Source organism: Rhinatrema bivittatum, chromosome 11 (genome assembly GCF_901001135.1).
Source record: "Rhinatrema bivittatum chromosome 11, aRhiBiv1.1, whole genome shotgun sequence".
Lineage (NCBI taxonomy): Eukaryota > Metazoa > Chordata > Amphibia > Gymnophiona > Rhinatrematidae > Rhinatrema > Rhinatrema bivittatum.
In genome coordinates, this window is record NC_042625.1 from 52,208,369 (window position 1) to 52,277,680 (window position 69,312).

Here is a 69,312-nt window from a genome sequence, read left to right on the forward strand (position 1 = left end):
CCGTGCAAGAGTGTAGAGCTGGTACAGATCTGCCTCCTCTCCCCTCCCAGCCAAGACTGGAGAGTTCTGGATTAAGTCCTCAATAGAACTGGTACTGTACCACCAACGATAGCCCAACGTGCTGGCTTTCTGCCCAACATTATATTACACCGCCTTGTGGAGAATGGGGAGGGGGGGGGGGGGGGGAGTATGCATTCCAAGCCTCAGAGTGGGGTATACAATGAAGTTTAACTTGTTTAGGTCCATCTGGCCAAGAACTGCAGAGCACAGCAGCCCTTAGTGCAAAAAGAAAAACACAACAGGCACAAAGAACCTCATTTTGCCACAAATACTTTTCATGACATTTATGTTTTGTAAATTCCATGGAGCAGGGATTGTCTCATGCACATCTATGATAAACAGTAGTAGCAGCAGCATCGTTAGCTTATTACTAAACCAGCAGATACAGACAGTTGGTCTCTCGTAAGGCACAGTATTGCACAGAATTCAGCTTACTTGAATGGATGTTTCAATTTTTCTCTAATGCCAGATCTTATTCCAGAACAGGCAAGAATCTTCCACAGAATACACTGCCAGCAGTCTGATACGAGGCTACTGCATGCCTGACTGCTTCTTTTGCCTTCATTAAAGCAGGACTTACCAGCACCAGTCTTACAATGAGACTGTTCCATCTGACCATACTATACATTCGCAGAGATTTAAGCAATGCTGGCCAGCACAGATTGAATAACGAGTGGAAAACCTAACCACCAAAATCATAGGTCTTTCGTAAACAGTACCCAGCAAAAGAACAACAACCCCAATCCCCTCAGTGACTCCCCCTCGCTGCCCCCATCTCATTTACTCTTTCTTCACTGCTCCAATCACCCTCTGCATGCCTTGTCCACATAAACCACCACAAAGCCATTTTTTTTTTGCTTTTTAAGGAACTTTAAGAACCAAATCATTTAAAACACAAAGTGAAACATTTATATTCATAATAGTCGCCATCTTTTTATATAAGGAAAGAGGTTTATTAAAGCAAATAATATCAAGTTATCGTTCCTACACAGCAGCTTCGCTAACAAAAGATAATGAATTAAAAAAATACAAATAAACTGTTGGCCTATTTTTTGTTAAATTATCTTCGTTTCTGGAAAATGTTGCCACGTCCCATTCCACGGCCTCTTCCTCTTGCTGCCACTGAAGACAAAAAAATAAAACAGAAGTTGAATGTCTGGTACCTCCAACCTTCCAGAGCTTCAGCGCCACTAACCAATGCAGTCAGACTGAAAACTACAGTGATTTGAGAATTTACAGCAGGAAGTTAAAGAAAGACCACAAGAGAATCTCTTGCGTCGCAGAAAGTGTCCAGGTGACTATGACTGTGCAGTCCCATGGGGAGGAATCTGCATCTAAGCTCATCTTATTTTCCAACTGTACTGCAGAGTCCACAGAAATGAGCCAAACAGCAGCTGATAATTACTTACATATAGACTGATAAAGATAGCTCAGTAACTCACCCAGCAAAAACATTTTTTGCTAAAGCCATACCTACCTCTGGTGCACAGCACAACCATCAGCACCTGTAGCTATGGACTACATAATCCATGTATCAAGGATAGTGAGAGAATCTCAAGAATAACCATTGATCCCATCATCTGGGGATATACATTTCCATGCTTTCAAAATAGCAAGAGGAAGGCACACCAGAGCAGAGGATATAAACACAAAAAAACCTATACAAAATCACTCTGAACATGGGAGCTTTAGTTTGGGTTAAGCCAAAAAGCAAATAACTAGGCACACCAAAATTCAAAAATAGTACCTAATGTATTCATATACCTCTCTGCAGTGAAAGTGATATTTCAACCTATAAATTTGGCCCTTCATCAAGATCCCTAATCTAAATGTTTCTTTTACTGTGATGAAATGAGTTAATAAAAGAGGATTCAGTTGTTAAACACTGAGAGGCCTAGTTTTTCTTTCCTTGGCTCGGAAAGGACACTCTCCACAGCATGTTTCTCCTGTCTGCAATTCCAAGAAGCAAAATAGGGGACAAGTCCTGACCTCAGGAAGTTTCAATTCCTACAGTTTTAGATTTCTGAAACAGGGTACTTTGTGCAGAATCAAATTGTGCAGCAGTGCAAAGACCACAAGGCAGAGGTGGCCAACTGCAGTCCTCAAGAGCCACAAACAGGCCAGGTTTTCAGGATATCCACAATGAATATGCATGAAATAGATTTGCATACAATGGAGGCAATGCATGCAAATCTCTCTCATACGTACTCATTGTAAATATCCTGAAAACCAGATCTCTTTGTGGCTCTCCAGGACTGCAGTTAGTCACCTCTGCCATAAGGCTTTGTCATCAGCTTGCTCCATAAGTGATGTTCTGAGTGAGATTTTTGGTCAGCGACAGTGGAGGGGATGACAGCAGAACAACATACGGGCAGATACAGTAAAAGTCACGAGAGAGTAGGCGAGCGCCTGCTCTCCCTGCACACACACAGGCCACTCTCCTGTGCGCGCAATTCAGTGGGGAAGAATATGCTAATGAGGGCCCACGGTAAAAAAAAAAAAAAAAAAAAAAAAAAAAAAGAGGCGCTAGGAACACTAGCGCGTCCTTAGCATCTCTTTTTTGACAGGAGCGGCGGCTGTCAATGAGTTTGACAGCCAACACCCAATTTTGCTGGCGTCTGTTCTCAAACCTACTGACAGCCACGGGTTTGGAAAACGAACGCCGGCATAATTGAGCGCCTGTCTTCCGACCCACGTGCCGCGAGCCCATTTAAAATTTTATTTATTTTTTTTATTTTTGGGGCCTCTGACTTAATATCGCTGTGATATTAAGTCGGAGGGTGTACAGAAAAGCAGTTTTTTCTGCTTTTCTGTACACTTCCCCGGCGCCGGCAGGTGTTAATTTTTTAAAGTAAAATGTGCGGCTTCGCTGTACATTTTGCTTTCTGGATCACTCAGGAATAATTAACAGGGCCATCAACATGCATTTGCATGTTGCAGGCACTATTAGTTTCGGGAGGGGGGGGGGGGGTTGGACACACGTTTTTGACCCTTACTGAATACGGGGTAAAACTAGCGCGTCAAAAACGCGCATCCAAACGCGGGCTAACAGCGCGCTCCACCGGAGCGCACTGTACTGTATCGGCCCGATAGATAGCTAAACCCACCACCCCACCTCACCGAAGCCAGCAGCACTTATGCTAAAAGTGGGCTTGTGTGTTTGGAGGGAAAAAAATAATCCAGAAAATACACCAAACTCTTCATTAAGAAAGATAAGAGAACACTTGGAAGTTGCCCTCCCCCCAGTACCCACCTTGAGCCTTGAGAATAGCAGCTTTGCCTCGCCCAGCACCAGAACCTTGGTTCTTGTTTTTCATACTTTTCAACATTGGTGCATTTTTCAGCATATCTGGTAGAATAAGAAAGCGTATTTTGCTGCCTCTGATGTAGACCTGCTCCAGCTGTGCCACTCTCCCATCTCTATATGTCACTGTAATGTTAGACATCTGGCAGAGAGAAAACCCACATTAGAAATTCATGTTTACATGAAGAATTAAACCATTCAAGCATCCCACTTAACACTTCCCTCTCGAAAATAATCTGTCACCTCACATCGTACAAATATTCCCTGAAATCACATCACACTACAAAATAAGAATAATGGCTAGAATGCATGTTTAGTCATGCAAGACAGAAGAGACATTACCACAGATATTCTACACCCTTAAGCACAAAATCTGGAGAATCTAAGTCTAGCATGACTGCCACAAAGCACATCCAGCACATATTTTCTTCCAAGATAGGGCCATACCTGGCAGTTCATGTTATCTTCAGCTTCAATGAGTTTGCCTCGGTATACCTCCCCTGTATTGGTTTCACATGTTACGATATGACCCTCTGCTTCATGCAGAACTTTGATAGGCACTCCAATAGACATATCTGTGAGTGTGCAGCAATGACTTTCTACACCTGTAACAAAATACAGTTCCATAAGATCATGACAGAGGAGCAGCTATGAAATTCTTAACTGTGCAGGTCTGTTTTGAAATCTCCTTAACCTTGGTTTTCCAGCCAACATCCCAATTTCAAGGAGATCTGGAAATACTTGGGTATGGGGCACAAAACAGTTGGCACTACTTAGAAAAAAGGGAGGGAGCATGAGAGAGAAGGAAAGCTGACACTACAGACAAGGGGTTGTAAGGAAAGGCCAGCTGGTACTAAACGGAGGGGGCAAGGACAGGAGGCACTATAGGAGGAAGTTGAGCTGACAATAAGGAGGGGGAGGAGAGAAGAAGCAAAGAGTTAGCAGTAAGGGTTGGGGGAGGAGAAGGACGAAAAGGAGAGCTGGCACTATGGAAAGAGGGGCAGAGTCCTGCCAGGCAAGTCTCCAAAAACCTTTTCCCGGGTGCCCCGTAAATTAAAGTTTAGCTAATCCATTCCCCTCTCGTTTCCGCGCGTGGCTCCCGCTCACCGTTCCGATGGCGCTCCCTATCCCACAATGCACCGGAGACCGGATCCGGAAGCCCGCTTCTCCTATTCTTACCTTAGCGATGGTGCAGCGTTAAGAGGCGCCGACGCCGACGAGAAACAGGGCGCAGGGAGCAGCGTTCCGCCCTTAACATGGGGGAATAGAAAACGAAGATCTCGATCCCCTGCCTGCCAGGTCGTGTGGAAGGAGCTTTTCTGCAAAACGAGAACTCTTCCTCCCGCAAGTCAGGAGCTGTCAGAAAATCTCCAAATGTGTGCTTTCTGCAGAAGTCTCACATGGATTGAATGGAGTTAGAGCGAAAATCCAGGCACAACAGTGGTTTATGATTGATTCTTATTGCTTTGGTGCTGCTGCTACATTGCCTTAGTCAGATTTGCTGTAAAGGCAGTTTATAAATTGTGAAATAATTTCTTAGATATCAGAGGGCGGCGTCAATGACATAAACAATGCATAAAAAAGTTATTTTGTTTAAAGCATTCTTATTTTTTACCCTGCGTTTTCACGCTTTCGTTTTTATTTCATTTATTAAAATTCCGGGCTGTTTCCAGCTCAGGCAGCCTCAGGATCACTGAGGTGCCACTCATAAACCTTCATTCACAACTAGTAGAGTTTTCCACGTTTCTATAATCTGCTACATATTTACGAAACTCATAAATCCATACATATGGGAGCATGTACACTCATCCACCCAAAGAGGGAAAACATGGAAACTGGCTTGGATAAGGGCTAATGTCCAGCAGGTGGTCAAGTTTGTAGGGCTAACAGCTGGAAAATATTCTTAGCTAGAACAATGTAGAAAGGAATAGTGGGGCAGACAGGATGAGCCAAATGGTACTCTGCTGTCATCTACTATGTGCAACCACCCAGTAAAACTACTATTAAAATTATTCGAGAGCATCATTCAACCAATCCTCTTATATGAGAGTGAGATCTGGATTCTATCATTAACTCCAGACTCTAGAATGGTACAGATCTCCTACAAATCCTACACCTCCAGTTCTGCAAACAGACACTCCGTGCCCACGGAATTTGCTTCAGTTCCTCTGAATCATCGCCCTCAAAGAAGGTTTCCAGTGTAGATATAGCCTTGATACCCTCAGTAAAGACCGAAGCAAAGAATTAATTTAGTTTTTCTGCTTGGCCTTGCCTTCCCTGAGCACCCCTTTTTACCCCTTGGTCATCTAGCAGTCCAACCAATTCCCTCACAGGCTTCTTGATTCAAATATACTTGAAAATATTTTAAATTTTGCCTCTCTGGCAAGCTTCTTTTCAAGTTCTCTTTTAGCCTGCCTTATTAATGCTTTTCATCTAACTTGCCAGTGCTTATGTTTTTTCCTATTTTTGTCATTTGGATCCACTTTCCAGTTTTTGAAAGATGTCCTTTTGGCTTTAATAACTCATTTACCTCACTAGCTGGCAGTCATTTGGTCTAATATCTTTTCTAATGCATGGGTACAGAGCAGAATTAGAACCCTTCCCCTTAGTATTCACCATGCAAAAAATATTTTAATTCTGGTGTCATCTCAATAACTTCCACACAAATTCCCTCCACTACCAGGCATCTGTGGAGTGATGGCGGGGGTAGGGGGTGGAAGAGGAATTAGAGAAATATGAGGGTAACCTGCATGGTGCAGCAGATGCTACAATAAGACGCTTGCTGGGCAGACTGGATGGACCATTTGGTCCTTTTTTGCCTTTATTACTATGTTACTATGGAAAAAATAATTCTCAGTATCTATGTAGCAAACTTGCCATCCCAATCCAGCACTAACATCTAGAACTCAAACAACGATAAACCAACCTACGAAAGGGCAGCAATGCAAATGTTACAATGTGCCCTAGAAGACTAATACACCTCCTATTGGGAGATCCAGATTGGAAAACAAAACAAGCTGGACTGCTACAGATCCCTACATAGAAAATAAATGTTAGCAGAATACCTCATCTCAGCCACAAATGCAAAAAAAACAAAAAAAAAAAACCAGGCAGTCTCTCACCAAATACAGGATAAATGACCACAGACTAGAAATAAAAAGATGCAGACAAAAACTAAACTGAACACCCCATGAAAACTGTATGCAGTGCAACAGTGGAGAAACAGAAATGCATTTCCTCTTGTGCTAAACAAAATAAAAAGAGATCAGAAATGCACATTTCCCAAAGTTGACAGAGAAAATCAAAGTCTTCCCACAAAAAAATGAGCAAGAAAAACAGCAGCTATAGCAGCAAAATATACCACCAGGCAGAAATGAAACCTGACCAGGGTCAATTCAGGCCAGCACTAAAACCTATTTTAATTCTGTTGTACTTTATATAACCTGTAATTTCACTCCACTGTTATTTTGTAATGTTTTCCTTTTATCATTTATTTAACATTAGGTATACTAGTTTGGCAACATATATAAACATGCAATGCTAATAATGTTTTCTGAAGCTACTATTACTACGTCCAGCATGAGACGGGTGCCTCAGGGAAAGCGGTTGGCACCCCAGTCCAATGACATGGGACTGGGGTGCCTCCCCATGGGAGTCCTCACACCCAGGATGTGCAACAGGTGCCCTAGGAAGAGAGACTCCATGTGGCTCTTAATCCGGAACATGGAAGGATCCTTAGGGCATTAGGCGCCACGGTATCTTTAAACCGGGGTATGGGCGGAGTCTCTGAGGGGGAGGAACTCCGTGGTACCCTTAACACCGGGGTATGGGAGGGGCTCCATAGTATCCTTACACCGGGGAATGAGCGAGGTCTCTGGGGGTGAATAATTTATATATTTACATATAGACAGTATTTACAGCAATTCCGGGGACACAAAACCTATGTTCGGCCCCACCCCTCGGCGGAATGACGTCAGGCATCCGCATCGCGCTTTCCAATGACGTCGCAGCTGCGCTTCCCTTAAAGGGCCGACGAGCGGCATTGAGAGGGAGTAGGGGAGGCTTTGTTTATAGTCATACGGGCCCCGGGGGAGGGGAGGCGCAGGACCGGGAGGAATGAGGGAGAGGGGGCGGTCTCGACATTGGTTCTCCCGCATCCCCTGAGCCGGACCGAAACAGCAGGAAATGAAGAGCCCGAGAGAAGGCGAGGGAGCGGAAGAGCCGCCCGACCAGCAGCCAACAGGTCAGCGGCAGACCCTTGAACCTCTTGGGAACTGGGGATAGCGCCTGTTCCCACCTCCAAGAGCAGCGCTACATTATTGCCCCCGCCCCCATGAAAGAGGTTACATTACTGCCACCACCTCCACCTGCAGGACTACATTATTACCCCCCCCCCCCCCGCCTTAAAAATAGGCCCTCCCCTCCCAAGGGCTGGGTTACATTACTGTCCCCACCCCCACGAATGAGGTTACATCACTGCAACCACCTCCACCTGCAGGACTACATTACTGCCCCCTGCTCCTCCCTCTTCCAAGAGCTGGGCTACATTACTGCCCCCATCTCCAAGGGCAGCGATACATTACTGCCCCCACACCCGTTTCCACTTCCATGAGATGGGCTGCATTCCTATCCCCTGCCCCTTCTGCCTCCCCCAACGAAGAGCTACGTTACTGTCCCTGACTCTCAGTTACTACAGGACTGAGCCCATGACTGGAGGGAGTAGATGGGTTTTTTCCTGCTGCATTGCTGTTTGTCTTCACAGATGAGCACATCCGGTTGAAGGTGCCCGTGATTCAGCAGATGTATCATTGGGACTGTGGTCTGGCCTGTTCCAGGATGGTTCTGCAGTAAGTGCCATTCTTTTGCACTGTTGAATTAACTGACCTGAAACTGCTATAAATAAAGGGACTTTGGTAACATAGCACATTCTAAAAATAGAATTATCAGATTTTATTTGTATGGCGTTCCCCTACCCGGACCAGTCCAGACAGCTGGGTTTTGCCTCCCTTCCAGCAGATGGAGACAGAGAAAGTTTTGAAGGCACCGCCTCTTAACCTGGTGTGCCACCTGCACCACTTCAGTATTTCTCTGTCTCCACCAGATGGATGTGGTGCAAAACCTGCTTTGTACCTAGATTAAAAAAAAAACAATCTTCTGGGAGATTGTGAGGCCCTGGGGGGCTCATTCCTCCCAGTCAAAGGTGTTAATAAGCAAGGGCCGGGGACCCCAAATTTACTCTGGTTGGTGCGCCGGGGATGATAGCTAGGGGACTGGCTCCCCCCCCCCAGCATGGTGCCCGAGAGAGCCTCTGCCATTCACTGTACAGGGAAGTATTTTAGTGTCATTTTCTCTTGTTTGGGATTAAAGTTATTTAAAAAAAAAAAAAGGTCTTAGAGCGGGCTGAGCAGCAGGCAGTTTTTGGGAGTGGTTTTCTCTCTCCTGCCCCATGTTCTCCGGGCTCCCGGTCGATGGGGTAAGTCTCTGCCAAGGCTCCCTCCTACTCAGGCGCATCCCTCGTGATGGTCTCCTGCGACCTCATGCCGCACTTGTGCCACTGCTCCTCCTGCGGGGAGAGGTTCCCACGGCGCGTGCAGTCGGGCACTTGTTCCCAGTGCCTCCCCGGTGGAGAGGCTGTACCTGTTGAACCGCATCAGACTCCGTGCCGCTGCACAAAGCGCAGCCAGCCCATCCTGTTCCCTCTGGCGAGGCCAACCCATTCCCAATGGCTAAACGTACAGGGCCTACGGCACGGGACTTGGATGGGGGGCCTCCCAGTAAATGGGCCAAGTCCTCTGAGACTCTGGGGGCTCCTAGGGTCTGCACAGTCCGGACCCCTGAGGGGCATGGCCCCAAGGGGCCCTTTTCATCAGGGGATCCGGATTCGGGGTCCCCTCCTTAGGATCCAGCAGATGATTTCTTGGCCCCCGATAGACCAGGTCCCAGAGGGACAGGACCCAGATGCCCCTCCTGCTTTGGAGGGTGACTCTCCCAGGTTGTCTGCTTGTTCCAAAGGTAGGAACTTAGCCCCCTCATTCCACATGTTCGGGAATTGAGGTCCCGCAGGAAGATCGTCCTGGACTCTGTGGATCCTGTCATGGCTAGGCTGCAAAAGCTGGCTACCACGCTCCCCTTTCACCGGATGGGGCAGCAGTTGGTATCCTGGGAGTGGGACACTCCAGACAAGGGTTTGAAGGTCAGCAGGGCTATGGATAAGATATATCTGCTGTCTGAAAAAACATTGGAGCTGCTCAGGGTGTCGAAGGTTGATGACTCTGTATCCGCGGTCACCAAGAGAACTACGATTCCAGTTGCTGGGTCCACAGCCCTGAAGGACCTCTAAACCACAAACTTGAGGTTTACCTCAAGGGGATTTTTGACGTCTCCTCCCTGGGCATTTGGGCTGCAGTATGCAGCAGCTTCATGCTCCACGCCAGCTTAAGGTGGGTCCTACAGTTGCAGAGCGCTAAGGACCTGTCACCGGGGGAGTCGGAACAAGCAGAGCGCTTGGAAGCAGCGGTAGCCTATGGGGCGGACGCCTTGTATGATCCTATCCGCACCTCTTCCGGGACCATGGTATCTGTGGCTTCGGCCCGACTACTCTTGTGATTATGCAATTGGTCTGCGGATGCATCTTCTAAGGAGCAACTGGGGGCTCTATCTTTCAAGGGCAAATTCCTCTTTGGAGAAGACCTGGAACAGATGATCAAGCAGCTCGGAGATAACAAGGTGCGTAAGTTACCGGAGGATAGACCCAAGACCTCTAGGGGTTTTCAACCTGTCTGCTCACGCTTTCAGAGCCAAAGACGTTTCTGCCAGAGAAGAGTTCCAAGTGCTAGCCAGCGACAGACTTTGGGGAGGTCTCAGCCCTGGTCCCAGTCCTTTTGTAACAGCAGGACCAGCCAAGATGGACCAGGACAGGGTTCGTGCTGGCAAAAATCATCGCCATGAGGAATGGCTGGTTCACTCCTCGACTCTTCCCGTCTGGGGTCGGCTGACCCTCTACGAGGATTAGGCCAAAATCACCTCTGAACATTGGGTCCTCAGTGTTATAAAGCACGGCTTCACTTTAGAATTTGCTCGCCCTTTAAGAATCCTGTTCATGGTCTCCCCCTGCATGTCTGCGGCAAAGAAGTGCATAGTCCACCAGACCATCCAAAGACTGTGGATGTTGGGGGCCATTGTTCCCGTCCCTATGGAAGAGCAGGGGCAGATGTTACTCCATTTATTTCATTGTCCTAAAGAAGGAGGGGACCTTTTGGCCCATCCTGGAGCTGCAGAAGGTGAACAGAGTGCCCCGCTATAGCAGTTGTCCATAGCTGAGAATTCCTGGTCTCTCTAAACCTCACGGAGGCGTATCTACACATTGGGATATGCCAAGATCACCAGAGGTATCTCAGGTTCAAGATCCTTGAAGAACATTTTCAGTTTTGCACTCTTCCTTTCGGCCTCGCTACAGCTCCAAGCACTTTCACCAAAGTCATGATGGTGGCGGTAGTGCTATGGAAGCAGGGGATTCTTGTCCACCTGTACTTGGACGACTGGCTCATCTGAGCAAAGTCCCGAGATCTTTGTCGTCTTGCGGTGGAGGCCGTAGGACCCTCTTCCAGTCCTTGGGCTGGGTAGTCAACCTCGTCAAGAGCCACCTTGCACCCTCACAGGTCTTGGAGCTCTTGGAGGCAAAGTTCAATACCCGGGCTGGAAGGAGGACCACATGTTCAAGCTGTTTTCGCAGATCCAGAGATTTCTGGATATGTAGAACCCCCCCCCCCCCCCCCCCACAGCATGGCATTACCTACAGGTCTTTGGTTCCACAGCCTCCACCCTGGATTTGGTTCCATGGGTGTTTTGCTCATATGTGACCTCTTCAGGTGGGACCCCAGGTCAGAACAGTTTACTTCCTCTTCCGCTGACGGAGCCTGCCAGATCCAGACTCTCATGGTGGCTGTATCGGGAGCATTTGGCCTGTGGTGTGAACCTCGAGCTACTGCATTGGGTCATGGTGACAACCGACATCGGCCTCTCTAGTTGGGGCAGTGTGCCAATCTTTATTAGTGTAGGAGCAGTGGACAGAGGAGGAGGCCTCCTGGTCCATCAATCGCCAGGAGACCAGGGCGGTGAGATTGGCGCTCATGGAGTTTCTCCCTCTGTTGCAGAATCGAGTGGTTCGAATTCTGTCAGACAATGCGACCATGGTGGCCTACAACAATTGCCCTGGAAGCGGACCTACTCATGACTTGGATGGAGCAGAACTTAGCAATTTTGGTGGCGTCTCACATTGCGAGATCCGACAACATCCAAGCAGACTTCCTCACTCGTCAGCAACCGGACCCGGGAGAGTGGGAGCTCTCCAAGGAGGCAATGACGCTCATTTTGCGCAGGTGGGGAACTCCTCACATCGATCTGATGGCGACGAGGGAGAATGCCAAGGCCCCATGCTTCTTCAGTCGCAGAAGGTAACATAGGGCAGAAGGCATAAATGCCCTAATTCTACCTTGGCCAACCGAGGTGCTAGGGTACGTGTTTTCCTCCTTGGCCTCTTGTGAGCAAGGTTCTAATAAGAATAGAATGTCACCCGGGATGGGTGATTCTTGTTGCTCGGAGTGGCCCAGAAGGCCTTGGTTTGTGGATCTAATCAACCTTGCCTGATGCTGGGTCATCTACAGAATCTGCTCCGACAAGGTCCCATATTTTTCGATCAAGTGGATCGCTTTTGTCTAGCAGCCTTGCTTTTGAAAGGCGGACTCTGAGGAAGAAGGGATATTCGGAAGACGTGATTTCCACACTGTTGCAAGCTCAAAAAACCTCTGCTTACTTAGCCTGTCAGAGTATGGCGGGTCTTTGAGTCTTGGTGTACGGAACACACGTTGCATCGGTGATGCAGATCCTGGCGTTCCTGCAGCGGGGTCTGACGAAGGGCCTATCTTATAGTTCCCTGTGAGTCCAAGTCTCTCAGCTCTGAGCTGTTTACAAGGCAAGCTTCATGGGACCAGTTTGGCAGCTCATCCAGATGTTAGCTGTTTCCTGCGAGGGGTGAAACACTTGAAGCCTCCGGCTTGCCAGGTTTGTCGTCCCCCCCCCCCCCCCGGAGATTAAATCTTGTTCTCAGAAGCCTGTACACCGCTCCTTTTGAACCTCTGAGGAAGGCTTCAATCAAAGATCTTACTCTGAAGGTAGTCTTCTTGGTGGCTATCTGTTCTGCCTGGCGGGTCTCAAGAGCTACAAGCCCTGCCCTGTAGAGACCCTTTTCTGTGGATTACGGATTTGGGGGTGTCATTGCGAGCGGTCCCTTCCTTCTTGCCTAAGGTGGTCTCCACCTTTCATTTGAACCAAGCTGTGGAGCTCCCAGCTTTTATGGATCTGGAGCTTGGTTCGCCTCGCGCTTCGGAGTTGAGACTTCTGGATGTTCGCTGCACCCTGCTGCAATACCTGGAGGGAACTAACAGCTTCAGGATGTCTGACCACCTTTTCGTCCTCTGGAGTGGTCCCAGAAGAGGGCAGAAAGCCTCTAAAGCCAATGTTGCTAGGTGGTTAAAGGAAGCGATCATGTCCGCTCACATTTCCTGTGGTCGTCCCCTTCCATAAGGGTTAAAGGCTCATTCGACACGTTCCCAGGTGACCTCTTGGGCAGAATCTCAGATGGTGTTGCCTCAGGAGATTTGCAGAGCGGCTACTTGGAAGTCTTTGCATACCTTTTCCAGACACTACTGTTTGGATGTCCAGACATCCACAATTTTGGGGCAAGTGTTCTTCGAGTAGGACTCTCACAGTCCCAACCCGGTTAGGGAAGCTTTGGCACATCTCAGCTGTCTGGACTGATCCGGGTACGTACAGGGAAAGTAAAATTCATTCTTACCTGCTAATTTTCGTTCCTGTAGTCCCACAGATCAGTCCAAACGCCCGCCTGGGAGAGTGGAAAAGCATGGAGAGTCCGCTCGTCCTGTCTGTATTTCTTATTTATTTTATTTATTTATTTATTTATAGATTCTTTTATACCGCGGTACGTATAGACATACATCACCTCTGTTTACATTCTTACCTCTTTGTGCATCTCTGAAGAATGGCACAGGTTCTTTTTTCTGATGGTTATTGGTTTTTCTTACCTTATTCCTCTGCTCGTTTATGGGAAAGGTTGTGTTCAAAGTTTTAGGTGAATTTTATCTCGCTTGGGTACAGATTTATACTGAAGTGGTGCAGGTGGCACACCAGGTTAAGAGGCAGTGCCTTCAAAACTTTATCTACTGGAAGGGGAGGCAAAACCCAGCTGTCTGGACTGATCTGTGGTACTACAAGAACGAAAATTAGCAGGTAAGAACCAATTTTCCTTTTGTTTCTGTGGCTATGAAACGTGTTGTAAACCTAAGTTGTACTATTTGCCTGAGTCACAGGGATTTTTTTTTTTTTTTTTTTTGTGGTCCTGCTTGGCATTGGTTCTCCTACAGCAGTGTGAGTTGCTGCCTTGATGGCTTTGTCTGGTGCCTTCTCTTCGCAGGTACTTGAATCAGCTGAGTGAAGCTGAGTTTCAGATGGCCCTGCAGGAGCTGCACCTCAGTAAGAGTATCTGGACTATTGACCTGGCCTACCTGATGTGGCACTTTGGCGTGAAACACAGACTCTGCACGCGGACCCTCGGGGTGGACAAGGGCTACAAGAACCAGGTCAGGCGCACTCCAGCCCCCACCAAAGCCAGAGCTCTCTCGTTGCTGATGCGAGATAAACCTTTTATTATTCTCTCTGCTCAGTCTTTCTATAGGAAACATTTTGACACAGAAGAGAACAGAGTGAACCAGCTATTTGCACAAGCAAAAGCTAGTGGGGTGCTAGTGGAGAAACGGTGAGATTTCTTTTCTCCTTCATCCTTTTGCATTTCTTTTCAGTGATTCAGTTCCTTGTTCACACACAGTGAGGAAGTAGCTGTGGCGAGTTAACAATGTTTCCAGGCTTTGCACCAGTTCTTGGAGTAGAAACACGCCTTCTCAGTCTGCATGGTTAACTGTTGCCTGCTTTGTGCAGAGCACATGCAAAGGGTGGAAACGTCATCTTTGTATGTACTCCTTAACTGGCAGCACACCCCCTCCTCGAACAGAAATCCTCAGTGCAGCTAAGTCACGTGCCGAGGAACAATGCATTGAGCCCGCTGGTTTCATGGGGGTGAAGCGCTGCTTTTGGTGTCTAGTGATCCCTGATCCTGTGCTCATTCCTGGGCTCTTCTGTAGAAGTTGGTGTTACCAGTGACATCCAAGCACCAATGTAGGCTCTCAAACTGTTACTCCTGGGGGAATTCTGCGCACAAAAACTTAAAATTCTGCAAACTTTATATTGGTCAAAATAACACAATTTACATGACAGTCTTTAAGTAATTACATTTTAAATTACAGAAAAGTTATTACTTAAAGAAGCATAATTTTAAATATTTTGAGCAGAATTTCCCTAGAAATTCTCTGTAAGAGTGACCCTTCCACTTCCTCTCCCTACTCCCCTGGCCACTTTGCCCTTTCAGGGCCCAACTCCTCCACCTGCCAGTATCTTCTCCCTTTCACCTCTAGGCTCAATCCCTTCCACTCTATTGCCAGTCCCAGACTTTGACCCCATTCTCAGTACTGCCCCTCACACAGGCTCCCTCTGTCCCTCCCTCTCTCTCTGGTACACATACACACACCCTCATACAGGCTCCCTCACTCTCTCGCACACACGCCAGCCCCTCATACAGGGCCCTCTTTCTTGCATACACACCCACACAAGCTCCCTTTCTCTCACTCTCATTCTCACTCTCTCTCACACACACACACACACACCTTCATAATCTCCTCATATAGGCTCCCTCTCTCTGGCACCCGCAGTCAAGCATATCCCCCCCCCACCCCCTCAAGCTCTCTCGCCTCCCATGCTCTTACACCCTCCTGCTCTCACCCTCTCCTCTCACACCCCTCTCCCTGCTCTCTCACCCTCTCCTCTCTCTCACACACATTCACTCTCACTGGGGCTTTCATCTTGGCCACGAATGATGCGTCGGGGCCTTCATCTTCGCACGGTCTGTTCGCAGCATGCCAGGGTCTCCTCTGCCATTTTCCGCAGTAGTGCAGATTTCCCCCCAGGACTAAACTGTGCTGTTAGTAGTGTGATCACTGGGGGAAAAAGGGGGCTCGGGCATATCATTCAGTTACCAGATACAGCTGTGCAGCTTTGGGTTTTAGCTGGTAGCAGATAACTTTGGCTTCCTCTGGGCCCCCCCCAGGGGGGGAGAGGGAACAGTTACTTGATTCTGTTAGGATTGTAAAAAAAAAACCAAAAAAAACCTACTACTCAGCAAGAGGGAATAACTTAAGAGAGATGGGCCAGGGAAGCTGTCTGCTGGTGGCAGTATCCTCCTGGTACATGGGGAGGGTGTGGAGGGCTGGGCCAGGAAGGCCACCTGCTGGTAGTATCTTCCTTCTCCCAGCCTTATGTACCAGAAGTGTTGTGATCTGGAGTGATGGACCAGGGACACTGTCTGAAGGCACCCATGTCCTGCTAGCATGAGAGATTAGGGGGACTTGGGTGTCCACTCCCTGAGCAGAAAGGAAATCCAGTGAGCCTCTAACCTTAATGGCCCCCCTTCTGACTCTGAATAGATTACAGGGGGAGGTGCAGAGCAATGTGGAGGCCACAATGTGTGGATGGGTTTTTGCCAGCTGAGGTTAGGGGCACTCCTGCATAATGAGGCTTTCTTCAACTTGGCAAGAATAGCTTCAACAACCAGCATGAAAACAAATAAGATTAGAAGTATATCGCTACGGAGGGGCTTCCCCAGATTCCTTCCTGGGTGGTTAATCACTCAGCCACACTTGTGGAATAAGCTGCATACATGTAGGTGCTTGGTAATAAAACTTGCTGCCTCTCAACCTTCTCTGCAGGACCGTGACAGTACAGGACCTGCAGCAGCACCTGGCACAGGGCCACATCGCTATTGTCTTGGTGAATGCGGTACTGCTGCTGTGTGACCTCTGCTCCAGCCCAGTCAAATACTGCTGCTTCCTCCCCATTGGCCAGAAGTGCTTCTGCAGAAGCCCAGACTATCAGGGCCATTTTGTGGTATTGTGTGGCTACAACAAATCCACGGAGAGTATCTTCTACAACAATCCAGCCTATGCAGATCGTGAGTATTTGACTGAAAAACCCCATGGAACAGTCTCCAGAGAGATCTATGGCTCATTATCTGCCTAGTTTACTTGTTAAAATTGACAGTAACAAAAGTTTAGACTTTGCTATTGGTCCTAAAGCTTTGATAGTCTCCTGGTTATTGTATTCACCAGAGGGCCCTTGCAGCTGTGATCACATGTGCTATGCAGTCAGAACATTGTTTTCCAAAGCTGCTCAGATTCCAGGGCCTGTTTCACCTGTGCACTGCGCTCATGGAAAGGGAACCCTTAGCAATCACCGTTCTGTGCAGGTCACTATTAAACTCTGATGTGACTTGAACTGATTCAAACTAAGACTTGACTAGGGTCCTGGATTGTAGGAAGGCTGACCTCACGGTGAGGGGGAGACCCTAGTGGGATTCTTTGGTCTGACATGAAAAGGAAGGCAGGTTAGCAAGGAAAGATGGTACCAGCATTCAGAAACCAGAGGCAGAAGAAAGGATGCTTAGCAGAAAGCAGACAACTTAGCCAGGCCCATCAATTAAAAAAAAAAAAAAAAAAAGAAAAAGAGAACTCCTTTAGATGTAGGAGAGGCTAAAACCAAAGGGGGACTCTAAGCTAAAGAGAAAGCCAAGTCCTTTGTTTGGTATTTACAGAGAAGGAGGTACTAGAAAGTTACACAAGTGAGAGCAGCTGCGGCCATGGCCCCCTTATAGATGGAGGGGGCAGATGTAGTGTCCCTGTACAGGAAGTGGAAAACCACAGAGCTGTAAGACGGTCAGTAGGGGGCACAAAATCCTAAAGGGAAAGGGTTGCAGGAGTGGCTGGGATTCTCCATGGCTCTGCTCTGCTCACCTGCAGGAACGTGCAGCACCAGCATCAGGAACTTTGAGGACGCCAGGCGCAGCTATGGCACAGACGAGGACATTCTCTTCATCTATGTGGACAGCTGACCTCTCTGCTTGGACACTGCTGCTTGCTTTGAGGTCGGTGGGGTCAGCACAGCAGCTTATCTTGGGATATGTGGGATCAGCAAGGTGGAAGAAGTTGCGTCACCTACTGCAACACTACGTGCAACTTTACTCCCAAGGCACAAATGCATTTCTGCGTCAGGGAAAATGATCGGAGGCAAAACAGCAACCCTTTGGCCAAGAATAATAACTAGCAGAGGCTGAAGGAAGTGTTGCCGCTGGAGGGCCTGCTTTCAGAGAAGCAACTACATTTCCATTATAAAATGGAAGTCAATGGTTTTTTTTTTTTTAATATAAAAGTGGTAAAAGAAAATGTTGATGTCTCATTAGCTATTGTCTTATGAGTTGTCATTAGATGCCTTTGAACACCTTTTATTCTGATATTTATGTGCCTATCCACATAATGCTGAAGGCAGGTTACAGTCTCCTTGGTATTCAGGTACAAATCCCTCTTCTACCATCACCACCCCTTCCACCCTAGAGTTTACCATCTAAGTAGGTACCTGAGGCTACAGGAGAGGAGACTTGCCGAAGGTCATAAGGAGTCTCGGTGGGGGAAGTGAGATCTGAACTCTGGTTCTCAGCCCACTACTGCCCCTCCCTCTTTCCCACCAGCTTCCTTTAGTGCACGATACAGTACTCCATGCAAGGGTGACACTGAGCTCTGCATTTTTTATTTATTTTTAAACAAATCGAAACTTGCACTTTCTCTCAAGGGGGGAGAATAATCACCAGAAACCAATATAGACTCTGCCTTTGGGGAAGTCCATGTCTGATTATTCACACTTAAGAAATGTTGAAATAAGTCCAAATCTGCTGTGATGTTCACTTCCTCGCCTATTGGGCATACATCACTACATAGTATCACGTGGGCAGCAGCAGGTCAGAGGCGAAGAGCAGCCTATGGAGGACAAGGCAGCAAAGGGAGAAATGAAGGTGGCTTGACGGAGTCGTTCAAGAAGTGGGTGATCTGGGAGATGGCTTGGTCAGGGGAACTGCAGTTAGTATGTTGGATTTCCCAGTGCATGCATATAGCTCTTGCTGCATAAGTTAACCCACTGCAATAGCTGGCTCCAGTGTATGCGGGTGCTTTGTACTTGTGTTTGAAAATCCACCGAACTCGATGAGTGGCTCTTGTGAAAATTGCCTCCATGCCATGTATAACACAGATGGGGTGTGCAGCCAAGAGAGGGGAGGAGTAAGGTGTCTGCACTAAGGGTGGAAAGAGGACCAGTGTACTCATAGCTGGTGAGGAGAGAGATGGATGCATACCATGTGCATGTGTAATAGAAGAATGGCCCCAGCCTGAACTTTCAGTCACTTTTAAATAAGTTCATCACAAGTGCTTAACAGATCAATATCTCATAATTTATAATTAAACGTTTATTATCATTCTTCCTTGGTTCTAGGTTTCTGTTTACTGGTTATTTGTGCTGAAAACATTAGCTGTTATTGAAATGTCAAGGTGCTTCTGAGTTTTGTTTGCTGTTCATTAATTTACCTCTTGTTCTTTGCACTTACTCCGTACATACTTGAGGGAGAAGAGGACAAAGCATCTGTGGAACAGTAGGAGCGTTGTTTGTCTTTTCCCATAGGATTTTAAATTATTTGCCTCTGTTTAACCCTGCAGTGAACAGTGCCCACAGACTCTGGGCATGGCCACTGCAGGGTACTGGATAGGGGAGGGGGCTTATCTAGGTAGATTCTCTTTGTGTCCTTAAGAGGGGGGATGAAACCCTGGGGAGCAAAGAGTGGAGTCGGACTCTCCAAAGTCTAGAGCTGAGCTATTGCACAAGTGGAACACGCTGGGCTCACTGTACTGTATGCATTTGCTTCCTGCTGTTCAAACAGAAGTCTTGCTAAATCTTTAAACTTGTAAGAATAGGGAAACCCTGTCTGGCATGTGGCAGTGTGAACAGTCAACTTTTTTTTCTTAATTAAATGACTGATGTGAAAATGATCATGGAAGTATGTTGTGTGTGTGTGTAGCTTCTTGGTGTAAGAAAACCACCACATCCTGGGCATTGTGCTCTCACCCATGCAGATACCAAACTGGCTGGCACTGTGCATTAACCCTAGGAAGCTGCTAGGGTTTGACTCAGCTGTGGCACAGACGGCCTGTGATGCTGGCAGGATTTTTGTCCTGAAAGGGATGGTCAGAGCTCATCTAATGTAAGAATTTAAAAAATGAATGTGAAGACAATGGTAATGTAGGAAAGGATAGTGAAGTATCTGGAATCGAGCAGATTGCAGGATCTGAGGCAGTATGGTTTTAGCAGAGGGAGATAGCATCAAACAGATGTAATCAATTTCTTTTGACTGGGTGAGCAGTGGAGGGGTTTACACTTATTTATGAAAACATTTCTAGGCTTTTACCATTGCCTAACAAGAGGCATAGAATGGTTTAGGGCTGGCTCCCAAGATGGCTGACTGGGTTAGAACCTGGTGGAAGGAGAGAGAGTAGCAGTAAATGGTGCCGCAGGCACCAAGCATCTGCTGCCTGCGGCATGCAGGCAGCAGATGCTTGGTGCCTCAGTACTGGGCCTCATTCCATTGGAGAAATTACTTCCCTGATAATTTCGTTTTCCTTAATGTAGACAGATGGACTCAGGACCAATGGATTGTGCTCCCCTGCCAACAGAGGGAGACGGATTCAGGTTTCAAAGCTGCATTCACCCTGCAGTGACCTCAGCACTTCAGTATTCTCTTCAAAAGCCACTGTGGACATACTATTGAAAAAAAACTTGATTAAAAACAGATAACCATAACAGTACTCAACCAAACACTGAACCACAGTAAGATTATAAGTGGCCTGATCTAGGAGCTGGATGACAGTTTACCCATAATCTCTTGGAATTGAAAACCACTCCATGGGTGAATCCTTGGCAGCAGGATGCTCAGTCCATCTGTCTACACTAAAGAAAATAAAACTATCAGGTAAGTAATTCTCCATTTCCTAACATATAGCCAGATGGACTCAGGCTCAATGGTATGTACAAAAGCTGCTACTGATCGGGGTGGAAGGCTGCCCGTGGTCGGGTTAATACCGCCCTTGCAAAGGCTGCGTCTTCTCATTCGAACCTGGAAAAGGTGTGAAGATGGGACCACATCGCAGCTCGGCAGATATCAACGGGACAGCAGTCTAACTTCCGCCCATGAGACTGGCTGAGCCCTGGTGGAATGAGCTTTAACCTGAGAAGGTAATGGCTTTCCTGCCTCCCCATAGGCTCCCGTGACCACCTCCTTTATCCAGCGGGCTATGATAGCCCGCGAAGCTGGTTCGCTCTGCTTTCTTCCACTGTGAAGGACAAACTGGCAGTCCATCTTTAGGACCAGTTCTGAAACTTCTAGATACTGCACTAAGAGTCTACTGCCATTCAAATGATGGAGGAGGCAGTATTCTTCCGCATCCCTGTGCTTATCTAGGGATAACAACAAAATGGACTGATTCAAATGAAACTCTTGGGCAAGAAGAATGGAACGGTACAAAGCTGTAACGCTCCTGGAATCATCCAGAGGAATGGTCCCCGACACAATGCCTGCAGTTCAGAGATGCGACAGGCTGAGCATATGGCCACCAGGAACACCGATTTCAAGGTTAATAAAAGCAAGGAAAGACTGCAAAGCAGCCAAAAGCAGGGCCCTGCCACACATTCCAATACTGGATTAAGATTCCACAAGGTGACGAAGGTGCTTTCACCCCTTTCAAAAAAACGGACCACAGCTGGATGAGCAGATAGGGAGTTTCTGTTCACCTCTCCCCTGAAACAGGAGAGAGCTGCTACCTGCACCTTCGAATAGTTAAGGCCAAACCTTTATTCAAGCTGTTCTGCAAAAATTCCCGAATAAGTGGGATTTTGACCATCTGAGGGGGATCACCGCGTTCCACGCACCAGACCTCAAATCCTCTCCAGACTCCCACATACGCTAGGGACATGGAGAACTTCCGAGCATGGAGTAAGATGGCAATTAACACCGCAGAATATCCTTGCTTCATCGGGCATGCGCCAGACCGTAAGACAGAATCGAGTCGGATCCTTGTGAAGGACCAGTCCTTGCTGTAGCAGGTCCCTGTGCAGTGGGAGGTATGGGTGTCTCCACATGTCCGCATACCATAGACGCCCGGGCCAATCTCGAGCTACTAATAGAACTAAATCCCCTGTGGTGCTCGGTTCTGCGAATGATCCTGCCTAGCAGGGGCCACGGAGGGAAGGAGTATAGCAACTCTTCTTCCGGCCCAGTCTGAATGAGAGCTTCAATCTCCAGGGACCACGGATCTCTTCTATGACTGAAGAATCGGGGAACCTTCACGTTGTGAGATATGGACGGGAGGACCCCGCTCGTATGTCCACTTCCCTATGCCCCAAAGGGATCAGGAAAAGGATTGAAATAGTACGCTGAGCAAGGAGACCGGAGGAAATCTTACCAAAACCCCCCTTCTCTGAAGGAAAATCTTCCCTTTTTTTTTTTTTTTTTAAACTTAGCTGGTAAGCGCGGAGCCCATATGAGTACAGAGACAGTCTCTGGCTGCGGGTGAAGAGGGCGTTGGCCGTCACCACCGCACTCAGCTTCCTGCACCCGCTGCCTTTCAGCAGCGCAGTCCACGCCGGGAACCGGCTACCAGACCAAGGCACACCTCTGAGGGACCTCGGAAATCACCTCAGGCATTCTCAACTGGGAGAGGGACCTTTAGGTTTCACCGCAGGACAGCGGGGCTCAGTCTTGTAAATTGGAGAAAAGTAGAATTTCTTCCTAAAGGTACAGCGCTCCTCATAGGGAAAGCATGTCCACATCTGCTGGAGCATGGGGAAATGCTGAAGGGCTGTGGTCACTGCAGGAGTATATCTAGGGTGATGTCAGTTTTGAAACTTGACTCAGTCTCCATCTGCTGTGGAGTCAATAAGACTCTGCTGGCAGGGGAGCACAACCCCTTGATGCTGAGTCCATCTGGCTACATGCTAGGAAATCAATATTTTCATAAGGGATACTGCAGAGTGGTTGGTAGGAAAAACTCATCTTTTTGTCTTGTCATCAAAGATCTGCACCAGAATGGACCTGACTGAGGAAGTACACAAAATGAGAGAGCGAAGACGACTCAAGGGGTGATTAAGTGCTTGTCAACTAAATGTTGTACAAGGTGCAGGGTCATACACTCCCTATGCAAAAATATCAGGGAGCAGAGTGCGCATGGGACAGGAGCAGGTACTCTTTTTCCCCCCCCCCCCCCCCCCCCAATTCATGCCTGCTGATCTCTAGGTAGTGAAATAGTGCGATAAGGTGGTGCAGAGGGAGAGGAATACCCAGCAGCAAAACGGAGGTGGTTATGGCTCTGTACGGGTCATGCGTGGGACCTCACCTGGAATATTGTCTGATTGTGGAGGGCCTCTCTCAGCCTGGACAAGGACTACCAAAATGGGAGATGGGTTAAAGCAAAAGCCCTATAAAACGAGGGGAGGTGGGGAGATATCTCAAAAGTATAAGTAATGCTCAAGAGGCAAGCTGTAATTGGAATGGAAGTTCTCAAACTGTTTGAAAATCCAAGGAGTTAATTCCCTGATTACCCTTTGCATGCAAAAATAAATATTTCCTGTTACTGTTGATTTAACTAGAACAAAGGCCTGCACAATCCATGGCCATGATAGCACTGGCTTGAAAGTGGGTGGCTTTTCATAATGTTTGAGCTTTGGCCCCCTCCACAGCTCCTATACCCTAAAACAGGCAGCAGCACTGTCTTCATGCCGGCGCATCCTCTCCATTTCCACTCCTCCTGATTCATCTTCTGAAGGGCTGTGACTTTGGGCTGTGCTCTGACACGTGTGTCTAACAGAGCATCATTTCATTCACTATAAACACTTGTTTTCTTTCATTCATAGAGCGTAAAATAAAAGCGGCATCAAAACATGCTGGTATCTGTTCTAGGGTGTAAAAAAAAAAAAGTTGGCTAATCTAGTGTTAAACACCTTTCTAAGGGCGGTAGTGGAGGCAAAAAACTAAACTGGAATTAAAAAAAAAAAAATTCCTGGAATAAATTCAAGAAAGCCTGGGACTGATAGAGGCGATCTCTGAGGCAGTGCTGGGCATTGTAAAGGTGAGAGCAGTCTGATGGGTGGGCCATGCTGTATGTTTCTATGAATTAAGCCCAGAGGTACCTGGGATCAATGCTGGGCATTGTAAAGGTGAGAGCAGTCTGATGGGTGGGCCATGCTGTATGTTTCTATGATTTAAGCCCAGAGGAACCTGGGATCAATGCTGGGCATTGTAAAGGTGAGAGCAGTCTGATGGGTGGGCCATGCTGTATGTTTCTATGAATTAAGCCCAGAGGAACCTGGGATCAGTGCTGGGTATTGTAAAGGTGAGAGCAGTCTGATGGGTGGGCCACGCTGTATGTTTCTATGATTTAAGCCCAGAGGAACCTGGGATCAATGCTGGGCATTGTAAAGGTGAGAGCAGTCTGATGGGTGGGCCACGCTGTATGTTTCTATGAATTAAGCCCAGAGGAACCTGGGATCAGTGCTGGGTATTGTAAAGGTGAGAGCAGTCTGATGGGTGGGCCACGCTGTATGTTTCTATGAATTAAGCCCAGAGGAACCTGGGATCAATGCTGGGTATTGTAAAGGTGAGAGCAGTCTGATGGGTGGGCCACGCTGTATGTTTCTATGAATTAAGCCCAGAGGAACCTGGGATCAATGCTGGGCATTGTAAAGGTGAGAGCAGCCTGATGGGTGGGCCACGCTGTATGTTTCTATGAATTAAGCCCAGAGGAACCTGGGATCAATGCTGGGCATTGTAAAGGTGAGAGCAGCCTGATGGGTGGGCCACGCTGTATGTTTCTATGAATTAAGCCCAGAGGAACCTGGGATCAATGCTGGGCATTGTAAAGGTGAGAGCAGTCTGATGGGTGGGCCATGCTGTATGTTTCTATGAATAAGCCTAGAAGAACCAGGCAATTGGGCAGATTCCATGCCGCCCTACAGCAGATGTTCCTAAACTTGTCCTATTGACTCCACAGCCAGTCGGCTTTTCAGGATCTCCACAATAAATGTTTGAAGGTCCAGAATGTGCAGATTTATTCCGTGCACATTCACTGTGGATCGTCTAGAAAATGGGCTGGCTCTGAGGGGTTACTGGGCCCGACTGCCCTCTAGTCCAGTGTTTAAAAAGCTGAGTCTGTTGCTGCAAAAGGCTTTGTTCTAAATATTAAATCTCTTAAACTTTGAAAAAATGGAGCAGCTATTTTATCCCTTCACACACATCTTTTTTTCTTTTTCTGGATTAGCAGCGACGGGCAAACTGAAGCAATAGGACTGTCATAACTTAAGAGCTGAAGCAAAGGCTTTCTTTCATTTGCATAACTTTATCACTGCAGCACAGGTACTTTTTTAATGGTCCCTGCCAGGGTCTGGATGTACATTTACTGGAAGGGCTTGGTAGTTGGTTCTCTTTGCATATTCTTTTCCTAGGTGGCTCTTGATGTTTCTTGATTTTATTTATTTTGTCCATGGAAGAAAGAATTGGGCTTGAATATCCAGTTTCCAGTGGAGAAATTAAAGGCTAGATGTGGGCTATAAGAGGTGTCCTTGGTAACTAGGAGAGCTGTAGGCTATTCCACAGGCTGAGATACAGACCTCTCCTGCTCAGAGGCGAGTGCGGGCTGCACTTCAGCTGTCTGTGCTGTATTCATGCCTGCATGGGCCTTTGCTGCTGATCAGCACAGCAGCACCCTCATTTGTAGTGATGGACATAGCTAAGCAGGACGTGCTCTTAAAAACTTTACACACTAAGCGTTCATGAAGAATCAAATTAGAATTCAGAAAGGGGACCTTACTGAAGAGAGAGAGAGCCATGTTAGGCTGCTGTAGCCAAAATGACAAGAGGTGGGTGCCACATCATAGACTCTAAGGTGGCCCCTGCTTCTTGTCACTTTTTTTGTGTATACTGTCCTTTTCCCTCGAGGTGCTGCAGCCATGCCTGAAGTGGGAGCTGAATGAGGATTTCTTCTCCACATCGTACTCCATATTCTCTTTTGGCAGTTTCTTACCGCAGGTTACAGCCACATTTGCAAGTTAATTAATGGCTGATACTTTTGAGGTTTAAGTGGGGTTGAGGGAGTGTGGCGTGGTCTAGGTTTAAATGTATTTTATAAATGGGGGGGGGGGTTGTTGTATATGTATCACGGAAGACTGATCATCTTCTACAATGTTGCCCACTAACATAAAAGCAGCTACGTGGATTATTTTTAAATACAAAGTGCCGGTCTGATTCATTCAAGGCAGTCCTTGGATGTAAAGTAGCAACTTGGACGCGTTTAGAACGAGCAGTCCTGCTCCCCTTGCTTAGTCCGTGCTTTGCTTGTCCTATTGAGTACTTCCCAAAAGCCCCATTGACATGTGGGAAAGCACTAGTGCATGGCAGGACGAGGAAGCACTGTGGGACTTGGCTCTGCATAACCCTGAGTTAATGGTTTTGGGTTTTTTTTAATGGGAAACAGTGTGAACCTTTCCTACACTGGACTTTGTGCAGTCAGTTGCTGAGAACGCTATGCTCATTCCGTGATGATGTTGGGACGGAAGTCCTCCTGCATGGCCTTGCCAAGTTCTTCCGCATACATTTCATATCTTCCTGTCATCTGCAAAGAAATGTACACAGCTCTCAGATTGGCATCTAAGTGACCTACCCCCCTATTCTCCTCTACTGGAGGACCATGATTAGCATTTGAAAGAAATGACAAGCACAGATTGATTCAGTTGCCTCTGCGCGTAAGTGAGGCATCCTCGCTGTTCTGATGCGAGACAGATGCCTACCTTGAAATTCCATTTGTCGCTGACTTGGCGGCAGAGGTTCAAATCCAGCTCGGCCACCAACAGCCCATCCCGGGTGCGAGACAGTCCTGGTGTCCTGCTGCCATCTGGAGCAGCCACATAGCTCGAGCCGTAAAAATAACCAAAATCATGATGAGCTGCAAAAGACAAATTAATGATGACCCTCGTGGACTTGTAACTTGACTGCCATGCTGCAGAGGGGTCTCGGTGTGCCTCTGAAACCAGAGGCCAATGTGCTTTGATGGAAGACTGGGTCCCTGCCCTCGCCTTCATGCAAGTGTTATTGGCTGTGAAAGATCCACCTTATCCTGACTTTAAGTAGGAACAGGAAGTGAAAGTGGAGGCATCACAGCCCAGACAGGGCTGCCCTCCACTTGATACTCCTGAGGGAATTCTGTGCTACTGCAGAATTTGCGCAGAATTCCCCCTTCCTGCAGATTTCCTCCCTCGTCGGAAGAGGATTCAAAACCGGAAGCACATGGACAGCGGCCATCACGAGAGTGGGGGCATAGCATAGCAGAGGAGACCCTGGCATGCCGCGAACGGAGCGTGTCCCACGGCACACAGGATGCGCTCTGTTCACGGCGAAAAGGGAAGGCCCAGTGCGCCGTTTGCGGCGAAAAGGGAAGGCCCCTGTGTGCCGCGAACGGCACACCCGGGCCTTCATCTTCACTGCGAACGGAGCACGTCCCGTGGCATGCTGGTGAGAGGGAATGTGTGAGTGAGATAGGGGACGGTGACAGAGAGTATGGTTGGTAAGGGGGGGTGGGAAGGGTATGAGAGACAGCATGGGAGGTAAGAGGGTGGATAGGGGGGATGCCGGTGAGAGAGGAGAGGGGGTTTGGGGGAGGGTGAGAGACAGCTTGGTTGGTAAGAGGGGGAGTGGGGGGGATGCTTGTGGGTTTCAGAGAGGGAGCCTATATGAGGGGAGGGTGACAGCAGGAGGGTGAGAGAGCATGGGAGGTAAGAGAAGGGCTGGGGGGATGCTTGAGTGTGGGTTTCAGAGAGAGGGAGCCTATATGAGGAGATTGTGAAGGAGTGTGTATGTGTGAGAGAGATTGGGAGCTCGTGTGTATGAAAAAGGGATTGTGTGTATGTGAGGGTGGTAGCCTGTATGAGGGTGTGTGTATGTGTACTAGAGAGAGAGCGAGCGAGCGAGCATGTGTGTGAGAGGAGGGAGGGACACAGGGAGCCTCTGTGAGGGGCAGTACTGAGAACAGGGTCAAAGTCTGGGACTGGCAATAGAGTGGAAGGGGTTGAGCCTAGAGGGGGCGGGGAGAGATACTGGCAGGTGGAGGAGTTGGGGCCTGAAAGGGAAAACTGGGCAGGGGAGTAGGGAGAGTGAGTGGAAAGGACACTTACAGTGAATTTCTAGGGAAATTCTGCTCAAAATATTTAAAATTCTGCAACTTTAAGTAATAACTGTTTTCTGTAATAATTTAAAATGTAGTTACTTAAAGACTGTCATGTAAATTATATTATTTTGACCAATATAAAGTTTGCAGAATTTTCAGTTTTTGTGCAGAATTCCCCCAGGAGTAAAGACTTGAGCAGGATCAGGTGGCACAGTTTGACTGGGCTGCTTATTTCACAAGGATGCCACTAGTGGGATGAGCTGAAGGTAGTCTACGCGGAGCGAGGAAAGGGAAAGGTAGCACTTCTGGTTGCAGAACTCCCCCCAAGCCTGTGTTGTGAAAGCAAAGCGTGTGCTATCAGCCAGGGCTCATAGGAAGGGTCGGTCTATGTTCTTTACTGGGCTTGCGTGAGGGGATGTTTCTAAAAGTCACCTATTACTAAAATGTTAATGATACAACGGCAGCAGCCAACAGCTTATAAATTAACTTCCATGTGCACTCAGGCAGGAATGCACCACGATGCTGTCTGCATGCAATGTGTCCTCTACTGCCTCCCTTCTCTCTGGTATGTACTACTCCCCGCTAACCATCACTTGCACTGGAGACTGGCTGGGCCTGAGCCAGACCCAGAGTCAACTGTGCCCTTTTCTCTGCCACCGTTTTTGCTGAGCCAGCTGAGGGTCAGTCAACAAGGAAGTTCTGCCCACAGGTAGAGATCGTTAAATAAAAATCCTGTTGTGTGCCACTACGGGCTATAACAACTCTTTAGCCATAATCCAGCTGCTGCTGCCGCCAAGGTCATACCTTTCTTGCCATCTCCAGATGTGAACTCGTTCTTGAAATATTCCTGTGCAAAGAGAGAGAGAGCATGACCATACTCTTCTATCCAGGGCTTGCCTGGCTTTAAAGCCCCCCGTGCCTGAAGGGGCCTCTGGGGAGCGTGCAGCATTGAGAAGCGGAGAGCTGAGGTCCTGGCAGGTAGTTTCAGCAACAGAAGGTAGGGAAACCTCCCTTAGTCCTTACAGTGACCCCGCACACCTGCCCTTGCTGGAATACTTCCCTTCTGCACCTTCCATAAAAAGATGGGGGGAGCATTGCCACTGCCCAGTGAGCACTCTGATTTTACTATGGAGTTACCAAAATGAAACAAGGTTACTGGTGCAAAAAAGTCATTGATCCTAAAGAATCTTTGCACCTCACTGCAAGGAGGAAAAGACTTCAGATGCCAAATATTAGTGAAACGTCACTTAAGTTGGCAAAGGGCAAAATCATTAGCCAAAAACCTCCTCTCTTTTTGTGATTATATATATGCAATTCCTTGTGTGTGCAATTACATGCAAAGTTTCTTACTGATTTTACTATCACATCAACTAAAGCAGACACCAACCGTGTTCACGGTAACCTACAAATTAAATTATAGCTAATGAGCAAAAGGCCTGAGCCTGCTCCTAAAATCCCCCAATGGAGCAGTAATCCCCAATTATAAACAGCACTGACTTACAGTTCCCACTCTGTTTATGGCACATGTAAAGCAGTGATTAGCAATAGCTGCATTTCTGGCTTCCACGGGCCACATACACTCACTGTAAAACACAAGCGAAGAGAGACAAAGGCACTTGTGAAATTCAAGCTACAACCTCGGGCCTAAAATGATGCGTGATTGTCTGCTTCAGAAAGCCACAAACATGTCTGATGTCTACTCCATGCTAGAAGAACGGGCATAGAGTGCCCCCACGCACAACAAGATATTAATAGATGGAAACAGCTGCTGTCCTCTCGTACCTATGTTCAGTAAAGCAGTTGGCTTTCTGCTGAGAGCCACAGTCTCATGTTCCAGAGCTAGGTGTGGCTATCAGCTCTTCTCACTTCTACCACAGCAGGCTGAATTCAGGAGTTCATTTCATATCTCTTATTTACAACGTGTGATTCTTCCCCCTTCAAGCACGAGAATGCCAGAAACAGAAGGAGCCTGTTTGCAACTGCCCCTGTGTCCCTATCCGTCTGCAGAAAGGTCAGGCCTTGTATAGTGCCCCAGTCTCCAGCCGAGTTGCACAGTACCCCTGCAGCTGAGTACTATCACCCAAAACATTGCTTTGCTTCTCAGCTAAATTGATAATACTTATAAAACCAGAGTATTATTGTAAATTACATTTTTTAGAGGAACAGCAGGGCAATTACAGCCTGCAATTTTGTCTGGACCCCAGAGAGCTGTGAATGAGGTGTACACAATTATATACAACACTCAGCTACTCGAAACCACTTTTGCCAACAAGAAAATTCTGCCAGGAGCTAAAGAGATTTTTAATTTAAATTTTGTTTATGGTTGTATTATGCAAAAGCATTCGTACAGGACAAATTTAACTTTAAACTGAAGCCCAGTGCCTGAAGGTTCACCCTCAAACACTAATGCATGCCAGCTGGAATTATCAAAACTCTACGGCCATTTTTGTCTCTCATTTCATGTGGTTTACTAATGCTTACAAAACACAGCATGGTGGGTGGGTATTGAAATGTTCCTGTCGCATCCAAGAACCAGAAGACATCCCGTGTCAGAAGGGTGTGCAGACGCAATTTGTACAAACAGGTCCTGAGGCCCAGTACTGTTCCCGGCAGCTGCTCGCCTGTGGACAGCTCGATCCAGCAAAGCAAAGTGGTCGAGAAATTTCAGAAGCAGTTGGGCCCAAAGAGGATCACATTAAGCTTCACCTGTGCCAGCCCAATAGCTATTGTGCTGCCTCAGAAAGCCTCCCTTCAAGGGATGGAGTCTCCATGATAGTTAAAAAGCCAAACTGCATCATGAGCTCATGGTTATAAAGAGATTAAGGTGGATGGAGCAAGGGCAACGGTTGTTTTCTCACCTGAGGTCTCCAGTGGTGGCTGATGGATTAAAGATGATCTCTGCTCCATTCAAACTGTACATGAGCCAGTTCAGAGGATGGTGACGGCCGTAGCAGATGTTCACAGCAATTCTCCCAAAGGCCGTCTGGAACACCCTGTGGCCTGTGTTTCCTTCCATGTAGTATGTGGACTAGAAATAAAGAATTAACATGCCCGCAGCTCCCCACGCCTTTCAGTAACTTCACAGTAGTTTTACGTATGCTCAAGTAAGTATGATTTATGCATTGTCTCCAGAGCAGTGTGCCCTCGGTAAGTGCACACACACACACACACTGCAAGCCTCCTCCGTGGCTGACATGCAGGCTGCCTTTCCACGGAGCCAGCCCTGCCACTGCTGGGCAGCTTGGAGGCAGGATGCCTGCAACTTCTCCTGCTGTTTGGAAAGTTCAGCCTTAGGCAGTTAACTCAGCTCCAATTTCACTTTCCTGAATAAGCAAAGTTTTATCTTTCTGCTACAGATTCCGACCCTTACATGATCAGTTTGCTAGGGTGCAGGAGACAGGCTCTTTGCTATCCTTACAATTGAAGGGCTTAGTCAGAAAAGTTAAGGGCTGCCCCCTGCATAGGTGGAGTTTTCAGTTTTCTAAAACATCTGCATTTGCTTTCAGTGGCATTTCAGTGAGGAAGAAGGGCTTGGAAAGAACGCACTCGCATACGTTCAGTTTCCAAAACTGTAGAGGTGATGTTGTGCTGGCATTTCACACCACTTCCATCTCCCTGCCTAACAAGGTGCGAGCATGCCTGCTGCTGGCGAATGCACTGGGCTGAAAAGCGTGCACGCTACAGAACGTCCCCATCCCCGGGGGCCTGGCTCTGGTCCTGGTCAACCCGGGCCCCTCTCCTACCTCATTGAAGTCTCCCACCCTGGGGATGTGATTCTTCCTGCTCTTTCCAAGGACAGCACCAGAGTTTGAAATGACCACAGCCGTGTTCCACAGGGTTTCTCCATGCAACTCATCCCTTTCTAGGATGGGGGACACCACCACCAGGTTGTATTTCTTGGCCAGCTATGGAAAGAAATCATTATAGGATCAGGCTGCAGAACCACAGGAGCCTCCATGCCTTTCATTATCCTAATTACTCTCTGAGCAAATAACATTTCTGTACTACACTGATTTGGTGTCACATAGCGCCTTGGATTCAAACAAAAGCATTTTACAATCAAGGAATTAGGGAAACATGCACGCAGCCACCTCCGGGCAGGAATGTCTGCGTGAACTGCTTGAGGACGCGTGAGAGAGAACCACATTGGCCACATTTTGGCCAAAATCACACAAGAGTCCGTGACAGATCAGGAACAACAGTTGGGATCTAAAGGGTAGATTTTTAAAAGGTGTGCACATGGACGTGCGGATTTTATAATATGCATGGGGGGAATTTTAGTAAGTTACACGCGGTGACGCAATTGGGCCTTCCCCGGTTCCCTCCCAGTCCACTCCAATTAAGGAGCGGACTGAAAGGGTACTTCCCTATCCCCCCTTGCCACCCTGACCCCTAACCCCCTTCCTACTTACTTACATTTTTTTTTTATTTCACTACTTACTGCTCCTCCGGTGTAGAAATAGTTTGCACGTGCCGGCCAGCTACCGGCACACGCTTCCCCGGGTCCGCAGCTAATGGCTGCCGTCCCGCCCCGCCCCTTTTTAAGGGCCCATCACTTGTGTGCATATCGGCAGTTATGCACGTGGCTGGGCCTTTTTGAAAATGTGCGCGATGCGCATGGGGCCCACCATGCATGTAAGTGCCGGTATTTGTGCGTGTGGCCGATTTAAAATTTGGCCACAATAGTACCAAGATGGAGACGTAAAGAAGTCCCTCTCGGAAGCCAGCATTAATCACGTGAGCCATGCCACAGCCTTGCAGCAGGCAAGCTGGTGATGGGACAGGATATCGGCATGGAGTAAGAGCGGGGCAAAGCATAACTCATGCTTTCGGAGCACCAGGAGTCCTCCCTCGTTGTCCAGTACCCTGAACATTTGCAGAGAAACACTCTACCTCTTGGCAGAACCTGGTTGTTGGTCCATCTTCAGCTGACTCAGCGAATTCAGTCCAGGGGAGCTTCTCTCTTGTACAAAAAGCAAAGGGCATAGCTAGAAAAGGAGCAATGGGAGAAAGGGTGTAAGCCGTGGTCAGAGCTGGCTCCTTGCACTGCTAACTTGCATTGGTCTCTGAGAACGTTCACGTGTAATATCCAAACTCTTCTGCTACCAAAGGGGTCAATGCAATAAGCCCTGTCTTAAGATTGTATGCGGAAATGCAGTGTGCACCTTCTCACTGCCGACACTAAAAAAAAAAAAATGCAACTCCTGATGCAGTAAGCAAATGGTGTTCTAACACATGAAGCGTTAAAAATGCACACAAATCTATGTGCTTGGCACATCTGTATTTTATGCCTACACATTCATACTGGTTTTATGTGCATAAAATAGGATGCTTTCAGCATAGAAAACATCATGTGGAGAGTCTCAGCCCAGTGAAAAGCAGAGCAAGATGCATAGTTTTGTACCATCAAAACAGATGGCCAGCGAGTGGCCCCTGCTATAAGGCGTGCTTCTTTCAGAGAGCCACGTGCTACACATCATTCCTCTCTCAGCAGTCATGAGGTTCCCAGACATGTGAGGTTTCATTACAGATTCCTCAGAATCCCAGCATAAATATGCTCTGCCTCTTATGTGCTTTCTAAGTCGTGCAACAATTCATGATGCATATGTTCTGGATTCTAGGAAAACTGGTTCAATCTTTTCAAACCTGTGCCTCTGTAACCTCACTGCTCTCCCTTTCTTTATCCCTGGATCTCACTTCGGCAGGAATCGCCCATTCTCAGCACCTGTAATCAGGAGCCACTTGTGTGATGGTCACAGGATGATACTCACTCCAGGCTTCCTGGAAACAGACAATGTTGACACCGCACATGGCTGCCACCGCCACCATCTCCCCTATGCGCTTGTGCAGAGCAGTGACCTGCGTGACATAGTGAAATTATTCTTACTTCCCTGGTGCACTGGAATTTGGATGTTATGTTGTAGGGAACGAGTGGTCAAATCCTGGCTTTCCTTTTTGAACACAGCCAATGTCATTGGGGGGTTATGGTCTTGTGCTTTTTCTTTCTCTCTCGTTTCCTCTGGCTCAGACAGAAACAGCCCCCACTGCGGTGGCAGCACCTTGAGCCTTCATTTGTAACTCCCAGGAGGTTTCCTCCAGCCATTGCAGTAACAATGCCTTGGTATAACTCATGTAACATTAGACAATCATCACAATAAAATAATATCTAATCAATAAAATACTCAGGACCAACAAGATGCATAATTGTGGAAATTTTAGGAGGTAGAGCTTGAATAATGCTCAATAAATCGATGGCCTTTTAGACAGAACTAAAGCCTGTGCAACTGTGCAGAAGTGAGGTCAGTCTAGAGAGAGCCTTAGCAATCTATTCAAACATAATTTATAAAATGCACTTTGCAAGACATCTTTAACTGGTGGTTTAAAGGTTAGGCCAGAGTCCAAGATTACACCTAAATCCTGAACTGTAGACACAATTGGGTAACATTTTTTATGTAAGTCACTAGGCTTTGGCTTATGATTTACCCACACAATTCCAGTTTTGGTTAGATTTAAGCACATATTAGTGGTCAACCACGCTTCATAGTTGCCAGGAATGCGGTAGCCACATCTAAAAATGAATGGATGCAAGCAATCAGCTGTACATCAGTGTTGTAAAATTTACACTGCACTCAATGCCGAGCCAGTAATCTCCCTAACAGAACCAAACATAGGTTAAAGAAGGTCACCGATGTGGCAGGTCCCGATGGACTCCATGCATATTTGCTTTAAGCAAAGACAAGGAAAGTTCTGAGTGTTAAAGGGGTGAACCGTCTAATAAGTACATCTCCAAAGCCCAGAGATGGTTGTCCGGCATATCAAATGCACTGGAGATATCTAGCAGAGCTGCTAAAGCAGTCCCTCCCTTATCTGCCAGAGAGCTTAATCATGTTTCAGTGCAGTGCTGGAGCCTGAAACCCACAGTGATGGATTTGTAAGAAATTCTTCCTTTCTCCACCCGTTGTTTTGCCCTGAGGGTCTGAAGGGTGGGTTGTTTGCAGTCCCACAACCTCCCAACCCCGCTCCTAGAAGTCTCATCCGAATGTGACATCAGACAGCACTGCCTGTCCTCTCCCGTCCTGCCCAATTCCAATTCCTGGGCACTGCTGCCACAGACCCCCAACTGCTCTCCGGCATTCCCTTCACTTCCTCTTGGCTTAACCCAGGCTTTTTCAAATTCTGTTTCCACTCAGGGATAGGATTTTCCCCACCCCTGAGCACTGTTGGTTCTGTCACCCCCACCTCCCCGCTCCCCTCCCCCCCAAAGAAGGGACAATAGCGCAGAAGATATAAGGCTCCGTGTTCTTTGCTCTATCTGCTCCCGGCTCAGCTCCTTCCCTCTTGTCCCAGAATTAAGAGGAGAGGGGCTAGATTAGGGCGCAGGTTTCTTTGCTGCCTGCTGTGTGTTCTGACCTCAACCCTCTCCTCATGGTGGGGGAGGGGGGCTGTAACAGGCACCAGAGCTGGTTTTCTTTGCTCTGTCCTAGCCTCACCCTTCCCCTCTTGTTCTCTGCACTAGCAGGCCGATGCAATTTCGGCGCGCGTTAAAGGGGCGCTCATGATTGAGCGCCTGTCCCCTTAACGCGCACACTGATCCAGCTCTCTGGGGCGCCCAATGCAAACTGGGCCGCTGCGGTAAAAAGGAGGCGCTAGGGGAAGGTGCGTGCCCCTAGTGCTTCCTCGGCAGCGGGTGCCCGGGAGAGGTGGCTGCTAGCCACATAGGAAAACGGATGCTCCATTTTAAGAGCGTCTCTTTCCCTAACCTTTGCACAGCCACAGCGTCCCTTATCTTAACCTGACCACCGGCACCCCTTGTTTTTTTGTTCGGGTCATTATAATTTTGTAGTTCCTCCAATTTACTATCGCCATGATATTAAGTCGGAGGATGTACAGATCAACACTATTTTCTGCTTTTCTGTACACTTTTTGGGCTCCTCCAAAATTAACGCCTGCTCCGGGTGAGTAAAAATGTGCGCCTTGGGTGCACTTTTTTTTTTTTTTTTGCATGGGGGGGGGGGGGGTGCAGAGATAATAGCCTCATCAACGTACGTTTGCATGTATTGAGCGCTATTACCTCGCGCGAGGTTGGACGCGCTAACCCCCGGGGGTTATGGACATATGTCCAACTGCGGGTTGTGCCATGCGCTGCAGCCGGCACAGGGGTATCGCATCGGCCCGTTGGAGGGGGAAAAGGCTGGAGCAGGAAGCAGAGGGCTGTTCACTACCGAGTGACATTCAGCACGGCTGAGAGGCAGCAAATCTTCAGCCGGCCTGCTCCCCACCCCCAGAATTTTGCCACCCTAGGCTCAGGCCTGGTCTGCCTATTGGCAAATCCCAGGCACCCACAGTCCTTTATTCTGCCTTTTTCCCAGAATGGTGTCAAGGCAGATTACAACAAATTTTAATCAAACAGAGAATATTTCTGCAGTGAAGAAGTATTTCCTGATGTCCCTGCGTCTGACGCATCAGAGCCTCATGCCATGACCTCTTGTTCTAGACTAAAGCAATATTTCCTCTCTCTCATGTCTGATTTATGCCTCGGGTAAACACGCTTAGGTCCAGATGGTGCAGACTCGGCACCGTTTTGGTAGCCTCTCCCAGGGCTGCTGGCGCAGGCTGATAGTACGTTACTATTTGCTGTGCAGATGCTCAGCTCTTTACAAATAAGACTCATTCTCTCTCCTTGCATGATACTGACTGCAGAGCCAGGATTTGGAGCCTGACAATTTTGGGGGCCGATGCAATAATTGTCACGGAAAGCGAGCTCTGACTTTTCTGCGCCCGCATTCTTAACGCCTGCAAGGGGGGGGGGTGCCATGCAATAGGCAAATTAGGGGGTCGTGCCAGCCAGGAGGCGCTAGGGTCGCTTGCGCGACCTTAGCACCTCCTGGCTAACGCGACCCTGCGGCGGCTGCCGGTTATGAAGACTGACGCCGGTAAACTCGGCGTCGGTTTTCATAACCGGCCGTCTGCCAGTAATGAAAACGGCCGCGGATAAACGGATGCTGATAAACTCAGCATCATCAATAACTCGGTGGTCTGCCGTGGTTTTTTTTTTTTTTGTTTGTTTGTTTTTTTACTGAAGAAGTACAGAAAAGCATTTTTTTCTGCTTTTCTGTACTTCTTTTACATGCGCTCAGATATTAACGCCTGCTCCAGGCAGGCGTTAATGTCTGAGACGCACATTTATTTTTTTGAATGCAGAGTGAATGAGTAAATAGCCCCATTCGCATGCATTTGCATGTGATGAGCTCTATCTCATTCACTCCACCTTGGACGAGGGTTAAATAGGCGCTAATCCCCTATTGCATTAGGAGGTGGATTAGCCCTATTTAACCTGTATCTGACAGCGGGTTAAACAGTGCGCTCTTGTGAGCGCACTGTATTGCATCGGCCCCTTTAAAAGCACAAGCAGCCAACCTCAGCAGCACTGAATTTTACACATGCTTTTGGGTGTACTTAGGGTTAGCAAATACTCAACAAGTTGAAAAGCACTTCACCATGTAAACATAGCAAGAGTAAAGCCAGGTGATACAGACCAGTTTTCTCTGTATCAGATCACAGTTGAGAGTCTAAGACCCCAGCCACCAAACTCAGACACCCATGTTGACTATTAGCAAATACAGCGGTGATCACACAGATCCAAAATAGAATCACTTCATTTTCTTAATCTCTCAAACATAGCTCTCTGCTTCAACAGCAGGGGAGAAAGTCTGATACTTCACGCATATCCAGCATAGCTCTCTGCTTCAACGGCAGGGGGAATGAAGAAAAGTGGATCTATATACAGACAACCAACAAGGACTGAATTACATAGTCTGGGTAAACAAATAAGCATGGGTGTAGCTTGCTTATTGCGTGGTTACTACCCCTAACTAATTAAGCTAGATATTTCACTTAAATGCAGTTCCAACACTGCTCTCTACATTAATGGTGGGGGTGGAAGGGAAATAGAACCAAAAGGTTACTAAGAGCCAAGAGTAACAGATAAGTATAAGGAAAAAAAAAAGTGCGAAACTTGCTGGGCAGACTGGATGGGCCGTTTGGTCTTCTTCTGCCGTCATTTCTATGTTTCTATATCTTTACATTTCTTTACATAACATGAATCTGCTCTGTTGTATGGATAATTTAGCATTCTGTTTTTTTGTAATTCTTTTTTATTGATAATTTAGCATTCTAACCAGCGGATTTTAAGAAATGTCTCTTTTGCCCAATTAATGCTCATGTGGTCCTGCTGCATCTGCTCACAGGAAAGATCTGTCTAATACCTGCTCCACGACAGCCGCCTCAGTGGGCAGAGGAATTCTGTTCTGAATCAGTCCCACTCGCACTCTGCGAGGCTGGCGTAATTGCTCTCCTGCCGCCTCTAATCCGTGGCCCTGAAGCTCAAAGTCATGTTCCGATGCTGCCTTCACTGCCGCACTGGCCAACTCCAGCTTCCTACAGCAGAGTGGAGAGAGCGGGGTAAGAAGGGAGAAGGTCCTGGACCGGCAGCCCCTACAGTCACATGGAGATGACACAGCAAGAGAGGCCCGGAGTGCACTGAGGAAGCAGGGGCAAGCTGCTTGGAGCAGAGGGATGGGCTACTCAGAGCAAGGGGATGGTGGTGCAGCAGGCCTAGGCTCTTGAGGGCACAAGAATAGAGGAGGTTTGATTCGGATCCATGCTTTTCAGGTCACGTGACCAGTGACTTTTGTCTCATTTCTTCCAGATTGCAAATTTTGACCCTTTTTGCAGTCTCTGGGAAGAACTTATTCAAATATCAGATGCACTAAGGCACCCCTCAGAGCTCCTGCAGTGCCACCAACCATTGGTGGCAGCTCTGTGGGTTCAGTAGAGGCAGGAGCACCCCAATATTGAGCAAACGCCTTCACTATGAGCAGGGATGGGTCATTTGCATTGTTTAGCACCCCCAATCGTGAAAAGCTGACTCCTGTACCATCAAGTTAATTATATGGGGGGGGGGGGGTGCTGAAAAGGGACTAGAAGACACCACACTATCACCAGTCGCTTCCTCCACCACTTACTTTCTCTCTCTCTCTTATCCTGTGCCCCTGTAATACTCCTTCCCCTCTCTACACCACCACCTCGACCCTCCTCTCCACAAACACTCGCCCCTGCATGCCCTCTCCCCAGCCCGGCTGCAGATTAACTTTCTGTGTACGCCCCTTCCCAATACCAGCTGCCTTGTCCCAGCCCCGGCTCCCAGTATGATAAATCCCCGTTCTCCAGACTAGGCCCCTCCCCCAACCCATGCTCGTGCCCTGCTCGGCCTGACCAAGCGCCTTCCAGCCCCGATCCCAAGGAGGAGGCGAGGCTTCCCCCGCAGCTGCCTGCTGGCTTGTTGCACGCCTGATCACCTGGTCTCCGGCCCGTACAGGAGCCGCTTCACCTCCTGCAGCTCCGGGCCCGGGAGGTGCTGCTCCAGGCACAGCTCCACCGAGTGCAGCGGGACGGCCATGGCCGGAGTTGGAGAGGGGGGCGGGGCCGCCAGCAGCAGGACTCTTCCCCGAGGCGGTGCCTTCACTTCTCCCACCCAGCAGGAGGGCGAGTGGGTGGCCGCAGGAAAGATTCAGCCCCTGCCCTTCGGCACGAGTAGCAATCTTTTTGAAATAAATAAATAAAAATCCTAAACCCTCAAATTAGTTTCCTGTAAATGCCCCCAGAAAGCTAAATCCAACCTCCTGCTCACAGCAGTCTCATTGCAGAATCGGGCATTCCCTTTCCAACTCAGCTCGGCCTATTATGCTTGAACGTGCCAAGCCTTTAGTGTGATATTCATGACCCAACCAGACTCATAAAAGCAGAAACGAGCAGAAGGCGACACGTGTGTAGAAGAACATCATAATCACTGGACACTGGAAAATTTCACTGCAGTGTGCAATGCGCAGCACTCCTTGTAATAGGGAATGTACCACTGGCATCTATAGTGTAATGGAGGGGGCATCCCTCTGGCATCTATAATGTATGGGAGGGAGCATTCTACTAGCATCTATAGTCATGGCAGAGGACACCCCCCCTGGCATCTATAATGTATGGGAGAGGGTATCCCACTGGCATCTATAGTGCATGGAAGGGAGTAACCCACTGGCATCTATAGTGTATGGGAGAGGGCATCTGTAGTGCATGGAAGGGGCTTCCCACTGGCATCTGTGGTGTATGGGGGAGGGGGCATCCCCTGGCATCTATAATGTATGGAAGGGACCATCCCACTGGCATCTATGGTGTGTGGCAGGAGGGGCATCCCCTGGCATCTCTAGTGTCTGGGGAGGGGGGCGGGTGTTCCACTTGTATCTAGAGTGTATGGGAGGGAGCATCCCCCTGGCATCTATAGTGTATAGGGGAGAGGGGCATGCCCCCTGGCATCTGCACTGTATGGGAGGGAGCATCTCACTGTCAGCTGTAATGTATGGCAAGGAGCATCCCACTGGCATCTGTGATATATGGGAGGAGGGGCATCCCACTGGCAGCTGTAGTGTATGGCAGGGAGCATCCCACTGGCATCTGTGGATCTATGGGGGAGGGGCACCCCCCTGGCATTTATATATGGAATGGGGTGTCTCACTGGTATCTATAGTACATGGGAAGGGGCATCCCCCTGGTATGTATAGTGTATAGGAGAGAGGGGTATTCCCCTGGCATCTGTAGTGTATGGGAGAGGGCATCCCCCTGGTATCTATAGTGCATGGGAGAGGGCATCCCCCCCTGGTATCTATAGTGTATAGGAGAGAGGGGCATCTGTAGTGTATGGGAGAGGGCATCCCCCCTGGTATCTATAGTGTATAGGAGAGAGGGGCATCTGTAGTGTATGGGAGAGGGCATTCCCCCCTGGTATCTATAGTGTATAGGAGAGAGGGGCATCTGTAGTGTATGGGAGAGGGCATTCCCCCCTGGTATCTATAGTGATTAGAAGAGAGGGGCATCTGTAGTGTATGGGAGAGGGCATTCCCCCCTGGTATCTATAGTGATTAGAAGAGAGGGGCATTCCACTGGCATCTGTAGTGTATGGATGGGAGAGTTCTACTGGAGTCCATAGTTGTGTAACAAAAATGTCGGCAGGAACCCTCTACACTAGACTTTGCAGTGTCTTGCCCATGCAGACTGTCTGAGAGGGGCTTTGGGCACAATAATGTTACTGAATTATTTTCATAGTAGTTTTACTGGGGAAGAGGGCTTTTATTTGTTCATAGGTTTCTTTGTTGAATATAAGGCTCTTTCAGCTGGTTTCCTGACTTTACTATCTGCTCCTGAAAGTGAAGGATGTATCTGAAGAATGTTTTGTCACCTCGCTTTACCTCTTTGGCAATCCTTTCTTCTGCCTGACTTTTTGCTTTCTTGATTACTTTCTTCGTCTCCCTCAGTTTCACCAGATATTCTTCCCTGTGTTCCTCTTTTTGGTATCCTTTATAATTCTTAAATGCTGCTTTTTTCGCTTTTATTATGTCAGTCACCTCCTTTGAGAAACAGATTAGTTTCTTATTTCTCTTTCTTTTGTTTACTTTTCTAACACATAGATTTGTTCCCTTTTCTTTGGCCCACTGTTGTTCCACCTATCCCATTTTCTCCCAGTCTTCTAGCTCTACCTCCAGGTATGTCCCCATTTCAATAAAGTCTGTAGTTTTTTAAAGTCAAAACGCGGGTCTTTGTGTGACTTCTCCGTATCCTGCTTGTGATGTGAAAGCAATGAGCATACCGTTTGATGATCACTGGTGCTGAGGTGGGCACCCACCTGGACATTAGAGACATTCTCCCCGTTAGCGAGCACTAGGTCCAGTACAGCTCCCTCCCTCGTGGGTTCCATTACCATTTGTTTGAAGAGAGCCCCTTGCAGGGCATCCACAGTCTCTCAACTTCTGGTCGATTCCGCAGAAGGGATTCTCCAGTCTACGTCCGGCAGATTAAAGTTTCCAACAATCAGCACTTCTCCCTTCTTTTCCACCTTTATAATGTCTTTGATCAGATCTCTTTCTTGTTCTTCTGTTTCAGTCGGAGGTCTGTAAACCACGCCAGTAAAAATGGATGCACCATCATCTTTTTTTTAAGACGGTCCATAAAGCTTCTTCTCTACCCCATATTCCTTGCAGTTTAGTAGCTTAGATATTGTTTTTTGTCATAAAGAGCTACTACTCCCCCTTTTCTGTCCTCTCTGTCCTTCTTTAACAAGTTATAGCCAGGGATGGCTGTATCCTAGTCATGAAAATCGGTGAACCAGATCTCCATAATGTCCAAGTCCGCCTCCACCATTAGGGCCTGCAGGTCAGAGATTTTAGTGCCCAAGCTAGAAGCATGTGTAGTCATAGCTTTCCAATTTTTCTCCCTTGATTTGTAGCAATTCCTAGGCACCTTTTCTGCTTTTTTGGGCTGATTGATTTTATTTTCACCTCCCACGTCCTGTATTGCTTGGGGGTGACCTGTCAATTTCATTGGCCATTTCCTGCCACCCCCATTCTTTAGTTTAAATGCCTTATAATATATGATCTGAATTGTCCACTTAGCATCCTCCTTCCTGCTACAGACAAATGTAGGCCATCCTTACCATAGAGCCTTTTACTGCTCCATTCACGACCCCAGCCTCCAATGTATCCAAAACTATTTTCTGTACACCCGGTTTTGAGCCAGGAATTGAATTTATTTATATGGCATAGCTTCTCGTTTCCTTTTCCATGAACAGGTAATTCTTCTAAAAAGTATTTTTTTGTACTGCATGGATACCATTTCTATTGCGGTCATTGGTCCCTAGATGGATGATAACACTGATATAAAAGTTTCTACTTTTATCTTCAATGACTTTGACTATCAGTTGAGATTACTAAACAGTTAGATTAATTTATATTTGTAAGCTTAGCTGTTGCAGAACTCAGGTAAGCTGGTCAGTCTCCCAGCGAGGACAAAATGTGCTAGAAATTCTGCCTCTAACTGGAAACCTCCAGTTTAAATTCCCAGCAAACACCCAAAAGGAAGGACAGCAGAAAAAAAAAAAGAGCATTTTTTTTTGTTTAAACTTTATCTAAACAATTACATGTACAGATTTCAACACAGCAAAAAGATCCACAATCTCTATTGAAAGAAACACCAATCCAGCCCACTCAAGAACAGGTTCAAATTAACAGCGAGAAAAGCAATAAATCTTGAAAAAATCATAGGAGAAAGTTAGATTAATTTATATTTTTAAGCTTAGCTGTTGCAGAACTCAGGTAAGCTGGTCAGTCTCCCAGTGAGGACACGCAATTCACATCAATCTGGGATATGTATTCTTACTTTCCTTATAAAGAAAACAGAACAAACATTTCTGGATACAGGGGTCACAGCTCTGAACAAATGTGAGCATGAGCAAAAACATGGCAACAAATGCAAACCATTTCAATCTTAACAACTATATTTAATCACTCCTTTTATATGGAAGTGAAGTCTGGGGTCTATTACTAACCCCAAACTACACAGGATGGGACAGACCCTCAATAGCAATCCTGCACCTCCACATCTGCGTGTCCACAGTCACACTCCTGATCATTCACCCAAAGCAGAATTAAGATACTTCCCCTTACTATTCACCATGCAAAAAAGAATATTCAAAATCTGGTGGCATCACCATAACAGCAACACAGATTCCCTCCATGTGAAAAAAAGCGTTATTAGGCGCATAGCTCATTATTAAAAATACACAGATAATATCTGTTTTGGCGTGTACTAGAAAGTCGATGAGGTACGCACATTCTGCCGAAAGAGATGAAACGAATGCACATCCCTAAAATAATCAGTGCTAGCAAGTCGTCTCTTGCTAGGATCTCCCTTTAACCAGCAGATGGCAGTGATGTCCAGAGTCTTGGAAAATGCAGCTGCAATAAGGCAGGGAATTTCACTTCTAAACCTGAACCATGTGGAGACATTTATCCGGGGCACAGAAGAAAAAGACCTCGGGAAGGAGAGACAAGGAGAGAGAGGCCACACAGTGGTGGAAAAGTAGTCCCAGGTTGGAGGAAGGGCAAGTGAGGGCAGTGCCTGGGCCATTCGGGTGTCCCCTCACTCTGCAGGCAAGGACGCAGTGCTAGTGTTGCTCACAGAATCTGGGGTAGCTACTCCTCCCCCAGTGCTTCCTCTCACACAGCCTGTCCCCTAGAATAGGGGTGAGTACATTTTCTGAGCTGCAGTCCTCCTTCCATCCATGCAATTGGTTGAATTCCCCCCCCCCCCAAGTTGCATTAAATCATTTTATAAACTGTATATTTACTGTACATGTGTGTGTGTGTGTGTGTGTGTGTGTAGATACCCATATCGAGAAAAGACAGAAGCAGATGTTTCACAACCAGACAGAAAGACATAAACACTCCTCTCCCAGACAAAGACCCAGAGAAACAGACACCCCACAGCCAGACATACAGACACAGACATTCCAGTCACAGTCACAGACACAGACATACCACACCACACCCAGACCCAGAGAGAGACAGAGAGAGAGAGAGAGACACAGACATACCCCTCCCAGACACAGAGAGACACAGACATACCACATCTATACCCAGAGAGAGACACAGAGAGAGAGAGAGAGACAGAGATACCCCTTTCAGACACAAAGAGACACAGACATACCCCTCCAAGACACAGAGAGACACAGACATACCACACCACACCCAGACCCAGAGAGAGAGACAGAGAGAGACACACACACAGACATACCCCTCCCAGACACAGAGAGACACAGACATACCACACCCAAACACAGAGAGACAGACACAGACATACCCCTCCCAGCACAGAGAGATACAGACATACCACACCATCCCCAGACCCAGAGACACACACACTCACAGACATAACACACAACACCCAGACACAGAGACACACCATGCCACACCATATCCAGACACAGACATACTATACCACACCCAGATACAGAGAGACAAATTCATACCACATCACACCCAGAAAGACACAGAGAAACACACATACAGACATACCACACCCAGACAGACACACATACACCCAGACACACATACACAGACATATCAAACACAGAGATACACACACATACAGCAACTGACTGACAAAGCGAGAGACACAAACACATGCACAGACATACCACGCTCAGACATAGAGACACACACAGACACAGAGAGAAAGAAACACACACAGAGACATACCACACCCAGACAGACAAACAGAGAAAGACCCATACACACAGAGAGACACAGACATACCACACCCATAGATACAGAGAGAAACACACACAGAGACACAGATGTACCACATTCAGACACTGAGAGAGAGACACAGACAAACCACACCCAGCAGACACAGAGACACAGACATATCACACTCAGACAAACACAGAGAGAGACACACACACGCACATAGAGACACAGACATACAACACCCAGACAGACACAAATAGAGAGAGACACACACAGAGAAACAGACATATGATACCCATATAGACACAAAGAGAGAGACACACATAGAGACACAGACATACCACACCCAGACAGAAACACATACAAACAGAGCCAAAAATATACCACACCCAGACAGACACAGAAAGAGAGAGAGAGAGAGACATGCACTCAGACAGAGACACAGACGTACCACACCCAGACACAGAGACAGACAGGCCACCCACTACAGACAAGTGGTAAAGGGGTGAAATGTTCTTCAAAAAAACTCAGGTGCCAGCCAAAATTTTTAGGAGGTGAGAAAACCTCCATCCTACCTTGCCCAGCAGTTTGGGTTTTTTGTGTGTGTGTTTTTACCATTTTCGTGTTCCTCTTTATTTTTGTGTCTTTTTTTCCTTTGCTCATCTTTTTATCTTGTCCTCTTTTGTTTTGCTTTTTTAATCTATTTATTTATGTTTACTTTTTTTTTTTGTCCTGGTTCTACCTCCCTTTCCCCATCTCCCTCTTCTCTGCCCTTCCCCTCCTGCCTCTCTCTGGCCTCCCTGCCCATTCCCGTACCCCACCTAGCACCCTGAGTGGCAGGGCTGGAGGCCTGAGGCTGTGGACTAGCACAGTGGCTCCTCCCATGTCCGGGCTCTTCTGCCGGGCCTGCACAAAGAGATGTGTAGCTGAACCGTGGCTCACTCCCGCCTTCCCTCCTCCGTGGCGCTGAGGCTAAACAGCATAGCCAGGTTCGTTCTTCCTCCAGGATCATTCTCGCACCTCTGTACTAGAATATAAATTACAGGACATCGGAAGGAGGAATATATTTCAAAAAACCGCAGACTTCAGCAGCTGGTTTGCAGCCTTAAATGTTCTGGGACAATCCTCTGAGTTACAGGATGGTTGCTCGTCTTCATATCATGCCCCCTTCTTCTTTTCATTCAAAAAAGCTTTGTTAAGCATCTTCCAGGTGTTTGAATATCTCATCATATCCCCAAACAAATCATGGAGAAAGCCCAATTGTATGAACTCCAGAAAACCTCAACACTCAAAGTGAACACACAGAACTGTATCCCAAAAAGATCTATGTAAAATTTTACAATTTGTAGGACCAACACCGAGTCAGCTCATAACGTAAATGAGAGCTGCTCATACTCAAAAGTCCACTTTAATATATTTTTTAAGATTTTTGTTGCACATAAAAACGATCTTATCATCTGTCCAAATTATTATTAAAGTGAGCATAAAGAAATTCTTAGCTTGTAGTCCACTCGTAGTCCAAATTATTATTAAAGTGAGTGTGAAGGAAGTAAAGAAATACTTAGCTTGTAATACACTCTTAAATGATACCCCGACATGAATTCACGTTTCGATCATTATCTGCTTCAGGGGCTTAATCCTCTTTCCAAGTTCAGATCAACAACACATTATCAGAAAAAATTAATCTCAAAACAGGAGTTCCACAGGGATCAGCCCTATCTGTGACCCTTTTTAACATATAGATGCTGCCATTATGCCACTTACTTGCAGGGCTAGGAATTATCCACTACATTTATGCCGACGACATTCAACTAATTCTACCCATAGAGGACACTCTAGAGAAAACATTAAACCTAGCCAACATATACCTAAGCATTATAAAACAACTACTGACACAAATGGAACTTGTAATTAATATTGATAAAACAGAATTTCTTCACTTAGAACGAAAAATTTCTGAAATCAGTCAAACATTAATAATACTCAAAGACAACCAGAAAATTGAACTAGCAGAAAAAGTACATAACCTGGGAATAATAATAGACCCTGAAATCAATCTGAAACAACACATATCACTAAAAGTAAGGGAAGGTTATGCAAAACTCATAGTACTCAGAAAACTTAAACCACTGCTAACTCAAAATGACTTCCGAACAATACTGCAGGCACTAATCTTCTCCAGCACAGATTACTGCAATGCCCTTATGCTAGGACTACCTAATACAACATTAAGACCACTGCAAATACTTCAGAACACAGCAGCTAGAATACTAACTGGAAAAAGAAGGAGGGAACATAGACCTGAAACCCTAGCAGAGTTACATTGGCTACCAATTGAACACAGAATTAAATACAAAACCCTATGTATCATTCACAAACTAATTTATGATGAGAAATCAGACTGGTTGAACACAGCACTACGGGTACACACTCCACACAGGAACCTCCGCTCAGCAAATAAAGCACTCCTAACCATTCCATCAGTTAAAACAGCAAGACTGACACAAGTGAGAGAAAGAGCCCTATCACTAGCAGGACCCATAATCTGGAACACAATGCCTCCAGAGATCAGACTACAAAGTGATCTCAAGACATTCAAGAAAAACCTAAAAACATGGCTTTTTAAACAAGCATTTTACAAAGAGACAGGAGAATAGAGAGAAATATTTCAGGAAAAGACAGAAAGGCACCGACATATAGTCCTTAGGACTATACAGTAGATTAGTCTATGAACTCCACTCCACAATAAACCATAACTATAATACTATGTTAATAAAACTTCCGGTATAAGTACCTTGGTACAATTGGTCATGAACTACTTCACTTAGACTGATGCCACTCACCAATAATTGAACGTTTTTATGTGCAACAAAAATCTTTAAAAAATATATTAAAGTGCACTTTTGAGTATGAGAAGCTCTCATTTATGTTATGAGTTGACTCGGTGTCGGTCCTACAAAATTTAAAATTTTACATAGATCTTTTTGGAATACAGTTTTAAAATATATGACCAGTTAACCATTTCTATGTGTTCACTCCATCATATCCCCCTCAACCCTGTAACACATATTTAGGACATCTGGACTCACATCATAGAATTTATAGTGCAACCCCAGGGCCAGTTTTAAGATTCAGACATAATTAGGGTAAAACAGGAGAAAAAGCCCTCAGGTCAGTTTGCTTCTGCATCTTTTACTCTGCAACTTCTGAATGGAACAGAATTACATAGAAAAATCTTATACAAAACGTGCCAGAGACTTTTAATCCTAAATGATACTTTTAAGAATCTGGGAAAAGTCTCCTAGAGCATTAGCACAACTTTTTCCCTTCTAGAAGTTACAGGAAGTTAATGGATGTGTTATTTCGAAATTATGCAACAAACTGACTTGCGGCTATTTGCCCGTTTTCCCCCTTAAATTTGCCTGCTCCTTCAATCTGGCACCAAGCCCTGCTACCATTTCCCAGAATCTCATTCTTTCCCCTTTGACCCCTAATTATAGAAAGCTTCTTTTCCCTAAGAACAAGATATCACATAACTAAAAAGTTAGGAGTCTGGAGGAAGTTGGAATGGGATTAAAGCAATAGTCTGGGAAATGACTGACTTGCTTTCCATGTCAGCAAAAGGTGGCTCAGCTGACTGCTCCCAGTGTATGCAAGGATGCAGGCTCTCGGTGGACACCCAAACCTGAAGTGCACGCTTGTCTCTGATGATGCTTAACTGAGAAAGGTATGTTCAATTCATTATAAAGCTCTCAGTTCAATTCAAAATAAAAAAAATAATCATGGCAAGCTACATCTCTGTGTTGCACAAACTAAGCAATCTGACTGAATAATAATTTAATACTGATAATGCACCATGAGTGTATGCAGGGCTGGAAATCTTAACAAAGATATTTGTGAGGATAAGTGAATTGCTGCAAGTCAGTGACTGAGCAATGAACAGAACCAGAGCTCAGGCAGCTCTGTGTTCTGATTTAACCACCATGGAATAGTCAGAATGTGCAGCAAGACACTGCTTTCAGCTGCTTGGCTTTTTCCATGAGGACAGGAAAAACAGCTTCCAAAGCTCGTCTGTTACAAATCAAGAAACAGGCTGGCCAGTGGCGGTACCATGTACTGTTTCAGATTTCTGGGTCAGCTGGCCAGTGGCAGTGCTGTGTGCTGGTCTTGATTTCTGGATCAGGCTGAACAGTGGCAGAGCAGTCTGCTGGTCTTGATTTCTGGGAAAGGTGACCAGTGGCAGAGCTGTGACTGGTTTTGATTTCTGGATCAGATTTTCCACTTCCCAGGTTGGCAGTGACTAAGGGATGCTGTGGAGGCAGCAGTCATGATCTCTGTGGGAGGGCACCTCAATTATTGTGCAGTGGCGACACCTAGTGACATAGGACCCAAGATTTCAGGGTTCTGACCCTCAAACTGAATACCATCATTGCACTATGACTAAAATGGGGGGAGGGGAGGGACCTTGGGTAGTGGCCAATGAGGACTCGTGGTGCTGCAGCCTAAGAGAGGCCTGTTCTGAAAACCTAAAGGAGCAGGAGGACACAAAAATTAAAAAAGAAAAAAATGAATTAAAAGCAAGCCGGGTGCACCTGCTAGTAATATTAACTATCATTTCACAAATACATGCAGCCCCGATATCTGGGTTCTGATTCTCCTGCTGGAAGGTCCTTGGGATGCAGGCTACATCTTTCTGAAATTAGTTCTTAGCATGAGGATTGCCTGCCTGTAGCGTTTTGCTTTGTCTCCCTTGCTGCGCACTTGATGCTGGTAGTGCATTCTGTCTGCATTGGGGTAATGATAAATGCAACAAATCCCATCAGGGCTACATTCGTCCGGAGAGGGGAGGGGGACCTGCGGCCACACACACAGCCTGGGAGCCCAGTGAGCTTTCCCAGCTGCAGCCCAGTTGCCTGACCTGCCTCTATTCTCGGAAAGACCTCCAAGCCAGCCTTGAAGGAAACATCTTGTAATCAAAGAAGTAGCTTTTAAAAGATCTCGCTCTCTCTAATTTTCTAAAAGCACAAGTTTGTGTGTGTACATACGAACATAAGGTATGCCATACTGGGTCAGACCAAGGATCCATCAAGCCCAGTATCCGGTCTCCAACAGCAGCCAATTCAAGTCACAAGAACCTGGCAAGTACCCAAACATTAAACAGATCCCAAGCTACTAATGCTGGAACAAGCAGTGGCTATTCCTTATTTACTAATAGCAGTTTACGAATTTCTCCTCCAGTAACTTATCCAATTGTTTTTTAAAACCCAGCTACATTAGCTGCCTTAACCACATCCTCTGGCAACAAATTTGTTTTAAATGTACTACTTGCTAACTTCATGAAGTGCCCCCTAGTCCTTTTATCCGAAAGAGTAAATAACCGATTAACACCTACCCATTCAAGTCCTTTCATGATTTTGTAGACCTCTATCATATTCCCCCCTCAGCCATCTCTTCTTCAAGCTCAACAGCCTTAATCTCTTTAGCCTTTCCTCATAGTGGAGCAGTTCCAAACTATTTATCATTTTGGTCGCCCTTCTCTGTACTTTCTCCAATCCAACTATATCTTCTTTGAGAATCAGCAACCAGAACTACACACAGTATTCAAGGTATGGTCTCAACATGGATTGATAAAGAGGCATTAAGACATTTTCTTTTTTATTCACTATTCCCTTCCTCATAATTCCTAAAATTCTGTTTGCTTTATTGACTGCCACAGCACACAATACATTATCCACTATGACAATCCAGATCTTTTTCCTGGGACGTGACTCCTAATATTTTGTGTGTGTGTGTGTGTGTATGTCACTGGAAAAAAGGATATTTGGCATGGGTTTCTGGGATATTTAGTGATTTATTTCATTGCCTCCACTTTCCTCTCAGTATCCCACACAAATTGGGTATTAGGAATGTGAAATCAGAGAGAGTTTGTTGTTTTTATGCATTTTCTTTGGATCCAGAGTGAAAGCAGGTTCATGAATATGGCAAAATGGGAACAAGGTAGGCACTTAGAGAGCAATTAAGGATCTGCTGGGTACATCTGACTTGGATTGGCCATTATCAGGGACAGGATGCTGAGCTTCAGTACCATTGGTCTGACCCAGCACAGCACTTCTTATGTTCAGGATGCAGGGCTCCATGCACCATTGGTCTGACCCAGCACGGCACCTCTTATGTTCTTATGTACAGGATGCAGGGCTCCATGCACCATTGGTCTGACCCAGCGCGGCACTTCTTATGTTCTTATGTACAGGATGCAGGGCTCCATGCATCATTGGTCTGACCCAGCACGGCACTTCTTATGTTCTTATGTACAGGATGCAGGGCTCCATGCACCATTGGTCTGACCCAGCATGGCACTTCTTATGTTCTTATGTACAGGATGCAGGGCTCCATGCATCATTGGTCTGACCCAGCACAGCACTTCTTATGTTCTTATGTACAGGATGCTGGGCTCCATGCACCATTGATCTGACCCAGCACGGCACTTCTTATGTTCTTATGTACAGGATGCAGGGCTCCATGCACCATTGGTCTGACCCAGCACGGCACTTCTTATGTTCTTATGTACAGGATGCAGGGCTCCATGCATCATTGGTCTGACCCAGCACAGCACTTCTTATGTTCTTATGTACAGGATGCTGGGCTCCATGCACCATTGGTCTGACCCAGCACGGCACTTCTTATGTTCTTATGTACAGGATGCAGGGCTCCATGCATCATTGCTCTGACCCAGCACAGCACTTCTTATGTTCTTATGTACAGGATGCTGGGCTCCATGCATCATTGGTCTCACCCAGCACAGCACTTCTTATGTTCAGGATGCAGGGCTCCATGCACCATTGGTCTGACCCAGCAGGGCACTTCTTATGTTCTTATGTACAGGATGCTGGGCTCCATGCACCATTGGTCTGACCCAGCGCGGCACTTCTTATGTTCTTATGTACAGGATGCAGGGCTCCATGCATCATTGGTCTCACCCAGCACAGCACTTCTTATGTTCAGGATGCAGGACTCCATGCATCATTGGTCTCACCCAGCACAGCACTTCTTATGTTCAGGATGCAGGGCTCCATGCACCATTGGTCTGACCCAGCACAGCACTTCTTATGTTCTTATGTACAGGATGCTGGGCTCCATGCATCATTGGTCTCACCCAGCACAGCACTTCTTATGTTCAGGATGCAGGGCTCCATGCACCATTGGTCTGACCCAGCACAGCACTTCTTATGTTCTTATGTACAGGATGCTGGGCTCCATGCATCATTGGTCTCACCCAGCACAGCACTTCTTATGTTCATATGCACAGGGTGCAGGGCTCCATGCACCATTGGTCTGACCCAGCATGGCACTTCTTATGTTCTTATGCACAGGATGCTGGGCTCCATGCACCATTGGTCTGACCCAGCACGGCAATTCTTATGTTCTTATGTACAGGATGCTGGGCTTCATGCACCATTGGTCTGACCCAGCACGGCACTTCTTATGTTCTTATGCACAGGATGCAGGGCTCCATGCACCATTGGTCTGACCCAGCGCGGCACTGCTTATGTTCTTATGTACAGGATGCTGGGCTTCATGCACCATTGGTCTGACCCAGCACGGCACTTCTTATGTTCTTATGCACAGGATGCAGGGCTCCATGCATCATTGGTATGACCCAGCGCGGCACTTCTTATGTTCTTATGTACAGGATGCAGGGCTCCATGCACCATTGGTCTGACCCAGCGTGGTATTTCTTATGTTCTTATGTACAGGATGCAGGGCTCCATGCACCATTGGTCTGACCCAGCACGGCACTTCTTATGTTCTTATGTACAGGATGCTGGGCTCCATGCATCATTGGTCTGACCCTGCACGGCACTTCTTATGTTCTTATGTACAGGATGCTGGGCTCCATGCATCATTGGTCTGACCCTGCACGGCACTTCTTATGTTCTTATGTACAGGATGCTGGGCTCCATGCATCATTGGTCTGACCCTGCACGGCACTTCTTATGTTCTTATGTACAGGATGCAGGGCTCCATGCATCATTGGTCTGACCCAGCACGGCACTTCTTATGTTCTATGTTCAGGATGCAAGGCTCCATGCACCATTGGTCTGACCCAGCACGGCACTTCTTATGTTCTATGTTCAGGATGCGAGGCTCCATGCACCATTGGTCTGACCCAGCACGGCACTTCTTATGTTCTTATGCACAGGATGCTGGGCTCCGTGCACCATTGGTCTGACCCAGCGCGGCACTTCTTATGTTCTTATGCACAGGATGCTGGGTTCCATGCACCATTGGTCTGACCCAGTGCAGCTCTTCTTATGTTCTTATGTACAGGATGCTGGGCTCCATGCACCATTGGTCTGACCCAGCACAGCACTACTAATGTTTTTATGTTCTGGATGCTGGGCTCCATGCATCATTAGTCTGACCCAGCATGGCATGTTCTTATGTACAGGATGCTGGGCTCCAGGCACCACTGGTCTGATCCAGCGCAGCACTTCTTGTGAGTTGAGTATACCTATTATTATAAGTGAGAAACAAGGTCACATACTTGGCACTCCTGGAGAAGTTGGTTTATGTATGCATCTGGCTGTGCACCTTCCTTGTGAGGGTAGGCACCCCAAGCAAACGAAAACAAAGATCTAAGGTGAAAATGAAACCAAATCATGCATGGGCTGGTAGAGCACTTGCTCTTCATTCATTAGAGTTGGTATGAGGAATCAGAGCAGAGGGAAGCTGCAGGTAGCCCGGGGTCTGCTCTGGTTCCATCCAGCGCAAGAGTACTGGTGAGCTCTGCAATTCCCCCACTGCTCCAGCAGGGTAGCTCTTCCCATACCTCAGCATGCTCTGCCCCCCCCCCCCCCCCAGTCTCTGTAGTAAGAAAACTAAAAATAAGAGAATAAACTTGGGAAGCATCAATCCAAGCATCGGTGTAGTGCAGGAGCTGCCGACTCTACTTGTTCTCAGCTCTTGTGGGGTCTGCAAAATGCAGAGGCCTTGACTTTGGTGATGGCAATTTAATTTAATAAACCAACTTTCAGGAACATCAAACCAGTGAACAATAAAAAAAAATTATCAATGACATAAATAGAAAAAATATTCAATATCATAAATGTAAAAAATCCATAAAATAAACCAGCTAAAAGAGAAAACCTATAAATAAGAAAAGAAGGTAGGTTTATAAACTAGAAACCTTCTGATTGGCACAGATGAAGGATCTAGTCCTGGAACTTTTTAGCAAATAAGCAGTTGCCTTAAAGCAAAGCTTAGCCGGAATCAGTGTCCGCAATAAAGACCCAGCCCTGTACCTCCTCATTAAGCCCAGGTGTGCTCCTGATTCTCCCAAGCTGGAGGGCAAGTAAGCAGAGTCCAATTCATCTGACAGGGCTAGGGGGGAATTTTATAAATAACATAGAAAACATTGGGGACTGCAAGGTGCAACTTCCTAAATGTAACTGAGTGATAACTTTAATGAAAAGAGAACGGGGAAAATATAAAGGCTTGCTTGCCTTAAAATCCACTGAGAAAGGGAAAATAATCTGCATGGAAACTGTGTCTATTTAATTAACTCCATTCCTTGTGGAAAACAAAATCTGCAGAATTGTTGGAACAGAGGCAGCTACATTTTATCTTTGATTTGTGTAGACGAAGACACTAGTATTTAGGAATCCTAAAATGAAATTCAGATTTCTTAGTGAACAAAATACGTATTGGTGTCTTCATTCGTGCCCCTTCTAACCCAAGGCGATTCACATAAAGGCAACTGAAATGGCGCAGGGCCTGCTGCAAAAGCCAGATGAGACTGAAGCACCTAAACACTCACATCAAACAGGCGCAAAAAGCACATTTTTTTTTCCAGAGGAAAGAATGCTCCCGGAATAAAGCTGTGGGAAGGGGGAGACGCCGGAGCAATACCAGAAAAGATTTCTTCATGGAAAAGGTGATGATTGCATGGAACGGCCTCTCCAGGGAGAGGATTCAAGATTGCCCGAGGTGAGCACAGAGGATCCCTAGTGATGAGGGGAGGGAGGGTGCATGGGCCTGATGCTCCTTATCATATTCGATTAGAATGGTAGGAACCCGGTTGGGAGACTGCCGCATGGCAAGAAAGGCACCCTCAAGAGCAGCGGCAAGGGGCAAGGTGAAGAGAGTGATCCTGCAGGCCACGGGTAATTAGATCAATACCAGCAGGCTGGCCATGGCTGGGGTGACCTGGGAGGTCAGACGTGTAAGGCAGCCGTCTCTCCAGTTCTGATGGCTTCTTAGATTAAAGACAGAGCTTGGGAGTGTAAGAAGGGGGTGAGGGTTGGAATTTGGGAGCTGCTGCTGCAGATCTTTATTGCTCATCTACCCGGAAGGATAAAGAACCAAAAGGAAGGTAACAAAACCTGTCCTGGACATGGAGCGACGTTCTCCAGCTGTCAGCTGGGATGTGTCCTTGGCAGTGTGGACAGGAAGAAGTGAGCAGACCGGCTGGGGCACTTACGCCGTTAACTAGAAGATCTTTCCCAAGCTACACCAGGTCCCCCAGGCTGCTCACCATAACCTCCCGTGGTATTTTACCTTTTCTGTTATTAAAACATCAGTTTGAAATGCAGAGGAATATACCGTAAGTTTTCATAGTTTGGAAAATTTGTGGAGATTTTAGGAGTAAAATTGAGTAAGCACAATAATTTAGTACAAAATAAAAAGCGAGCCCATGAAGCAGATCATGTGAGGTAAACAAACACCAAGAAAGGGGAAAGTTAATCTCTAGCCCTGCAGCTTTCAACCAGTAAAATGTAGACAATGAAATGTTCTCTTCACTGGAAGTTAAAATTCAACAGGACCTCGACCTGTAGCAAGAACAGAGCTGGTAAATGAATACAGATTGTGTGTTTCAAGCCAAAGCACCTTCCAGAAACAAAACAACTTCTCTAAACAGAGACAGATAACCCTTTGATGTGGATCTTGATGTATCTCAGAAATGTACACAGCTTGTCTCTACTATGGGATCTGAACAACTTCAGGATTGTCCTGATGTGCTCTCAGCAATCCATAGCAATGAGCGCTGAGCTGTCTCAGTCTGCGTGTGCACATCCCAGCAGTGAGAACTGAGCTGTCTCAGTCCACGTGTGCATATCCCAGCGGTGAGCAGTCAGCCATCTCAGTCAGCATGTGCAAATCCCAGCGGTGAGCGCCGAACTGTCCCAGTCCATGTGTGCACTTCCCAGCGGTGAGCACTGAACTGTCTCAGTCTGCATATGCACATCCCAGCGGTGAGCGCTGAACTGTCTCAGTCCACGTGTGCATGACCCAGCGGTGAGCGCTGAGCTGTCTCAGTCTGCATGTGCACATCCCAGCAGTGAGCCCTGAGCTGTCTCAATCCGCGAGTGCACATCCCAGTGATGAGCATTGAGTTGTCTCAATCTGTATGTGCATGTCACGGTGGTGAGTGCTGAGTTGTCTCAGTCCACATATTTCTAGCTTTATACACCCTGTGGTCAGAGCTATTATCAGCTAAGAATATACCAAATGCCTTAATTAGAGTTGGTCCCTGCATTAGACTATTCCAGAGTGGTAGCACATGAACCGGAGATAATTTTACTCTTAGTTTTAAAGTACTTTATTCTCAACCATTTTTGCCCCTTTGTCCAATCATACATTTTTCAGTGATCTGAGTACTCTCACACAAATATTTATACAGAAAGCTAACGTAAGTACTGGAGATCCACTGCCCATTCCTTCCACTGACTCCACATTAGTGCTTGAAACACAGGAGGGTGCCAGGAGCCCTGCACTGCCTCTCCAACCACAGGAGAGTGATGGGAGCCCTGCACTGTCATTTCTCCTACAGGAGGGTGTTGAGAGCCCTGCAGTGCCACACTGCCACTTTTCCCACAGGAGGGATCTGGGAGCCATGCAGTGTCACTCCACCCACAGGAGAGTGCTGGAAGCACTACACTGCCACTTCACCCACAGGAGGATACTTGGAGCCCTGCAATACCACTCCTCCCACAGGAGGGCTCTGGGAGTTCTGCAGTGCCACTCCATCCACAGGAGGATGCTGGGAGCCCTGCACTGCCACTCCAGCCACAGGAGCATGCTGGGAGCCCTGCACTGCCATTCCAGCCACAGGAGGATGCTGGGAGCCCTGCACTGCCACTCCATCCACAGGAGGATGCTGGGAGCCTTGCACTGCCACTCCATCCACAGGAGGATGCTGGGAGCCTTGCACTGCCACTCCATCCACAGGAGGATGCTGGGAGCCCTGCACTGCCACTCCAGCCACAGGAGAGTGCTGGGAGCCCTGCAATACCACTCTTCTATGTATTTGCATATGTATAGGAGCTTTCTATCAACTTCTAGAAGACACAGAAGCACAGATTCTATGGCTGCATTAATTAATCAGCTTGTCAGTATTAGCAGCCACTTTCAGGAGCTTGGCACACTCATTCACGCTCATCCGCTGCTACTTCCCAGGGTTAGGGCAAGGGTCTGAGCTACAGAATTTATTCCCAATCAAATCATCCCCTCTGCTCTTCCTCCCCTCCTGAAAAAAAAAAAAAGAAACCGTGATGGACTTGGTTTATTTCTCAGAAACCTTTGGGATTTTGAAGTGATGCCTGGTGTGTCTCAGACAAGGTCATCAGATACATTGCTTCACACAGACCTTGCATGCTGCAGGGTGGCAGAGCTCTCTAATGATGTCTGCCAGGATCACATTATCCCCAGTGCCTCTGCGTATGGAAAATGCTAAAAAAGCAGTAAATAAAACCATAAAGTCAGGTTAGAATGGACCACAGAATCAGTACATATATGAAACTAAACCAATCCACTCCTTGCCCCCATGAAAGTGAGACGGAGACGGTCTAGCATTTACAGAATGAGAATTAAACACCTCAGTCTCTCCCCCACCCCCGAGCTCTCTCTGTCCCTGCACATTCCCTCTGGAGCTCAGTGGCTTTTCTCCCACAGTCTAACATCACGTATATCACGCTTCCAACACTTTCCCTCCGCTGTCAGCCTCGGAGACAGGATATGGGACTCTCCAGGGTCAGGCCAGAGCAAAGCAAAGCAGCCATGACCTCAGGTCACTGGCAAACTTTTCAAAGTCTCACAGCCCGGACTTCCTTTTTCCTTGGTACCAGAGGAAAAAGGCATTGTGAATAGCTCTGGGTACAGAATGGGGTGGCATCCTGATTCCTTTTCTGTACAACCTGTCTGCTCTGTGGCCACATCACAAATACTTAGAGTTAATGTCCAGGGTGCTGCAGACGTCCGAAAGAGACTGCCTGAGGGTTAGCAAAGCACTGGAGGCTTGATTCGCAAGCTCTGAGCAACTCCTATGAGCTAGTCTGGCATGTCCCAAACCATAGGCCTCAGGAGAGAAAGCAGAACAGCAAGCTTGTCATTCAAGACCTCAGCGTTAGGAGGCATCAAAAGAAGTGTTTAAATCCACCGCAAAATTTGCTGTGCAGCGGATTTAAACACACCCTCACCCTTGGTCCCTTTCCCATGGATCAAGATGCATCACCTGGGGGATACAGCAGCAGCAGAGCTCTCTCCAGCCAGGCAGCCTGACTTTCATTGGCAGACGGGCAGAGACTTATCCCAGTATTTTATAAACTGCATAGCAGGAGCTGCGCAGTTTATAAAATACCGGGTGCTTATGCTCTGAAAGCATGCCCGTGTGTTTCTGAACTCGCGAATATTTGCACTGCAATGAGAGCACCTGCTTCCTCTTCCTATTTAATAAACATATGCGCATATATATTTAGATGCGTAACCAATATACCATGTATGCATAAAAGTAAGTATTGTATAATGTACATGTGCGTATCCTTTGAAAATACTTTCTTTAGTGCCCAGTCCATCTCCAGTTCACCGAGACTCTCTGGCACTTCATCCTGACCCTCCACCTGTTCTCCCAGAACTCTCACCCAAAAAACTGCATACAGCAGACAAGTCTGATTTCAATTACGCGAGCCAATTAGCAGGGGTAAAACAGTGCAAATCAGTTAGATAATTTAGACATGAATCTCTTAAAAAAATAGCAACTTCTGCACATGGCTCTTGACCCCCATCCCGGAACACCCCTAGAGCCCCAGAAAATGAGCAAAACTAAAACCAGGCAGGTATTTCTGGCTCCTTACGCACGTCTACGCTGATTTCCTGGCCGTAACCCCCTTTGAAAATGTCCTCGTTTGGGTTTCTTCCTTCCTTGACAGATGAAATGAAAAACTAAGCCAGCTGTGGGCACTCTTTCCACGCTCTCACCTTCCTTCAGCCCTTTTCATCTGGGCCAGCACAGGATCCAGCAAAAGTCACAAGCTTTTTCTCTGAAAAAGGCACAGAATTTCTAAGCTGCTGAGAACACCAGACCACAATGGTAGAAAAATCCAAGCTCATGACTGCCTTTCCTTGTCAAACTACGGGCCTGGCTTCCCTTTCTGTGACTATGGGGAAAGTGCTTAGTAAATAAGGCCCTAAATTAGTCACTGTTATATCACTGGTTGGCTCAAGAGAGGACGAAGCTTCTTCTGAAGGTTTTCTGCACCTTTCGATGCTGGCAGTAAGATCCAGATCATCTTTCTCCCATTCTGCTGCCACGGCGGAGGATTGAAGCAGGGCTCTGATTGGTAGTGGCTGAGAGGGCGCAAAGCCCCTTTGGGGACGAAAAATGGGGAAATGCAACCACGGGTTGGCAAAGAGGAGAGGGGGAGAAAGAGGGCTGGGGATCGAGGTGGGGAAGGAGGAAGGGGGGGGGGGGGGAGAAAGGGGATGCAAATGTACTTTAGCTATTTTGGGCACTAAAATTTCAAGCTACAGCTCTGGGCCCAAGCCCTGGGGCCATGGACAAGGCACAGGAAACAGACAAGATCTCTGTGATCAGCAATTGCTCTACCGATGTCTCATATCCAGAGCGCCGGCTCCAGAGGCCCCCCCCTCCCCTCTATACCTGCACATTCGGACAGCACCAGTCCTTGCAGAGCCACCACATGACTGTGCTGTGCAGGTACAGATACAAGCAGGCCGAGAGGACAGAGACAGTCAGTGGAGATTACATCAAGAGGTCATGAGAGGAAGCTGGACACAGATTCAAGAGGTTTGAATTTGTAAAAGCCGCTTTTCTAAGTCACCCACAGTACTTGTGTGTTGCACGTATCAGTGTGAGGCCTGCAGAGGGCTCCAATGAGGGTCCTCTCTTCAGCTGTCCATGCTGTATTCATGCTTTACATGTATCAATGTGATACCTGCACATGACTCTGGTGAAGATCCTCTCTTCAGCTGTCCATGCTGTATTCATGCTTTACATGTATCAATGTGATACCTGCAAAGGACTCTGGTGAAGATCCTCTCTTCAGCTGTCCATGCTGTATTCATGCTTTACATATATCAATGTGATACCTGCACAGGACTCTGGCGAAGATCCTCTCTTCAGCTGTCCATGCTGTATTCATGCTTTACATATATCAATGTGATACCTGCAAAGGACTCTGGCGAAGATCCTCTCTTCGGCTGTCCATGCTGTACTCATGCTTTACATGTATCAATGTGATACCTGCACAGGACTCTGGTGAAGATCCTCTCTTCAGCTGTTCATGCTGTACTCATGCTTTACATGTATCAATGTGATACCTGCACAGGACTCTGGTGAAGATCCTCTCTTCAGCTGTCCATGCTGTATTCATGCTTTACATGTATCAATGTGATACCTGCACAGGACTCTGGTGAAGATCCTCTCTTCAGCTGTCCATGCTGTACTCATGCTTTACATGTATCAATGTGATACCTGCACAGGACTCTGGAGAAGATCCTCTCTTCAGCTGTCCATGCTGTATTCATGCTTTACATGTATCAATGTGATACCTGCAAAGGACTCTGGTGAAGATCCTCTCTTCAGCTGTCCATGCTGTATTCATGCTTTACATATATCAATGTGATACCTGCACAGGACTCTGGCGAAGATCCTCTCTTCAGCTGTCCATGCTGTATTCATGCTTTACATATATCAATGTGATACCTGCAAAGGACTCTGGCGAAGATCCTCTCTTCAGCTGTCCATGCTGTACTCATGCTTTACATGTATCAATGTGATACCTGCACAGGACTCTGGTGAAGATCCTCTCTTCAGCTGTTCATGCTGTACTCATGCTAAAAGGATGGGAGAACGAGAGAGATGTGGAGCAGCAGTGGACCAATCTAAAACGAGCAATCACCAAGGCAACTACTCTATATGTTAGAAATGTAAAGAAAAGCAAAAGAAAATTGAAACCTATCTGGTTCTCAAAGGAGGTGGCTGACAAAATTAAAGCTAAAAGAACAGCATTCAAGAAATATAAAAGATCCCAAAGGGAGGAACACAAAGAAGAATATTTGATTCAACTGAGGGAGACAAAGAAATTAATCAAGTTGGCAAAAAGTCAAGCGGAAGAGAGGATTGCCAAGGAGATAAAAAATGGTGACAAAACATTTTTCAGATACATCAGCGAAAAGAGAAAGGTCCAAAGTGGTATAGTGAAATTGAAAGGTGATAATGATCAATGTGTGGAGAGAGACGAAGAAATGGCAGAAATATTAGACGAATACTTCAGCTCTGTGTTCACTAAAGAAGACCCTGGAGAAGGACCATCTCTACACAACAAGAAACTGGAAGGAAATGGAATAGATGAAAATCCTTTTACAGTAGAAAATGTGTGGGAAGAGCTAAAGAACCTGAAAGTGGACAAAGCCATGGGGCCTGATGGGATTCATCCAAGGATATTGAGGGAGCTCAGAGATGTTCTGGCGGGTCCGCTGTGTGACCTGTTCAATAGATCCCTTGAAACGGGAGTGGTGCCGAGTGATTGGAGAAGAGCGGTGGTGGTCCCGCTTCACAAGAGTGGGAACAGGGAGGAGGCTGGCAACTACAGACCGGTTAGCCTCACTTCGGTGGTGGGAAAAGTAATGGAGTCACTGCTGAAAGAGAGAATAGTGAACTATCTACAGTCTGGAGAATTGATGGACCAGAGGCAACATGGATTCACCAGGGGAAGATCCTGTCAAACAAATCTGATTGACTTTTTTGACTGGGTAACCAAGGAATTGGATCGAGGAAGAGCACTCGATATCATATACTTAGATTTCAGCAAAGCTTTTGATACGGTTCCGCACAGGAGACTGGTCAATAAAACGAGAAGCTTGGGAGTGAGTGCCGAGGTGGTGACCTGGATTGCAAATTGGTTGACGGACAGAAGACAATGTGTGATGGTAAATGGAACCTTCTCTGAAGAGAGAGCGGTTTTAAGTCGTGTACCGCAAGGATCGGTGTTGGGACCGGTCCTGTTCAATATCTTTGTGAGCGACATTGCGGACGGGATAGAAGGTAAGGTTTGTCTTTTTGCGGATGACACTAAGATCTGCAACAGAGTGGACACGCCGGAAGGAGTGGAGAGAATGAGACGGGATCTAAGGAAACTGGAAGAGTGGTCGAAGATATGGCAGCTGAGATTCAATGCCAAGAAGTGCAAAGTCATGCATATGGGGAGTGGAAATCCGAATGAACTGTATTCGATGGGGGGGGAAAGGCTGATGTGCACGGAGCAGGAGAGGGACCTTGGGGTGATAGTGTCTAATGATATGAAGTCTGCGAAACAATGTGACAAGGCGATAGCAAAAGCCAGAAGAATGCTGGGCTGCATAGAGAGAGGAATATCGAGTAAGAAAAGGGAAGTGATTATTCCCTTGTACAGGTCCTTGGTGAGGCTTCACCTGGAGTACTGTGTTCAGTTCTGGAGACCGTATCTACAAAAAGACAAAGACAAGATGGAAGCGGTACAGAGAAGGGCGACCAGGAAGGTGGAGGATCTTCATCGGATGACGTACGAGGAGAGATTGAAGAATCTAAATATGTACACCCTGGAGGAAAGGAGGAGCAGAGGAGATATGATACAGACTTTCAGATACTTGAAAGGTTTTAATGATCCAAAGGCAACGACAAACCTTTACCATAAGAAAAAAATCAGCAGAACCAGGGGTCACGATTTGAAGCTCCAGGGAGGAAGATTCAGAACCAATGTCAGGAAGTATTTCTTCACGGAGAGGGTGGTGGATGCCTGGAATGCCCTTCCGGAGGAAGTGGTGAAGACCAGAACTGTGAAGGACTTCAAAGGGGCGTGGGATAAACACTGTGGATCCATAAAGTCAAGAGGCCGCCAATGAAGAGTGGGTGACTCGCCAGAATGATGGCTACTGCCTGGACACAATACCCTTATTCAATAAACATACACATGGTTACTGTGACTCCAACATCACTCTAAGCTTCAACAGCAAGAGGAAATGTGGAAAAAAGGATTTGCACTCACAAAGCTGGGAGTAGCTGGCTTGTTACGGCGGTTACTACCCCAAACCAAATGTGCCTGATACTTCACTTTAGATGCACATCCAGCATAGCTCTCTGCTCCAACGGCAGGGGAGAAGAAAAACTGATACTTCACGCATACCCAGCATAGCTTCAACGGCAGGGGAGAAGAAAAAAGGATTCACACTCACAAAGCGGGGAGTAGCTGGCTTGTTACGGCGGTTACTACCCCAAACCAAATGTGCCTGATACTTCACTTAGATGCATATCCAGCATAGCTCTCTGCTTCAACGGCAGGGGAGAAGAAAAACAACCAATAAGGGCTGTATAACATAGTCTGGGTTAAAACAAATAAGCATGGGTGTAGCTTGCTTATTGCGGCGGTTACTACCCCTACTACCCCCTAACTAATCAAGCTAGATATTTCACTTGGATGCAGCTCCATCACTGCTCTCTACATTAATGGTGGGGGAGGAAGGGAAATAGAACCAAGAGCTAAAAGAAACAGATAAGTATGAGAGAAAAAATGTGTGAAGCTTGCTGGGCAGACTGGATGGGCCGTTTGGTCTTCTTCTGCCGTCATTTCTATGTTTCTATGTTTCTATGTTTCTATGTATCAATGTGATACCTGCACAGGACTCTGGTGAAGATCCTCTCTTCAGCTGTCCATGCTGTATTCATGCTTTACATGTATCAATGTGATACCTGCACAGGACTCTGGTGAAGATCCTCTCTTCAGCTGTCCATGCTGTACTCATGCTTTACATGTATCAATGTGATACCTGCACAGGACTCTGGAGAAGATCCTCTCTTCAGCTGTCCATGCTGTAGTCATGCTTTACATGTATCAATGTGATACCTGCACAGGACTCTGGTGAAGACCCTCTCTTCAGCTGTCCATGCTGTATTCATGCTTTTCATGTATCAATGTGATACCTGCACAGGACTCTGGAGAAGACCCTCTCTTCAGCTGTCCATGCTGTATTCATGCTTTACATGTATCAATGTGATACCTGCACATGACTCTGGTAAAGATCCTCTCTTCAGCTGTCCATGCTGTATTCATGCTTTACATGTATCAATGTGATACCTGCACAGGACTCTGGAGAAAACCCTCTCTTCAGCTGTCCATGCTGTATTCATGCTTTACATGTATCAATGTGATACCTGCACAGGACTCTGGTGAAGATCCTCTCTTCAGCTGTCCATGCTGTATTCATGCTTTACATGTATCAATGTGATACCTGCACAGGACTCTGGAGAAGATCCTCTCTTCAGCTGTCCATGCTGTATTCATGCTTTACATGTATCAATGTGATACCTGCACAGGACTCTGGTGAAGTCCCTCTCTTCAGCTGTCCATGCTGTATTCATGCTTTTCATGTATCAATGTGATACCTGCACAGGACTCTGGAGAAGACCCTCTCTTCAGCTGTCCATGCTGTATTCATGCTTTACATGTATCAATGTGATACCTGCACATGACTCTGGTAAAGATCCTCTCTTCAGCTGTCCATGCTGTATTCATGCTTTACATGTATCAATGTGATACCTGCACATGACTCTGGTAAAGATCCTCTCTTCAGCTGTCCATGCTGTATTCATGCTTTACATGTATCAATGTGATACCTGCACAGGACTCTGGAGAAGATCCTCTCTTCAGCTGTCCATGCTGTATTCATGCTTTACATGTATCAATGTGATACCTGCACAGGACTCTGGTGAAGACCCTCTCTTCAGCTGTCCATGCTGTACTCATGCTTTACATGTATCAATGTGATACCTGCACAGGACTCTGGTGAAGACCCTCTCTTCAGCTGTCCATGCTGTATTCATGCTTTTCATGTATCAATGTGATACCTGCACAGGACTCTGGTGAAGATCCTCTCTTCAGCTGTCCATGCTGTATTCATGCTTTACAGTGCGATGCCCTCATGGGTCTCAGCACATCCCGATCTGAAATTCTCATACAGGCAAGGTAGACAACTATCTAAGGCTCCATCTTCACCACAGTTCTGCACCTTGTGGCACAAAGCAAGTGTCAGCCTCACTGCTCACTAGAAGGTGACTGAACTCAATGTAAATTGGGGAGAAGGAAACCCCCCCAGGTAGCTATAAATGAAGACTCATGGCATGGATCTAAGGAGGAACTGCCTGATCAAAAAAAAAAAAAAGCAAACGTTTTTTACTTCAGACAATGCCCCCTTGACAATCTGTGATCCTGGATTTCATTCTTGCCACTTTGGGCAGCGTGTGCACTCCTGCCCATGAAGGAGCTCCTCCTGGCATGCAGATGCCAGTGTCGGGGACAGGAAATCATAGAGGGATGGAGTCAAGGAAAAGGGAATTTTGTTGGTCTGACTGTATCAGATTGTTAGGTTCGCATATATTATTGTAAACATTATTTGTGTAAATTTACATTTCCTCACTGTGGCAGCAACTCACCCCATGCAGGATGCAAGCGCAAAACAGAGCAGCAGCCACATCAAGTCACTGACGTTACTCACAAATCAGATCAGACTGAGAGCATTGCTCCATATTAATTGTCCCATTAGTAGTAGAAATAAGGATTGCATCACGCATTCAGGCCGATGCAATAAAGTGCGCGTAAAAAACGTGCATCCAAATTGGGCGCCTGTTTTTTTACCATATGTACATTTACCATTCTTGGGCACCCGGTGCAATAGGCATATGAGCTGCCACGCTAAAAAGGACACGCTAGGGATAAATTCTGCACCCCTAGCGTGTCCATGGCATCAGGTGCCCAGGAGACATGGCTTTGTGCAGGTTAGGAAAACAGACCCTTGCAAATTGTGCGTCTGTTTTCCTAACCTGACCGCCATCAAGTTTTTTTATTTTTTCATGTTGCTGCTTTCTGAGGTTCCTCCATCTTTGTATCGCGATGTTATGAAGTCCTTCTTCCAGACCCCTGTAATCACAGGCCCTGAATCCAGCCACTAGGAGTTACCTAAGTGCCTCCGGGGCTATGAATGCTGCCTGCATGGTATCCCAACCTCGGCCGACCCGGGGATTGCATGGCAGTGAACAGCAGGTTGGCAGCAGGTCCTATAAAGTTTTGGGCTATGTTGTTTCATCTTGTCAAGTTATTTATTTTTATTTTTTTTTTATACCATTTTGACATTTTGTCTTTCAGGTTAGGAACCAATATTGTATTTTATTTCTTTTTTTTTTCAGAGTCACTCTTTTTGGACAAAATACCAAGCTTGCAAAACCTTCATCCTACCCAGAGAGTGTGGCCTGCTCAGTGCAAGGCTTTCTCTGGTGGGTCAGCCTAGCCTGACTGCATTTAGCAGGGAAGAGTCCCACACCCCAGACAAGCCCAGCAATGCTCACACCCAGTCTCTGCCCTTGGCCATGCTCCCTACTGCCAATGGATGGAAGGAAAAGGCTTCACTGAATTCGTTTTGGTTTATCTTTAGAAGGATTGTACATCTGCTCCTGTCCACAGCTGCTGTAATGCAGATGATCGGGACAAGTTTTGGAAACTCTCTGGGCTGCTGGGGTGACTTCTATTTTTGGTGACACAGATGGCATTCTCATTTCGACACTTAACCAGGACAGAAAACATTTGAGAACTTACACACAGTGAAGGAGAATTCTGGAAGATAGTATTAAATATAGACGTGCTGCTGGACAATAGAAAGGCCTCTGAGCAGGTCCAGAGCAGCATGAGAATCCTCCCAATCACATATCCTGTGTCTCCGTGGGAATTCAGCAGAATCCCAATGCCAGGAAGTGCAGTTCGTGCTCTGTAGCAGACTTTAGTTCTGGCTGAGGGTAACTTCTGTCTCTTGAAGAGGTGATGTGAGCTGCATTCAGGGTTGAAAGGGACAGCTGACTTCAGGAGAGCTCATAGCTGGCAGCCCAGCGAAGGAATGTCCAGGATTCATGCACTAAAACTTTGGGCACTCACTATGGCCATGCAGTGTGCACTAGGAATAGTGCACTATGCACGCTAATCTGGTGCAGACTAAACTCAGCTCATGCACGCATGTAAATGAACATCAGATGGAAAGTGAGATTTAATAGGCTTGTGGTATGTGCACTATTTCCCAAGTGTCCACTAAGGCCTAAAATCAGCCTCATACCAGGTCTTAATTCTTCTGAAGGACCTCAACTAACCTGATGCAAAGTGGGAGATGTGGCTGGAGCAGGAGGAGGGGAGGAATAAATGCGGGAGAGAGACAGGAGAAGGAAGAGGTGGAAGTGAGAGAGGACAGAGGAGGAGGTCTAAGAGGCCCCGGGATAGAGTAGAGGAGAGCGAGGAAGGAATGGATCTCTGCAATCTTCTCTTGGATGCCTCCTTTAAAGTGCCCCTGTCTGGGTTTCATGTCTTTTATTCTTCTGGGGGTGACTTGGATCAGATGAGTTCCTTTGCTGTGGTTTCCCAGTATCTGGCTAGTTTCCTCCGTCTCCACATCCTCTCCCTCTTCGACAGGTATAGCAGGTGCAGGCTTTGCCTCCTTCTCCCATTCCTTCCTCTCCCTGTTATGCTGTGCTGTCCACTCCTCTACCAGCCTGACCTGATCCATATGGGGGTTCTTCCTGCACCCCCTCTGGCCCAACTATTTTGCCTCTGTCCCTGCCCCTGCCCTCCACTATCTCCTCTCTGTACTGCCTCCTTCTGGCACTAACACCAGTCCCCCATCTCTTCCCTGCAACTCCTACCCACACCGCCACCTCTCACATCTTCCATGTAGGTACAGTTGCTCCCTTTTTTCCACACTCCATTTGCAACCAAACTAGGTCTTCTCACGCTTGTTCTTTCACACCCCTTACCGAGACCCAAAACAGATGGACAGAGATGCACATTCATTCAATCATCTTCTCATCTATAGACCTAGAACAATGGACAAACATAAGCATAGCAGACACAACACAACGCGCCTCCTTTTTCCTCTCCTTTTATCCTCCAATTGCTGTTCCACTTCTCCCCTCAGCATGACAACCAGTCCCCTGTGCCTGCCTAACTTTTATACAGGTTTGGAGCAAGAAGGCAGAGCCATGAGAAAAACCAGAAGTAAGTATGCTTAGTTTAGTGCAAACACACTATTTTGTGTAATGGTCCCATGGTAGATAACACTTAGATTGGCATAGCATATAAAACCGCTACCTTTTTCAGTTAGTGTGCATGATAATAATCCAAACTTTTAACCTGTGCACTGAAAAATGTAATGCATCATCCGTTAAGCAACGTTCAACCATACACTTTAACATTTTTAGTTAGTGCATGCTAAAATGTTTGTAGCATGAGTTTTAATGCACAGACCCCGTAGTTTTCTCATTTGCCTCTTCGTACAGCTATATAAGAACATAAGACGTGCCCTGCTGGCTCAGAGCAAGGTCCATTGAGCCCAGGATCTGTCTGTGACAGGGGTCACTCCCGGTCATAAGTATCTGTCAGATCCCCAATAGTTGATCTATTTCTTACATTTCACTCCCAGGGATCAGCACCGGCTTTCCAAAACCTACCTGGCTAATAACTTTGGACTTTTCCTTCGGGAACTTGTCCAATCCTCTTTTGAATCCCACATACAGGTAGATTTTAAAAGCATTGCTCGCACAAAAAATGGCCCCATACACGTGTGTGTAGGCTGCGTGCGAGCAACGCGAATTAAAAAAAGCCAGGAAGTACGCACATACATACCTGTGTGCGCATCAAGTATAAGGAGGGAGGGAGAGAATCTGACGCTCTATATATCTCCCACTGTAAGAGGGGCACGTTCAACTTAGGGTGGGTTTGGAGGGGAGGGGAGTGTTAAATTGGTCTGCCTAGGGTGCAAGGATCTGTAGACCTTTGTAACATCACCACCCCAAAAACCCACCCTGAGTTGAAAGTGCCCCTCTTACAGTGGGAGATATATAGAGTAGGAGATATATGTGTTAGGTCCGTCAGTCGCAGATGGCTGCGACCGCTCTGCCTCACCTCTTTTTTGCCTTTCTCCTCTTCCATGGGTATGATGGCTGCCTCCGGTGCCGAGTGCCGAAACCTTCGGCGTCTCCAACTCAGCATGGGCGTCCCCGTCCGCCATGCTCCTTCCTGTGGCCTCCTAAGGCGCACGCTGCCTAAGCTTATCTACACGTCATGGCAGGAACCTCGGGGGCGTCCCCACTGCATGACGTCAATACCTCCAAGTATTTAAGCCTCCGCTCTGCTCCTAACGAACGAGTTAGCAAGGACTTCGGTTTAGCTACTCTGACCGCTTCTAAGCTGCATGCTTAAAC

At 47.0% G+C, this 69,312-nt stretch overlaps 3 protein-coding genes across 5 annotated transcripts; 1 reads left to right on the plus strand and 2 right to left on the minus strand.

The window, feature by feature from the left end:
- Nucleotides 1–971: 971 nt before the first annotated feature.
- LOC115073292 (small nuclear ribonucleoprotein Sm D3) lies at nucleotides 972–4,547 on the minus strand. 2 transcript variants are annotated; one of them, XM_029571597.1, is made up of 4 exons: nucleotides 4,472–4,547; nucleotides 3,812–3,969; nucleotides 3,314–3,506; nucleotides 972–1,182 (listed from the first exon to the last, which is right to left on the minus strand). In XM_029571597.1, the coding sequence occupies exons 2-4, from the start codon at nucleotides 3,935–3,937 to the stop codon at nucleotides 1,121–1,123; spliced, it is 381 nt and encodes a 126-aa protein (XP_029427457.1). In that variant the 5' UTR covers nucleotides 3,938–3,969; nucleotides 4,472–4,547; the 3' UTR covers nucleotides 972–1,120. The 2 variants fall into 2 exon arrangements, with proteins under 2 accessions (XP_029427457.1, XP_029427458.1); XM_029571598.1 differs by lacking the exon at nucleotides 4,472–4,547 and adding an exon at nucleotides 4,059–4,406.
- A 2,712-nt stretch (nucleotides 4,548–7,259) lies between these two features.
- LOC115100984 (protein GUCD1-like) lies at nucleotides 7,260–19,410 on the plus strand. The gene is made up of 6 exons (XM_029620120.1): nucleotides 7,260–7,607; nucleotides 8,127–8,211; nucleotides 13,854–14,019; nucleotides 14,104–14,195; nucleotides 16,255–16,496; nucleotides 17,341–19,410. The coding sequence occupies exons 1-6, from the start codon at nucleotides 7,550–7,552 to the stop codon at nucleotides 17,430–17,432; spliced, it is 735 nt and encodes a 244-aa protein (XP_029475980.1). The 5' UTR covers nucleotides 7,260–7,549; the 3' UTR covers nucleotides 17,433–19,410.
- Nucleotides 19,411–21,877: 2,467 nt separating this feature from the next.
- UPB1 (beta-ureidopropionase 1) lies at nucleotides 21,878–39,138 on the minus strand. 2 transcript variants are annotated; one of them, XM_029620035.1, is made up of 10 exons: nucleotides 38,982–39,138; nucleotides 37,890–38,061; nucleotides 33,396–33,483; nucleotides 32,518–32,612; nucleotides 31,368–31,529; nucleotides 30,483–30,652; nucleotides 29,126–29,207; nucleotides 28,429–28,471; nucleotides 26,252–26,406; nucleotides 21,878–26,076 (listed from the first exon to the last, which is right to left on the minus strand). In XM_029620035.1, exons 1-10 carry the CDS (start codon nucleotides 39,080–39,082, stop codon nucleotides 25,993–25,995), a joined length of 1,152 nt encoding a protein of 383 aa, XP_029475895.1. In that variant the 5' UTR covers nucleotides 39,083–39,138; the 3' UTR covers nucleotides 21,878–25,992. The 2 variants fall into 2 exon arrangements, with proteins under 2 accessions (XP_029475895.1, XP_029475896.1); XM_029620036.1 differs by lacking the exon at nucleotides 29,126–29,207.
- Nucleotides 39,139–69,312: the final 30,174 nt, after the last annotated feature.

Coding starts and splice junctions, on each gene's coding strand:
- UPB1 (XM_029620035.1), bottom strand. CDS start 39,082: ATGGCCGTCCCGCTGCACTCGGTGGAGCTGTGCCTGGAGCAGCACCTC. Junction 28,472..29,125: donor CCATAAACAGAGTGGGAACT/GTAAGTCAGTGC, acceptor CTCTTTGCACAG/GAATATTTCAAGAACGAGTT. Junction 26,407..28,428: donor ATCTGGAGATGGCAAGAAAG/GTATGACCTTGG, acceptor TGTCTTTTGCAG/CTCATCATGATTTTGGTTAT.
- LOC115073292 (XM_029571597.1), bottom strand. CDS start 3,937: ATGTCTATTGGAGTGCCTATCAAAGTTCTGCATGAAGCAGAGGGTCAT. Junction 3,507..3,811: donor AAGATAACATGAACTGCCAG/GTATGGCCCTAT, acceptor TCTCTCTGCCAG/ATGTCTAACATTACAGTGAC. Junction 1,183..3,313: donor TGCTATTCTCAAGGCTCAAG/GTGGGTACTGGG, acceptor TTTTGTCTTCAG/TGGCAGCAAGAGGAAGAGGC.
- LOC115100984 (XM_029620120.1), top strand. CDS start 7,550: ATGAAGAGCCCGAGAGAAGGCGAGGGAGCGGAAGAGCCGCCCGACCAG. Junction 8,212..13,853: donor TGTTCCAGGATGGTTCTGCA/GTAAGTGCCATT, acceptor TTCTCTTCGCAG/GTACTTGAATCAGCTGAGTG. Junction 14,196..16,254: donor GGGGTGCTAGTGGAGAAACG/GTGAGATTTCTT, acceptor CCTTCTCTGCAG/GACCGTGACAGTACAGGACC.